The sequence below is a fragment of the Dendrobates tinctorius genome, unplaced genomic scaffold, assembly GCF_039654945.1.
Source record: "Dendrobates tinctorius isolate UK_male_01 unplaced genomic scaffold, ASM3965494v1 ptg000019l, whole genome shotgun sequence".
NCBI classification, from domain to species: Eukaryota; Metazoa; Chordata; class Amphibia; order Anura; family Dendrobatidae; genus Dendrobates; species Dendrobates tinctorius.
In genome coordinates, this window is record NW_027361687.1 from 31,275,950 (window position 1) to 31,335,180 (window position 59,231).

Consider the following 59,231-nt stretch of genomic DNA (forward strand, 5'->3'; position numbering starts at 1 on the left):
AAAAGGCATGCTGGAGCACATCGGAGGCAAATGGTGGAGGGTTTTTTTTTCTTGAGGGGCATAAAACTTTCGTGCTCCTCAAGTAGATGTGATAAGGCCACGAACTTTTATGGACCTTGTGGAGTGATAGGCCATGGACGTATATGGACCTGTGGTGAGGGAAAAAGGTGGGGGGGGGGGAAAAAAAGATAGGGGTGTTAAGCTCGGTGGGGGGTTTTCTTGCCAAGTTAATGGCTAAAGTTATTTTTGAGGCAGTATGGGCCGGAAGTATTTCTTTTGTTATTTGTATATAGGTATGGGTGGGAAGCGTGAAAGGGTATGCATGAGGATGAATGGATTATATCTGGGTTTTTATTTTTAAATTGTATAGTGTTGGTGGAGAATTCCTGCTGGGGGCCTTCCAAGCTGGAAAGTTTGAGGACAACAAAGGACATTGCAAGTTTTGCACAGGCGTTGTATGTTTCTGTATGGTTTTGTCTTGGTTTTTAGTTCTGGAATGTTGTTTTTGTCTGTCTAATGTATTATGTATTGTGTTTTGATATTTTTATAATAAAAAGAGCTACAGGATGTAACTCAGGATCAATAATGTAATGTATGTACACAGTGACTGCACCAGCAGAATTGTGAGTGCAGTTCTGGAGTATAATACAGGATGTAACTCAGGATGAGTAATGTATGGTACACAGTGACTGCACCAGCAAAATGAGTGCAGCTCTGGGGTATAATACAGGATGTAACTCAGGATCAGTAATGTATGTACACAGTGACTGCACCAGCAGAATAGTGAGTGCAGCTCTGGGGTATAATACAGGATGTAACTCAGGATGAGTAATGTATGTACACAGTGACTGCACCAGCAGCATACTGAGTGCAGCTCTGTACACACCCAGGAAGAGGAGGAGCGTCTGGGCTGAGCTTTGCAGGCTAGGCTTTTGCTAAGCTCCTGGGAAGGGAGGTTTTTTTTCCTGCAAGGACTTTCCATCTGCCCCCTTCCCAGGAAAGAGGACTCTCCCTGGGACTGAGCGCCGGGGCTGTGCCCCTGGCTCCCACCCCCCGGCAAGCCAGCTGGGGGTGGGGGACCTCATCCACCACCAGGAGGCCCAAGGCACAGCAAGCCAGTCCCAGGATGGGGAAAAAGCGGACCCCAGGGGGCCGCAAGGCTCCAGGGTCCGGGACCCCTGAAGTGAAGGCTGTGGTGGGCCCTTCCCCCGGAGGTGCAGCAGCCGGCAGAGGTGAGGCGGGGCCCCCCCTTAACATCAGGGGCTCCAAGGTTGCGGGAGAGCCGGCTACCACCTACGCGTCCCGCATCCATGCCCACCTCTCCGAGTACGAGGAGGCCGGCAAGCAGCTCAGGAGACTCCGGGGGGAGTTGGAGGGAGCCCGGGTTATCAGTAAAAACAAGCTCCCTGCCTCAAAGAGAGCAGAGGTCGCCGCCACAGTCAAGCAGCTGAAAGGGGAGATTCGGGCCCTGGAGGACCGGCGAAGTACCATCATGGCCGGCAGCGGCCCCTTCCAGGAGAAGCTGCAGAATGAGGACCGGTTCAGGGCCATGGCCGGTGGGTCTCCTGGGGGGGTCAGGAGTCCCCATCCAGGTGGAGGAAAGCGAGGAGGAGGAAGAGCAAGATGGCGCCCACACCACACCCGGGCCACCTCCACCTGAAGACCTGGCGGACACCAGCGTGAGTCAGGTAACATGCAGCGGGATAGCCCCCGAGCAGGTGGCCCTCCCGCTGGACTCCAGTAATGCGGAAGCGAGGGGGAGGATGGAGGGAGCGGGAGTAGTTCTGAGGGGGGCTGCCTTATCCTTAAACAAGTACAGCAGACGGAATCCCCAGCACGGTTTGGCACGCTGTTGTTTGGGTATGAAGTCTGCCCGGAGGATATGGCAACCGGGAAGAGGAGAAACAGGCGTAAGGCCTCTGGCGTGGAGGAACAACTGGTTTTTGCTCCTCTTCCCGGGGCCCCTCTGTCCCGCTGTGTGGAACCCGCTACCCACCCCGGCTCGGGCCCTGTGGTGGGTCCGCAGCGAGGGAGCGGGGAGAGAGATGACTGTTGTGACCTGACTGTCGCATCTGGTGACAGTTCAGACCAGGGCAGTGACATGGTGGTCGGTGCTGGTTGTGGTGTTGGTGGTGGTGTCCGGGCTCAGCCCTCGGTGGCAGGGGGGGCTGGCCTGGCACCAGGTAAAGTTGGTACAGCCAGGGCCGCACCTCCGGCGGCGAGTGCTGGGGCTTCTGGCCCCCCCCCACGTACGGATCCGCTAAGTCTGGATCGCTAGTGGGGGTCCAGAAGCCTAGGAAGGGCGAACAGAACATCAAGCAGCAGCTGAGGCGGTGCAAAGTGCTGGTCGCTCCCATGTCGGCGCCTGTGGTGAGAGCTGGGTCTTCGGCACGTTGACCCAAAAAGGGGTCCGTGCAGGGGGCTCCGCCGCCGCTGGGCGATGAGGGGGAGTGGCCGGCCTTGCCTGTCTCAAGTGGTGGGCATAGGGTGGCGGCGGTGGTCCGTGAGGGGGCGTGGCCTCCCCGAGTGTTGCCCGGCCTGCAAAGGCTGCGGCGTGCGGGGGGGCATGTCCTCCTCGGCCGTCTTCCCACCCGCTGCGTCTGCGTCACCCGGGGGGCGTGGCCTCGCAAGGGGTCGCTGCTCTGCCCGTGGTGGCTGTGACTGGCGGGGGGGCGTGGCCTCGGCGGTCACGGCTCCGCCCGCTGTTCTCGCGTCACCAAGGGGGGCCGTGGCCTCGCAAGGGGCCGCTGCTCTGCCTGGGGTGGCTGCGACCGGCGGGGGGCATGGCCACGGCGCGCCCACTGCCCTCTGTCCCACCCACCCTTCCAAGTAATGATGTGCTGCCCCCAAAAGCTGGCAGGGAGTTGTCGGGGTCCCCGGCCCACCTACCTTCATCTGAGGGTGCGGGGACTCTGGCGCTCCCTGGCAAGCCGGCGGCGGGGGTGAAGAAAAGTGCAGGGCAGGGAGCGGTGCTAGTGGCCGTCCCTGCCCAGAGCAAGGAAAACTCAATAAAAGAAAAAAAATGGAGCTGAAACCAGGAGCTGCTGTTGCTCCTAGGCCCAGCCAGGGCAGAGTGCATGATGTCATCAGCACTGAGGCTTTTAAAGGGGCAGCGGCGCTCCTGGACAGGAGCTGGAGTAGCTCCCAGCAAGAGAGCTCAGGGCCCCCAGCAGGCAAAGAGAGGAACTGCACTGGTTCAGGAAATGTAAATAATGTAAAAAATGTAAATAATGTTGCTATGAACACCAATTGTGCGAGTGAGAGTGAGTACAAAAGCGGAGTGGACATATTTGAGGAGATGTTTGCTGAAGTGAATGGTGATATGAGTGACATGGATGAGGGAGTGAGTGCTACTGTGAATGTGGGTGAGTGTGCTGGAGTGAATGCTGGGGTGAATGTAAATAATAAAAGAGTGAATGGGAGAGTGACTGGGAGGACGAATGAGGGTGCTGGCACAAGTGGTGGTAGTGGTGGGAGGGCTGGCCCGTCTGCCCCTCCGGCCGCGAGACCTCAAAGCAATTATGCGGGGGCTGCGGCTGGGGGTCAGGGTGGTCCTGGGGGGGTCTCCTCGCCTCCGGGCTCCAGGGACGGCGTTTCGCACCGCCGTTTCCTGGAGGCTCTCAAAAGGGGAGAAAGGTCGATAGTGGTAGAGGGGAGGACAGTGGACTTGTCTTTCTGGATAGAGAGACACGGCCTTGCCGCCTTCCAAAATCAAAGGGAGGGAGGGACTGTTTGGTCTCTCCCCACAGCCGGGCAGGGGCCGCCAAGAAGGAATGTGTCATGATCCAGTGTTGGATCTGGCGGTATTAAATGCATTAAGTGAACTATTTTTCCTTTGGTTCCAAAGTGTGTCGTGATAGCCCCCGGTGGCCATTAGAATTATCACACGTGGTGTCGTTCATTCTAAGTTGCCCGGTGGTGGGGAATGGTATCACACCTTAGGTTTAGGTTAATGTTCACTTAATTATGGATCAGGTGTGACACCCTATAAAGGTGTGCTCAGGGGATGCAATCATTGTTGGTGATAGTTGTTCATTTGCAACCAACCTTGGTGGTGGAAGGAGCTGAAGAGAGTGCTCAGCTCAATCTGAATCCTGGTGTGGAAGGAGTCACAGAAGGGAGTTCTTGGCAGCTATTCAGGAGGAAGGCTGCAGTCGGTCGCTGGACTCTGTGCTGGAGCTTTAGCACAGAGAGAGCTAAGTTTTCTGTTTCCCCTGTTTGTGACTTTCCTTATGTGTGTTCTAGTGCAGTGGTGGGATTAGTCTCCGCACCGACCTATTCCCTAGTGAGGGTTTAGGTTTAGGGTGAGCTAGGGTATTGAGGCACGCGTGCGGCGACAGGCGAGGAGCCTGTATAGGGAATGTTAGGAGTGTAGGGACTCTGGCTCAGGGGAGCTTAGGAGGTCTCCACGTCCCCCATTCCCTATCGCAGGGCCCACCACTGTAATTGTTCCCTGTGTTTACCCTTATTCTTTAAATTCGCCAGCTGGAGGCGGGGTATCCAGTTTTACGTGTATTTCTTAAATTCGCCAGCTGGAGGCGGTGTATCCGGCTGCACGTCCCATTATTGTTTAAATTCGCCCTGCTGGAGGCGCTGTATCCAGGATCACGTGTGTCATAAATTCGCCCTGCTGGAGGCGCTGTGTCCAGTCACACGTGATCATTACAGAATGTGGTCCGTCTTAGGTGGGGGGGCAGTGAAGCCTCTCACCTAGGAGCAAGGTGGTGGAGCTCCTCCATAGGATGGGCTTCGGGGCGAATGACATCTTTGCCCTGATACATCCTTCGGCATCCCGCTTCTTTGACGTCAGCTTCGTGCGGCCAGAGGGGCTTGAGCTCTTCTGGTCGAATTACGAGCTGGTGCGAGAAGAGCCCGGATGGCGAGACTTCGTGGCTCAAGCGGTGTCTCGCCAAAATTCCGTCAAGCCAGTGACCGTGGTTACATGTAACGAGTCACTCGCAGGCGTGGACATCATGACGTGGCTTTCCCGTTACGGGGAGGTCACCGAGGTCCCAAAAAAGAACAGGGACGAATTCGGCATCTGGTCGGGGGGCTGGACCTTTATGGTTAAATTGAAGGTTTCCGGCGGCACGGTCACCCACATCTCTTCCTCGGCGTTCCTGGGAAGGGACAGGATCCTGGTCTTCTACCAGGGGCAACCGAAGGTCTGCCACAAGTGCGGCGACCCCACCCACTTCAGCGCCAACTGCAAGGTGCAGAAGTGCGCGTTGTGTGGTGGGGTAGGTCACCTGGCCGCCTTGTGTAAGGATATTCGGTGCCACCTGTGTGGTGACCTAGGTCACCCTCTCAGCCGCTGCCCTCGCTCTTTCTCTAATGCCGCCGCAGGCCCGGTGGGGGGAGACCGTGGGGGGGCAACCCCCGGTGGCGCTTCTTCTGCTGTGACAGGTGGGGGCAGAGGAGGAAGGGCTGAGGGGCCAGTGAGGAAGGGCAATGCTGCAAGGGGCCCCGCGTACCAGCGGAGGCAGGAAAAGCGTCAGGGAAGTAGGGGACAGGTGGAGCCTCGGGCAACCGGGGTGATGCCTGCTCCTCCCTCCAGGCCCACGGCCAAAGCCTCTGAGGCCCTGGGAGAGAGAGCGGTGAGTGAGGAGATCAGGAGGATGGAGAGAGAGGAGAAAGCGGCTGACTCAAACGACACCTCTCGTTATGAAAGTGTCGACGAGGATGTCAGAGAGCAGCCTACAGCATCAGGTGGCAAAACCAGGCGTGCCAAGCGCAAAACGGGGGGGGGAAGAAGGCTGACAAGCCTTCAAAGTCTCCCCCGCCCCCGACCACCAGGGTGCACACGGAAGGGCCCGCTGACCCCCCCCTCTGATTAGACTCTCCAACCGGTTCAGCGCCCTCGGAGGTTCAGATGATGAGCCGCCAGACGAGGGTGCTGGGCCGGGGGCAACACCGGAGGGTCCTTCAGGGGATGGTGGAGTCCGTCCCTCAGGGGGCACTGTTCCTCCTGAGGGGGGGACAGACCTGGAACCCGGGGGCGAGGACACCGGGGGGGTGGGATGGACACGTCGGAAGCTTCCCTGAAAAGGAAGGTGTCTGACCCCTCCCCAGGTGGAGGTGATAGCGGGGCAGGGAAGAAACTGGCCATCCAACTCTATCACCCATGATGGCTGAACTCGCCCCGTTGACGCTGGCGTCCATTAATGTCGCCAGCATTAAGTCAGATGCGGCTCGCTTCACGGCCTTTGATTTTTTTTCTCCCGGATTGAGGCAGAAATTTTACTCTTGCAAGAGACCAGACTAACAGACATGGGGGCCATCTATAAAGCACGGAGGGAGTGGAGGTGCGGGCCCTCATACTGGTCTCTTGCGGCCGAGCCGTATAGCGGGGTGGCAGTCCTTTTTAAGACTGCAGCTGTTGAATGCCGACGGGTTACTGAGTTGGAAATGGGGAGGTGCCTGATCCTAGATGTCTTCATGAGGGGACATGAGCTCCGGCTCATCAACATCTACGGCCCACAATCCAAGTGGGACCGCAAATGTCTCTTCCTGAGGATCAAGTCCTTTCTTTTTACGAGCCAGCAGGTGGTCTTCGGTGGGGACTTTAACACCATTACGAGGTCCCGTGACCGGGGGGGTCCCGGAGATCGCCTGGCTTATGGTAGCGTCGCGTTGAATAGCCAGTGAAGCTCGCCTGGTGGATGTCCACATCCGGCACACCCCAGGTCACGGAGGTTTCACCTACCATAGGGGTAGCAGTAGGTCTAGAATAGACAGGTTTTTTTTGAAGGAGGACACCATCTTTTCTGCTGTGTCCGCCGTTGAGGTGGAGTTCTCCGATCACTGTCTAATTTTGTTTTCTCTGAATGTTGCAGAGACTCATCGGATGGGAAGAGGGCTGTGGAAGCTCAATTCGTCCCTGCTGGAAGAAGCGGAGGTGAGACAATCCTTCGAGGATTTTCTTCAGAGCCAGGTACCGCTGTTGGATCTCTGTAGTAGTAAGTCAGAGTGGTGGGAGATCTTCAAAAAGCGGGTGGCGGGGTTCTTCCGTCAGCTCTCGAGCCTCAGGAGTCTGAACAGGCACCGCTTGTACCAGGCCCTGGGGAGGAAACTCGAACAGCTTGTCTCGACTGGAGGTGACCGTGAGGAAATCTCCAGAGTGAAATCTTTGCTCAAGAGGTGTCAGTATGATAGACACACATCTTTAGTTTTTGAGAGGGACTTCGGGAAGTACCGCTCCCCCGACCCTTACAGAAACTGTAAGATGTCAGTGAATTGTAAGATGGTGACAGGACTGATCGACAGTACGGGGTCCCTGAACAGATCCAAATCAGGGATCCTGGAGGTGGTCAGATCCTTCTACGCACACCTCTTGGAAAAGAAGGATCTGGATCGGGACAGGATGTCGGCTTTCCTGGCTGAAACCATCCCTGAGCCAGGGGGTGATCCCTCTCTTGGTGTTTTGGCAGAAGAAATCAGGGAAGAGGAAGTGAGACTGGCCATTGATGGGCTTCGGCCCAAGAAATCGCCAGGTCCGGATGGCTTAACATCCGAGTTCTATAGGACTTTTAGGGACTCCTTGGTCCCCCTCTTGACAGGGGTATTTAATGAGTGTCTCTCCTCGGGCACTCTTCCCGACTCAATGAGGAAGTCAGCCCTCATTATTCTGTCAAAGGGTAAGGATCCGTCCCATATCGAGACTTGGCATCCCATAGCGCTTCTCGATACGGACCAAAAGGTTCTGGCCAAGGTGCTGTTTAATCGGCTGGTGAAGTTTGCACCCCGGCTCCTTTCAGGGGCGCAGCATTGCTCTGTTCCAGGCCGCAGTACTTTTAGTGCTGTGCTCGGTGTCCGAGAGGCAGTGGAGCAGGGTAGGGCAGGTCACTGGAAGGGGTACTTGCTGTCATTAGATCAAGCGAAGGCCTTTGACCGGGTCAACCACGAGTACCTCTGGTCCGTCCTTTTGAGGTATGGTCTTCCTGGGAGGTTTGTAAAATGGTTAGAGATCTTGTACCAAGGGGCTGAGACTTTTCCGCTGGTGAACGGTTGGTCAGGTCGCCCTTTTGAGGTGGGTTCTGGGGTCCGTCAGGGCTGTCCGCTGAGCCTGCTTTTATACGCGTTCGCGATCGATCCCTTCCTAAGGAGGGTAGATCATGGACCGTTGGCGGGAGTCGGGATGGACCAGGCGGGCTCTGGGTCCTCTCTGAGGGTGGAGGCGTACGCCGATGATGTTTCCCTTTTCGTGTCCTCGAGAGGGGAGGCGGATTGGGTCATGTCGGAGGTAGTGCGCTACTCGGAGGCATCCGGGTCCATGATCAACCGGGATAAGTGTGAAAGTCTCTGGCTGGGACGGGGAGATCCCAGGTTTGATCTCCCGGACACCCTTCCAGGGCCCCAGACCACCGCCAAAATTCTAGGCATCGAATTTGGCCCCGGGGATTACCCCCAGCAAAATTGGGAGGGCAGACTTAAGATCGCCGCCCAAAAGGTGGACCAATGGAAGGGTTGGTCTTTAACCTTGAGGGAAAGGGTTGCCCTGGCTAAAGGCTTTTTGCTACCTTTATTGATATACCTGGGCAGTGTGTGCATCTTGCCGGAACCTCTCTGGACACGGGTCTATAGCCTGTTCTTCCAATTGTTATGGGGGAATAGGCTTAACCTAATCAAGAGGGAGGTTACATACCGTATGAGGAGATTAGGCGGGTTGAGTATGGTCAACCCGGTGGTGTTTCTAGTAAACACCTTTCTTAAGACTAACATATCCAACCTCTGGCTAGAGAGGGCTCCTCCGTGGGTAGTCTCCTGCAAGGGTTGGCTTTGGCCTTTCTTCCAGGAATGGGAGACAGGAGGGCAGGTGAAGGACCTACGCACACCTCATGGGCATCTCCCGGCTTACGCTACCCCGGTTCTGAAGGTGATCCGCCGGTGGGGTCTGGGAATGTGGGAAATCAAGACCATGTCGAGGCAATGCCTTGACAGGAGGGTCCTGTTGACCCATTTCCAGAAGCCCCTGGCCCTTAAGGATTGCCCAGGCCGGGATCTGGAGGTCGGGCTGGGGCTTTTAAATTCTAAGCGGATCCCCATGAAGTTTTGGGACTTGACCTGGCGTTGCTTCCACGGGAGGCTGTATGTAAAGGATAACTTGAAGTGCAGGAAATCCGATGATCGGGGTTGTCCCCGTGAGGAATGTGGCGACGTGCTGGAAAGCATGGAGCACTTCCTGCTTCATTGTCCCTTTAATGCAGAGGTTTACAACAGGGTGGGTGCTTCCATACGTTGGCCGCGGCTGGCGTCCCTCTCCTACGCTGAGTGGGCCTATGGAGCGTTCAGATTCCTGGGTGGCCGGGACCCGTGCACTTTATTCCTAGTCAGTGTAGTGGTTAGGTTCTACACTTGGAATGCACGGTGCCTAGTTTCGACGCGGAAAAAAACCCTCCCAAGGGATGAGGTGGTAGGAAACATCTTGGGTGACCTGGTGAAGGTCCGTTCTTTGGAGTTCGAAAGGTTGGGTGTGAGGAAGGCCTCTTGGCTTTGGAGAGGCCTCTCCTTTTAAAAACGCACTCAAGGGAGAGCTAGCTCCGTGTGAATGAGGGTAGGGATAGCATAAGTTTCACTGGGTGTGTTAGGGACAGCAGTAGGGACAGGCACTGAGGGACAGATAGAGAGTTAGTTATGATAAGTTAGGTAGAGTAGGGGCAGGTATGGACAGATAGGGACAGTTTCTTTAGGGACAGAAGTAGGGACAGTCTTAGTTGTTGAGGGACAGGGTGAATGTGTTAGTGAGGGATGGGGCCTCCAGAACTACTTTCCTGGTGTTGGGCTGGTGCATGTCACTTTAGCTTTTTGTTTTGGAAGCATGAAATTTAATGGATATTGGGCTTGCAGGCACCAAACTTGGGCCTGTGGCAAGGTTTTTGGAAATGTGGTTAATACTGATTGTTTGGGTAATATTATCGCTGGTTATATAAGCAGGTCGTATCTTAGGTGCATTACAAGTGTAGTATGTTCTTTTTGTGTATGTGCATATGTAGTATTGTATGTATGTTGTTAGGATGGTGCTTTTAAAATGTATATATTATAGTTAGGAAAGGGGGAAGGGGTACAGTCAGGTTGGGTGGGGGTTTCTTGCGGGGGGGAGGGGGGAAGTTTGGACCCTGGAAAGGACCCTGAGAAATCAAGGGCCGAAGATGAGAAGGAAGATGGCCTGGGAACTACACCAAGGACCATGTGAAATATAGGAAACGTAGAGACGGGCCATAAACTTTCTTGGACCCTGAAGTGCTGTATTTTTTTCTGAGGCCATAAACTTTCATGGACCTAGGTGTGGAAAAGGCTACGAACTTGTGGACCTGTGGTGTGGGTGGTGGAAAGGGAGGAAAAAAAAATTAAATTAAAAAATAAATAATAAAAAAAAGATATAAAAAAAAAAAAAAAAAAAAAAAAAAGGGGGGGGTTTCTTGCTGTGTTGAGGGGAAGTAGTTGAGGGTCTGCCAAGATGGCTGTCTTTTTTTCTGTTTAAGGCAGTGGGCCAGGAAAAGTGTTTACTTTCCTGCTTTAAATCCTGTATATAGGAATGAACGGGTACAGGGTTGAATGTGAAGGAATGGATTTTTGTTTGTTTTTTGTTTTTTTTTTTAGGAGGTTCCTGCTGGGGGTCCCTCAGGCTGCAAAGCCTGGAGACGCTGCACTATGTTCTTCAGAGACGGACTGTCGTAAGCTAGCATATTTGCACAAGTTTTTGTATGTCGGTGTGGTTTATTTTAGTTCATGTATCGTGGTTTTTGATTTCTGGAATGTTGTTTTTGTCTGTCTTATGTATTATGTTTTGATATTTTTATAATAAAAGAGATACAGGATGTAACTCAGGATCAGTAATGTATGTACACAGTGACTGCACCAGCAGAATAGTGAGTGCAGCTCTGGGGTATAATACAGGATGTAACTCAGGATCAGTAATGTATGTACACAGTGACTGCACCAGCAGAATAGTGAGTGCAGCTCTGGGGTATAATACAGAATGTAACTTAGGATCAGTAATGTATGTACACAGTGACTGCACCAGCAGAATAGTGAGTGCAGCTCTGGGGTATAATACAGGATGTAACTCAGGATCAGTAATGTATGTGCACAGTGACTGCACCAGCAGAATAGTGAGTGCAGCTCTGGAAGTTTAATACAGGATGTAACTCAGGATCAGTAATGTACAGTTGTGGCCAAAAGTATTGACACCCCTGCAATTCTGTCAGATAATACTCAGTTTCTTCCTGAAAATGATTGCAAACACAAATTGTTTGTTATTATCTTCATTTAATTTGTCTTAAATGAAAAAGCACAAAAAGAATTGTCCTAAAGCCAAATTGGATATAATTCCACACCAAACATAAAAATGAGGGTGGACAAAAGTATTGGCACTGTTCGAAAAATCATGTGATGCTTCTCTAATTTGTGTAATTAACAGCACCTGTAACTTACCTGTGGCACCTAACAGGTGTTGGCAATAACTAAATCACACTTGCAGCCAGTTGACATGGATTAAAGTTGACTCAACCTCTGTCCTGTGTCCTTGTGTGTACCACATTGAGCATGGAGAAAAGAAAGAAGACCAAAGAACTGTCTGAGGACTTGAGAAACCAAATTGTGAGGAAGCATGAGCAATCTCAAGGCTACAAGTCCATCTCCAAAGACCTGAATGTTCCTGTGTCTACCGGGCGCAGTGTCATCAAGAAGTTTAAAGCCCATGGCACTGTGGCTAACCTCCCTAGATGTGGACGGAAAAGAAAAATTGACCAGAGATTTCAACGCAAGATTGTGCGGATGTTGGATAAAGAACCTCGACTAAGGGTACCGTTACACTTAGCGATGCACCAGCGATCCCGACAACGATATGGATCGCTGGTGCATCGCTAAGTGGTCGCTAGTGAGCTGCCACACAGGGAGATCTCACCAGCGACATAGCAGGGGTCGGGGGTCGTTACTTACCTGTCAGACGCGGCAATTCTGACGTCCTCCCGCCCGCGTCCACGCGTCGCTCCTCGGCGCCACAGGAAGCGCCCGACGAGAAATGATCCAGGACGTTCTCCCGCGACCAGCGATGAGCAGCGGGGTTGCCGGTCGGAGGTAAGTATCAGACATAGTGATATCGCTAGCAATATCGCTGCTACGTCACAAAATCGGTGACGTTACAGCGATATTGCTAGCGATATCGCTATGTGTAACGGGGGCTTAACATCCAAACAAATTCAAGCTGCCCTGCAGTCCGAGAGTACAACAGTGTCAACCCGTACTATCCATCGGCATCTGAATGAAAAGGGACTGTATGGTAGGAGAACCAGAAAGACCCCACTTCTTACCCAGAGACATAAAAAAGCCAGGCTGGAGTTTGCCAAAAGTTACCTGAAAAAGCCTAAAACGTTTTGGAAGAATGTTCTTTGGTCAGATGAGACAAAAGTAGAGCTTTTTGGGCAAAGGTTTCAACATAGAGTTTACAGGAGAAAAAAAGAGGCATTCAAAGAAAAGAACACGGTCCCTACAGTCAAACATGGCGGAGGTTCCCTGATGTTTTGGGGTTGCTTTGCTGCCTCTGGCACTGGACTGCTTGACCGTGTGCATGGCATTATGAAGTAAGAAGACTACCAACAAATTTTGCAGCATAATGTAGGGCCCAGTGTGTGAAAGCTGCGTCTCCCTCAGAGGTCTTGGGTCTTCCAGCAGGACAATGACCCAAAACACACTTCAAAAAGCACTAGAAAATGGTTTGAGAGAAAGCACTGGAGACTTTTAAGGTGGCCAGCAATGAGTCCAGACCTGAATCCCACAGAACACCTGTGGAGAGATCTAAGAATGGCAGTTTGGAGAAGGCACCCTTCAAATATCAGGGACCTGGAGCAGTTTACCAAAGAAGAATGGTCTAAAATTCCAGCAGAGCATTGTAAGAAACTCATTTATGGTTACCGGAAGCGGTTGGTCGCAGTTATTTTGGCTAAAGGTTGTGCAACCAAGTATTAGGCTGAGGGTGCCAATACTTTTGTCTGGCCCATTCTTGGAGTTTTGTGTGAAATGATCAATGTTTTGCTTTTTGCTTCATTCTCTTTTGTGTTTTTTTCATTTAAGACAAATTAAATGAAGATAATAATACCAAAGAATTTGTGTTTGTAATCATTTTCAGGAAGAAACTGAGTATTATCTGACAGAATTGCAGGGGTGTCAATACTTTTGGCGACAACTGTATGTACACAGTGACTCCACCAGCAGAATAGTGAGGAGTGCAGCTCTGGAGTATATAATACAGGATGTAACTCAGGATCAGTAATGTAATGTATGTACACAGTGACTGCACCAGCAGAATAGTGAGTGCAGCTCTGGAGTATAATACAGGATGTAACTCAGGATCAGTAATGTATGTACACATTGACTGCACCAGCAGAATAGTGAGTGCAGCTCTGGAGTATATAATACAGGATGTAACTCAGGATCAGTAATGTAATGTATGTACACAGTGACTGCACCAGCAGAGTAGTGAGTGCAACTCTGGAGTATATTATACAGGATGTAACTCAGGATCAGTAATGTAATGTATGTATACAGTGACTGCACCAGCAGAATAGTGAGTGCATCTCTGGGGTATAATACAGGATTGCAATGTAATGTCTGCAAAGTATGATGTTTACTGTTGGAACCTTCCAGAATCTCCCCTTTCCTTCTGAGTTACATTGTACATTGTAAGCTTGTAGCAGTCCCTTTTCAGCTCTGCCAGCATCTGAAACCTGAGATCGAGCATTTCCTCTTGAAGTCTCCCCCCCTCCTTGGCCATGCCAGGACAGGAAGTTCTTTGTCTCTAGACATGTGCTGGGATCAATATGACAAGTATTAAAACAAGTCATATTGCAAAAACCATACACAGCATGGATATAACAATCATATTTCTGTGATCTGCACGGACCCGGCTTCGCTACGGTGCCTCTTGCGTAGTTCTAGGACCTCCAGAGATATGGGCTGCTCCCAAATGGAATGTCGTAATTATGGCATGTTGGTGTTGATTCATTCGATTCGATGAGCTACAACCCATGATACCATATATGTGTTTGTGCGGGCTCCCCTCGCTAAGATATGATCCTCATAAGTTTTGTAGCCAAATCATAGCTTAGAGAGAGGGAGGTGGGACCTTCCCAGACCACCCATTCCGTGAGGTCACAGACCCAAAAGGATAAGGGATTCCCTCCCAAAACTCAGTCAGTTTGGAGCTGAGTTTTGGTGCTGAACAGACCTACTCTCATGTCTTGGGACGTCTGGCCCCTTCCCCCCCAGCCACATGGGATGCCTAAAGATTCATAAGCAACCGTGAGTGTACTTTCTGTTTTCATCCACTTTTGTTTTATACTTGTATCTGTACATATTTTATGTCTCAACTTTATAGCAACTTTTATCTGTATAATCACTGCCCACATTTTGGGAATAAATCATAAAATTATCAGTTTGTCTCCAAGCTTTAAGAAACGAACTATACGCCTTGTTTAGATAATCGCTACTAATTTGTGGGGTTTGCCACGGACCCTCGTAATTTAACTGTGAATTAAGAAAAGCGTGGATTGTGGCAGCGTGGTGTGTGCGATTGATTAGGCTAGTTGGCAGGACAGAAGGGTCTGATATTGCTAAAGGGGGGCTGCGGCCACAGCATTGATAATTCCCTTACTGCGGTAGCCTAATTGTCCGTGCACAGCAAGCAGCCCGTGCGGTGACTAATTATCCTAGGTGCAGTTCCCTGACTGACCTGAGGGTAAGGGGGGCGCCGGAGAGCTGCGAGTTCTAAAATGGAACTGAGAAAGTGGGATATACATAAATCCCCGCAGTTCTTGGAAGGTTGTTAGCAGTGGTGGGGCATCCAAAATACCCCCCTGCAATAAATTGTTAGAGCAAGGATAGCTTGCTGCATTTTTTGTCACATAGTGCCAGTAGTGGGATAACTAAGATAAGTCCCCACTGTGCCGGTGATAGCCGTGTGCCGGCAGTGTGTCGCATCCCTCCGTCCGCAGATACACCCGTGTCAGTGGTGGGATTGTGACAGCGGGACCCCCGTTCGTCACATATTGGTGGCAGCGGTGGGCTGTTCACCACATATTGGTGTCAGAGCAGTGGGATAATCCTAGAGCATTAGTGATTTGGTTTGAGCAATCATTCCTCTCACTAAAGACCTACACGGTTCCTGCGGGAATCCTGCATCATAGGTTTTGGAGAACAGACTCAGTGGTTACTAGTTCTGAGACATTTTTGTGTACTGCGATAAAACACTCTGGGATCGCCTTTGCTGGGGTCAAAGGTCACGTGCGTTCAGCATGAAACTCAGGCGCAGAGCTGGGATTCGGGTATAACTGACATTGGGTCAGGTTTATTCAAGGTGAAAGCAATGCAAAAAGGAAATAAAACAAATCCTTGCCTGTCCGGCACTAACTAAACAATTGCCAACCTAACTACCAACTGGCGGGCTTCTCCCGTCCAGCCAAACCACAGTTGCAGTGGGCACTGCTTTCACTCACGTGTGTCTCTCACACAGACAGGCTCTCTGTGTTCCCAGGCTGAGACACTCACACAACCACATGGCATCCTTTTATATCCACCTCCCATTATTCATTAGCAAGCAAGTGCGATACTGACCAGACTAGGCCACATAGGAAAGGAATCTGGGCGAGATATACCTGCCCTCATCCACTATTCCCACATGATTCTCACAGTACATACAAGTATCCCCCCCCCTTTCTCTCTGTTTTTCTTTTCTATTTTTTATTTGGCAACCATGGCTACAATGGGAGCAGAGTGGTATAAGCAGCATAACAAGGCATCTCTTATTGCCCTCTGCGGGGTGTGGCGGATCGACACCACAAACAAAAACAAAGCCCAACTGATCGTGACTCTGGTGCAACGGGAAAAAGACCAGAGCCCAGCGGGCGCAGCAGTTGGCCCAAGTGACTATGGGGCTACAGCAGAGGCTCCACTCATGAGCGCTGGCCCCACATTCAACCAGAGCACGCTGGACCCCTACCTGCAAGCGGCCTTGGACGAATTCCCTGCCGAAGACCGTGATGGGCGTCTGACGCTGATCCAGCAAGCTCGGGAGAGAGTGGAGCAGCGGGCCGAGCGGGAGAGAGCGGAGCAGCGAGCCGAACGTGAGCGCCAAGCTGAGGCTGAGAGAGCCGAATGTGAGGGCCAAGCAGAAGCTCAGAGGGACCATGAGCTGGAGATGCTCCAGCGGTGGTGAAATGCCCCCACAACCCGAAGCAGTGAGCCCAGCAGCGTCCAGACTCCTAAACCCCGGCCAGAGCATTTTCCCGTGATGGAAAAGGACGGGGACTTGGACACGTTTCTGCGAGCCTTTGAGAAAGCCTGCAGACAGTACCAGCTGCCTACTGACCAATGGGCCAGGTACTTGACCCCAGGGCTAAAAGGCAAAGCCGTGGAGGCGTTTGCTTCTCTTCCGCAAGCGCATGATGATGACTATGATGCCATCAAGCAGGCCCTGATCGCCAAATACCGGCTGACAAACTGAGGTATACCGAAAGAAGTTCCGGCACCTCCAACGTGGCCCACATGATAGCTACAGTGATGTGGTGCAAGGACTCAGGACCCACTTTGACCAGTGGATCCATGGACTGTCCGTTGATTCCTTTGAGCAGCTACGGGACCTGATGATCAAAGACCAGTTCCTGCACCTCTGTCCAGCTGAGGTCCGACAGTTCATCCTGGACCGTGAACCACCGAATGCGGACAAAGCGGCTCAGATCGCCGACAACTATGAGGCCAACCGGAAGCCAGAGACGCGGAGGCCAGTCACCACCAGCTGGAGAGGGGGTAAGCCTGCAACCAACCCCAGTGCCCCAGCTAGCCGTCCCTCTGGAGGCCCTGTCCCTGTTGCCAACACCAGGCCTACTACTGACAGTCGCCTGTGTTTCACCTGCAATCGGAGTGGTCACTTCCGTTCCTCCTGTCCGGAAAAGCCGTAGAATCCCCCAGCCAAGGCCTCTGGGCCCAACACCTCTGTTCTTTTGGTGGGAGGTGTGGTTGGGAGGATTGACGACAACGTTCAACCTGTTCAGGTGGGGGCCCGTCTTGCTACAGGCCTCAAGGACACCGGGGCTGAACGAACCCTCATCCGTCCTGGACTGGTGGCCCCTGAAGAGTTTGAGGGGGAAACCCTGACTGTCACCGGGATCGGGGGTACCCGCTGTCCCTTGCCAGTGGCCCGGGTATTCCTTGATTGGGGTGCTGGGAGTGGGTTGAGGGAAGTGGGAGTGTCTGAAAACCTGCCCACTGATGTTTTATTGGGGACTGACTTGGGGAGGATGGTTACATACTACGTCCCTGACACCCCTCTCCAACCTGATAATACGGGTAACGTTAACCCTGGTAATGATGATGATGTTGATGATGAGAAACTAAATGTGTTACCTGCTAATGCCTTGATCAGTAATGATGCAATTAACCACCATTCTTTCCCCAGGAATGATGCTGATGTTGATGTGAATGAACCAAAGCAATCTGATAACCATTCTTTTCCTAGGAATGATGATGATGTATCTGTGCCGACTGAACATGTTAACCATTTCTTTGAAACGGTAGATGTGTCCACAGGTACCGAAGTGCTCAGCCCCGTCACTCTGCAGAGTGAGATGGCTGAGGAACCCCTGGCAGGAGCAAGCAACGGTGCTCAGGGAAATGGGGAAGTGCATGGGGACCATGAGGAAGGTAATGCCATGCAGCTGCCAGTGCCACCAAGGAAGGTAACTGGCCCATAAGTAGCACTGCTCCTGAAGTGTTGGGGGTGGATGGGGAGGTAGAGCCCATGGCAGCGCCGATTGGTGGGTCTGTAGAAATCCCCAGGGAGACAGTATACGTAGCAGCTGTCACACGCAGTCAGAGTGCCCAGACCCTCTTCTGCTACAGGAGAGACTGAACCAGAGGTGAACCCAGAGCCGGTTCCAGAGGGTCCCAGTAAGGAAGGGTCCCTGACGTCACTTCTGGCAGCCTCCAGCAAGGAGTTCCAGGCTGCTCTGCACTCAGATGCAAGCCTGGAGAAATTGAGACACCTTGCCGAGACGCTCACCTCCGAGCCTGATAAGGAGAGGGTGTTCTGAGAACGAGGAAGGTTGTACTGGGAGACAGTACCCAGAGATTCCCAAAAGGAGTGGTTGAGGGAAAGACAGCTAGTCGTTCCCCTACAGTTCAGAACTGAGTTGTTGCGGATTGCCCATGAGATTCCACTCGCTGGACACTTGGGGATCAGCAAAACAAAGGCACGGCTGTCTCAAAACTTCTATTGGTCTAAGATGGGACAGATGTCACGACCTACTGCCGCTCCTGTAACACCTGTCAAAAAGTGGGTAAGGCGGGGCCTGCTCATAAGGCTCCGCTTATTCCTTTGCCGGTAATAGAGGAGCCTTTCCAGAGAATCGCGGTGGACATTGTAGGCCCGCTGGCCGTCCCCAGCAGCTCTGGACAGCGATACATTCTCACCGTGGTAGACTACGCTACCCGGTACCCAGAGGCAGTAGCTCTGTCTTCAACCAGGGCAGATAAGGTGGCTGACGCACTGGTGACCATCTTTTCGAGGGTAGGATTTCCCAGGGAGATGTTTACCGATCAAGGGACCCAATTCATGTCTCGCCTAGTGGAGGCTCTTGGTGAGAAAATTCAGGTGAAGCCCCTGGTATCGAGTGCGTATCACCCACAGACTAATGGTTTGTGTGAACGCTTCAACGGTACCCTCAAGCAGATGCTCCGCATGCTGGTTGAGACCCAAGGGCGCGACTGGGAGCGGTACCTCCCACACCTGCTGTTTCCTTACAGAGAAGTTCCGCAGGCCTCGACCGGGTTCTCCCCATTCGAGCTCCTGTATGGCAGGCGAGTCCGGGGACCCCTTGGGTTGATAAGAGAATCCTGGGAAGATGAGCCAAACTCCACAGAAGTGTCCATCGTGGATTATGTCATGCGCTCCCGTGACAAGATGCAGACCTTGACGCAGTTGGTGCATGACAACATGGCTCAGGCTGACCAGAAGCACTGGTACGACCAGAACGCCCGGGAGCGGACCTACCAGGTGGGTCAAAAGGCGTGGGTGCAGGTCCCCCGGAACCAACAGATAAGCTTCAGGCAGCCTGGGAAGGCCCATACGTCGTCCACCAACAGCTCAACCCGGTCACCTACGTGGTCACGCTTGACCATGCTCGGGGTAGGCGCAAGGCCTTTCACGTCAATATGCTGAAGGCGCACCATGAACGTGAAGCTTGCGTCCTACCGGTCTGCAACCTGCCCGAGGATGGGGAGGAAGATCCCCTCCTGGACATTCTGTCCCAAGCCAAGGCCAATGGGTCCCTTGAGGACATGGAGATAAGTGGTTTGATAACCGTATCTCAGAGGTCGCAGTTGGTGGAAACCCTGGAACCCTTCCGGGTCGTGTTCACCAACCAACCTGGGAGGACGGAGTTAGCGGTTCATGAGGTGGACACCGGGAATCACGCCCCATTACGGCGAACACCTTATCGGATCTCTGAGGAGGTGCAACAGGTCATGGCGCCAAGAGATTGATGAGATGATAAGGGGTGATTCAACGGTCCAAAAGCGCGTGGGACTCACCTGTAGTCCTCGTGCCTAAAAAGGATCGAACCACCCGGTTCTGCGTGGACTACAGGGGGCTCAACGCCATCACAACCTCTGATGCCTACCCGATGCCGCGCATCGAGGATCTGCTTGAGCGGTTGGCGAAAGCAAGGTACATATCCATCATGGATTTGAGTCGGGAATACTGGCAGATTCCCCTGAGCCCTGAGGTGCAGGAGAAATCCGCCTTTATCACCCCCTTTGGACTGTACAAGTCCACAGTCATGCCCTTCGGCATGAAAAATGCCCCTGCCACTTTCCAGAGGATGGTCAACCACCTGCTCCGGGGACTGGAGGAGTACGCGGTGGCGTACTTGGATGACATCGCCATCTTCAGTTCCACCTTGGAGGAACACCTTCAGCATCTTCAGGAGGTGCTCAAGTGTCTTCACTAGGCAGGCCTGACTATCAAGCCGGGAAAGTGCCAGATGGGCATGAGCGAGGTCCACTACCTGGGGCACCGGGTAGGCGGTGGTTCCATGAGTCCGGAGCCAGAAAAGGTGGACGCAATCGTGTCCTTGCCCACCCCCAGGACCAAGAAACAGGTGACGTCCTTCTTGGGCACTGCAGGGTACTATAGGCGGTTTGTTCAAGACTATAGCGCCCTTGCAAAACCCTTGACTGACCTCACCAAGCAGAGGCTACCCCAAACAGTCAACTGGACAGATGACTGTGAGGTGGCCTTCCAAGCTTTGAAAGCAGCCCTGTACAACTCTCCAGTGTTGAGAGCAGTCGACAGCAGTCGCCCGTTTCTGGTTCAGACCGACGCCAGCAAGTTTGGCCTCGGTGCTGTGCTCAGCCAGGTCGACTTGGGGAACCAGGAGCACCCTCTGCCGTACCTGAGCCGGAAACTTTTGCCGAGGGAAGTGGCATACTCAACCATCGAGAAGGAGTGTCTGGCCATGGTGTGGGCACTTGCAACGTTTGCAGCCCTACCTGTACGGGCGCAACTTCACGATGGTAACCGACCACAGCCCTCTGAGCTGGTTGCACACAGTGTCCGGAACCAATGGAAGGTTGCTCCGCTGGAGCCTTGCCCTTCAACAGTACAACTTTACTGTACAACACAAAAAGGGCAGCGAACATGGAAATGCTGATGGGTTGTCCCGCCGGGGCGAACCCGTTGAGGTGCGCATGGCCGATTTACCAACAAGTAATGCCTCCGTAGCACCCTCTAAAAGGGGGAGGTGTAATGTACTGTAGATATGTTTCTGGAACATTCTAGAAAATCCCTCTGTCATGTAGCTGCAACCCCCCCTCCCTCTTCCCCCACAACACACACACCAGCGTCTTCCTGCGTGCAGCTCTGTGAAACCTGAAGCCTCAGTGTAGAATTCTTCTCCTCCCCCCTCCCTGCACAGCTAAAGGAAGTCCTTTGTCATCTGGGACATGTGTCTGAAATAAAACTGTGAGAGATATTAAAATAGGCTAGCATGGGCTCCGATCGCGACAGAAAAACAAAACGAACATTTCTGTGATCTGCGCGGACCCGGCTTCCCTACGGTGGCTCTTGCAAAATCCTAATCTCTCCAGAAACTGAGATATGGATTGCTCCCAAATAGAGGGTCTTAATTATGGCATGCTTGGTGTTTTCGGATTCTAGTCGGTAAATCACAAGCAATGATGCCCTATGTGTGTTGGTACGGGCTTTTCTCATTTAGATATAGTTATTCTAAGTTTTGTAGCCAAATCTTAACTTGGAGAGCGGGAGGTTGGACCTCTCCAGACCGCCCATTTCGTGAGGTCAAAGACCCTAGGCTATAAGGTACTCCCTACCATATCCCAGTCAGTTAAGCTGGAGTCTTCCTGCCAGAAAGACGTGTCGATGAGTGGGGACATTTGGTTAAGCGCCCCTCCCCCAACCACATGGTGTGCCTAATACCAACTACGCACATGTGAGTGTTACTTTCTGTTCTTTCATCCACTTTGTTTTATATTTGTATTTGTACAGTCATATGTTAAAGTTTGGGCACCCCTATTAATGTTAACCTTTTTTCTTTATAACAATTTTGGTTTTTGCAACAGCTATTTCAGTTTCATATATCTAATAACTGATGGACTCAGTTATATTTGTGGATTCAAATAAAGTTTATTGTACTAACAGAAAATGTGCAATCTGCATTTTATACAAAATTTGACCGGTGCAAAAGTATGGGCACCCTTATCATTTTCTTGATTTGAACACTCCTAACTACTTTTTACTGACTTCCTGAAGCACTAAATTGGTTTTGTAACCTCATTGAGCTTTGAACTTCATAGCCAGGTGTATCAGATCACGAGAAAAGGTATTTAAGGTGGCCACTTGCAAGTAGTTCTCCTATTTGATTCTCCTATGAAGAGTGGCATTATGGGCTCCTCAAAACAACTCTCAAATGATCTGAAAACAAAGATTATTCAACATAGCTTTTCAGGGGAAGGATGCAAAAAGTTGTCTGAGATTTAACCTGTCAGTTTCCACTGTGAGGAACATAGTAAGGAAATGGAAGAACACAGGTACAGTTCTTGTTAAGCCCAGAAGTGGCAGGCCAAGAAAAATATCAGAAAGGCAGAGAAGAAGAATGGTGAGAACAGTCAAGGACAAACCACAGACCACCTCCAAAGACCTGCAGCATCATCTTGCTGCAGATGGTGTCACTGTGCATCGGTCAACAATACAGCTCACTGCACAAGGAGAAGCTGTATGGGAGAGTGATGCGAAAGAAGCAGTTTCTGCAAGCACTCCACAAAGAGAGTCGCCTGAGGTATGCAAAAGCACATTTGGACAAGTCAGTTACATTTTTGGAAGAAGGACCTGTGGACTGATGAAACAAAGATTGAGTTGTTTGGTCATACAAAAAGGCGTTATGCATGGAGGCTAAAAAACACAGCATTCCAAGAAAAACACTTGCTACCCACAGTAAAATTTGGTGGAGGTTCCATCATGCTTTGGGGCTGTGTGGCCAATGCCGGCACCGGGAATCTTGTTAAAGTTGAGGGTCGCATGGATTCAACTCAGTATCAGCAGATTCTTGACAATAATGTGCAAGAATCAGTGACGAAGTTGAAGTTACGCAGGGGATGGATATTTCAGCAAGACAATGATCCAAAACACCGCTCCAAATCTACTCAGGCATTCATGCAGAGGAACAATTACAATGTTCTGGAATGGCCATCCCATTCCCCAGACCTGAATATCATTGAACATTTGTGGGATGATTTGAAGCGGGCTGTCCATGCTCGGCGACCATCAAGCTTAACTGAACTGGAATTGTTTTGTAAGCAGGAATGGTCACAAATACCTTCATCCAGGAACTCATTAATAGCTACAGGAAGCGACTAGAGGCTGTTATTTTTGCAAAAGGAGTATATACGAAATATTAATGTCACTTTTATGTTGAGGTGCCCATACTTTTGCACCGGTCAAATTTTGTTTAAATGCAGATTGCACATTTTCTGTTAGTACAATAAACCTCATTTGAATCCAGAAATATAACTGAGTCCATCAGTTATTAGATATATGAAACTGAAATAGCTGTTGCAAAAACCAAAATTGTTATGAAGAAAAAAGGTTAACATTAATAGGGGTGCCCAAACTTTAACATATGACTGTACATATGTAATGTCTCAACTATAGCAACTTTTATCTATGTAATCACTGCCCGCATTCTTTTGGGAATAAATGATAAAATCTATTAGCTCTGTCTCCATGCTCTAAGAAACGAACTATGCGCCTTTTTTGGATAATCGCTACTAATTTCAGGGGTTTGCCGCAGACCCCCTTAATTAACTCTTTGATTAAGTAAAGCGTGGCAGGTGGCAACGTGGTGTGCGCGGCTGGCTAGGCTAGCTGGCAGTACAGACGGGTCTTACATGCTGCATGAGGGGCTGCAGCCACAGCATTGATAATTCCCTTACTGCAGTAGTCTAGTTGTCCGTGCACAAGCAGCCCGTCCGGCGACTAATTATCCTAGGTGCAGTTCCCTGACTGACCTAAGGGTAAGGGGGGCGCCGGAGAGCTGCGAGTTCCAAAGTGGAACTGAGAAAGAGGGATATACATAAATCCCCGCAGTTCTTGGAAGGTTGTTAGCAGTGGTGGGGCAACCAAAATACCCCCCTGCGATAAATTGTTAGAGCAAGATTAGCTTGCTGTGTTTTTGTCACATGGTGCCAGTGGTGGGATAACTAAGATAAGCCCCCACTGTGCCTGTGATAGCCATGTGACGGCAGTGCGTCGCGTCCCTCCGTCCACTGACAAACCCGTGTCGGTGGTGGGATCGTGACATATTGGTGGCACAGGGTCCGCTGTCCGTCGCAATTTGGCAACAGCAGTCCTGCCCGTTCACAGCAGCTCTGGGGTATAATACAGGAGGTAACTCAGGATCAGTAATGTAATGTATGTACACAGTGACTACACCAGCAGAATAGTGAGTGCAGCTCTGGAGTATAATACAGGATGTAACTCAGGATCAGTACAGGATCAGTAATGTAATGTATGTACACAGTGACTGCACCAGCAGAATAGTGAGTGCAGCTCTGGAGTATAATACAGGATGTAACTCAGGATCAGTACAGGATATGTAATGTATGTACACAGTGACTGCACCAGCAGAATAGTGAGTGCAGCTCTGGAGTATAATACAGGATGTAACTCAGGATCAGTACTGTAATGTATGTACACAGTGACTGCACCAGCAGAATAGTGAGTGCAGCTCTGGAGTATAATACAGGATGTAACTCGGGATCAGTAATGTAATGTATGTACACAGTTACTCTACCAGCAGAATAGTGAGTGCAGCTCTGGAGTATAATACAGGATGTAACTCAGGATCAGTAATGTAATGTATGTACACAGTTACTCTACCAGCAGAATAGTGAGTGCAGCTCTGGAGTATAATACAGGATGTAACTCAGGATCAGTAATGTAATGTATGTACACAGTGTGTTAGGGTCGGCGGAACACACCAGATATAAATAATAGGAGGTGCGTTCGCCGCCCGGGGTCCACCGTGCGGTAGATGGTAAGACCGCTGCTGGACGATGGCAGGTGCACCAGAAGGTGAAGTACTGCGCTCGGGTTAATGTCACCCGAACGCTAAGAGTGGCTCTGTTCAGACACAGAGTAGCTTGGCAGAAATAAATATAAAGCCGCTGGCCCTGTTAGCTTCACAGGAAGCTCAGCGGGTGGCGTTGCAGCCGCAACCGCCAATAGACGCTGCTACTGCAGCGCGGCAATAACTAAAGCCGCAGGTGTCTGTACCGGAGAACCGGCACCGACGGACGCTAGTGTAGGTTCGGAAAGCACAGTGGCGTGTACCTTGCCACAACCTGGAGCTGACTAATCCAACACACAGTCACCAATCGTATTATCCAAGGGAAGGGGTTTCATAATAGGTCACCAGTCCATGCATCCATCACCATACACACAGCATAATATGCTACACTAGCGTATGGCCGAGCCGCCATGCGGGCTTTTTATAGCCATGCGCTTCCGGGACCTTCCAGTACCCTGGGAAGGACCAATCAGATCCGACACAGGACCTGAACATGTGACCCCTGCTCTCCACTGAGAGGTCACCTTGTGGGCATGCCCAGTAGCACAACATGAGGACTTAGCCTCTGGAGCGGTTCCCTGCAGAGCAGGTTGCGCTACCATTGCTGCACCAGAGGTGGCAGCAACATCCAGGCTGTCAGAGCAAGTCTGAGTAGCACGCCTGGCTCGCCGTGATTGCTGAGCAGCACCCGGAGCGGTCGGAGGAGAATGGGAGACCGCTGGATGTCTTGCTCTGGATTCCTGCTGTGCAGTGTCAGGAATCTGACGCCTAACATTACCCCCCCTCCTAAGGCCCCCTTCACTGCACTCAAAAGCCGCGATCAGGAGCGGTGCGTGGATGTTTTCCACCGGTTCCCAGGTCCGGGCCTCGGGCCCATGACCCTTCCAATCCACTAAATAAAATTTTTTGCCACGGACAAACCAGCGCCCTATGATGGCATTAACCTCAAACTCTTCAGACGACAAGTCTGACAACCCGGCCGATGACTCAGAAAACCGGGCCATGTGAACTGGTTTGAGGAGGGACACATGAAATACGTAAAAAATGGCTAAATGTGGAGGAAGAGCCAGGCGGTAGACCACCGAGCTAATTCGCTCGAGAACCTTGAAAGGTCCTATGTATCGCGGCGCGAACTTGGGGGACTCGACCCGCAGTTTGATGTTTCGGGTAGAGAGCCACAGCCTGTCGCCAGGGGAGAAGCTTGGAGCGGGTCGCCGATGTGTGTCGGCGGACGCCCTCATCCTTTCTTTAGAAGCACGGATAGCATTCAGAGTGTGATCCCAAATGTCCCGAGCCTCCACTGCCCAGTCTGCCACCCTGGAGTCAGTGGAGGACACTGGCATCGGGACAGGGATGCATGGATGTTGGCCGTAGTTTAGGAGAAAGGGCATTGTTTAAGGCAAATTCATCCCATGGTAGCAAGGATGCCCAGTCATCCTGCCTGGCAGAGACAAAATGCCGCAGGTACGTGACCAAGGTCTGATTGGCTCTCTCAACCAAGCCGTTCGTCTCGGGATGGTAAGCGGAGAACAGATTTAGCTCGATGCTGAGTAGACTGCAGAGCTCCCTCCAAAACCGAGACGCAAACTGGGGCCCTCGGTCACTCACAATTTTGTCTGGCATGCCATGAAGTCGGAATACATGTTTAATGAACAGTGTGGCAAGACCACGAGCGGAAGGCAACCGTGCGAGTGGCACCAGATGCACCATTTTAGAAAAATGGTCGGTGACCACCCAGATGACCGTACTGCCACCAGACTTGGGCAGGCCAACCGCGAAGTCCATGACAACCATCTCCCAAGGTCTATCAGCTACTGGCAGAGGAAACAACAGCCCTGACGGCCTGTCTAGAGTGTCTGTTCCGAGCACACGAGACACATGCTTGCACGTATTCCTTAACATCTCGAGCCATATGCGGCCACCAATATGACCTTGCCAGGAGTTCGGTGGTCCGTTTATTGCCAAAATGACCACCCACCCTGGAGGCATGTGCCCACGCGAGGACCTCCGGCCGTAGCTGAGGAGGCACCAAGGTCTTGCCCAGTGGCACTGACTCGAGTGAGACTGGAGCCACGGTCGTAAAACTCTCCGGCGGGAGAATAAGCCGAGGCTCAGCCTCTCCCTCTTCCGCCGAAACCACCGAGCGTGAAAGAGCATCTGCACGGACGTTCTCTCCGGTAATGCAGGGTGAAGCGGAAGCGGGAAAAGAAGAGCGACCACCTAGCCTCACGGGAGTTCAGGCGCTGGGCCGTCTGCAAATAGACCAGATTTTTGTGGTCCGTGTATACCTGGAAGGGAAACCGAGCCCCCTCCAGGAGATGTCTCCACTCAGAAAAGGCCAACTTCATTGGCAGCAGCCCCCTGTCACCGATGGAGTAATTCTTCTCCGCCGGTGTAACAACCCTGCTGGCATCACTGCATGGTCTCCCATCCCCCGCACACCAACTTACTTTCTGCTTCAAGCCATGCTGTGAATTCTGTCTGTTGCCAGCTCTGTGCCTCTGCTCTCCATGTTTCCAGACTGTGTGTATAGGGGGGGCGGCGCCTGAACTCTCTGGTTCTTATGCAGTCTGGGTGCACCTGTGTAATCTGTCCCTGACCAATCACCTGGAGCCCTTGACTATTTAGTTTCGCCACTCCCACTGAAACATTGCCTGTGCAATGTCTAATCTCAGTTAGTATCTTGCTGCTGAGGTAGCCAGGCCCTGTTCTGTGTATCTCCTTCTCTGGAGGTTTTCTCCTAGTCTTGCTTTGTACCTTGTCTGCCTGCCAGGAGGCAGAATAGCCTGGTCCTTGTTTCTTTGTCCCTGTGTCTCTGAACTCTTGTCTGTCAGTCTCCTTGTCCGTGGTTCCTTCTCAGCCGTGTCTTTCCTTGTGTCCTCCCTATCTGTGCATCTGCACCCTCGCAGCTTTGTCTGTGCATCTGCACCCTCGCAGCTTTGTCTGTGCATCTGCACCCTCGCAGCTTTATCTGTGCATCTGCACCCTCGCAGCTTTATCTGTGCATCTGCACCCTCGCAGCTTTATCTGTGCATCTGCACTCCCGCGGCTCTGCCTGCTCCGCACTCCCTCGGCTCTGCCTGCTCCGCACTCCCGCAGCTCTGCCTACCTGCACCTCCTGTGTGAACAGGTCCAAACCTGTTCCTTCATATTCCACTCCTTCCTGCCTATATCCACACCTGCACCTCCTGTGTGAACAGGTCCAGATCCTGTTCCAGCATACACCACTCCCTCCTGCCTACACCTGCTGTGTGAACAGGTCCCTACCTGCTCCTTCTCATACCACGCCAATCTGTCCTGTGTCTCCAAGCCGTGCCCGCCTGTCCTGTGTCTCCAAGCCGTGCCCGCCTGTCCTGTGTCTCCAAGCCGTGCCCGCCTGTCCTGTGTCTCCAAGCCGTGCCCGCCTGTCCAGTGTCTCCAAGCCGTGTCTCCAAGCCGTGCCTGCCTGCCAGTGTACCAAGCTGTGCCTGCTTGCCCAGTGTCTCAGCCTGCCTGTTAGTCATATTTGTCCAAGTGACTTGTCCCGGAGTGGGATCAGCAGCCACAGCCAGACACCACCCTGGAGTGGCACCCGACAGCTACCTGCCGCACAAGCCTGACCTCACCATCAGAGGCTCCAGTGAAGACCGAGGTAGCTGTCGTAGTCACGCCCCTTCCAGGGTAGTCTGGTTTGTGGCACAGTGGGGCCACAAACCCCCCGGCTCACGCCAGTCAGCCAAGGCGTGAGCGTGACAGCCGGTGAGATGGTCTTTGAGAAGAAGAAGCATGGATGCTTCCGACCTTGAGCATCCTTCTGGAAGAGGACTGCTCCTGCACCGACGGAAGAGGCATCTACCTCCAGCAGGGCCGGCCCGAGAGATTACGGTGCCCTAGGTGAAACTATTTTGTTGCGCCCCTACTATTCTTGGCAGTAGATGAAAACTTGGGATATAAATTTAGGAGCAAAATAAACCACAACAACAATGATTAATTAACTCTCTCCTAACTCTTTAATCTTCTGAGAAGTTGTATAGGACAAATATATACAAAGTAATCAATAACACAAAACAAAAACGACCATAGGTAATTAAAATTTTTGTTTCCTTGCCTTTTTTTTTTTAAAAGGATGACACTAAATCACCGAGATTAATTTGTTTAGCAACTTCAGATTCTATCGAAATTGTTGCCAACCCAACCAACCTCTCTTGCGTCATATTTGCCCTTAAATATGTTTTAATTAAAACTTTTTGCCTTTTGAAAAGATTTTTTATAATTTTTTCTATTTTTTTCTCTGGTGCCCCCTTTGGGTCGGCACCCTAGACGGCCGCCTAGTTCGCCTATACGTTCGGGCCGGCCCTGACCTCCAGTATAAATGGCTTGTTCACATCGGGACGATGTAGGATGGGTGCGCCAGCAAAGTGGGATTTGATAGACAAGAAGGCCTTGGAGACCTGTTCAGACCAAGCATTAGGATTAGCTCCTTTCTTGGTGAGAGCCACCAATGTGGAGAAGTGCGGTAATAATTTACGAACCCTAAGAAGCGCTGCACCGCTTTGAGTGAATGGGGTTCCTGCCAGTCCATCACCGCTTGTAGTTTGGCCGGATCCATAGCCAATCCCTGGGCCGAGATGATATAGCCCAGGAACGGCAAGGACTCCAGCTCAAATTGACACTTCTCCAGCTTGGCGTATAGAGAGTTCGCCCATAAACAGTCGAAGACCCTGCATACGTCTCTCCGGTGAGTAGTCAAATCTGGCGAGAAGATGAGTATATCATCCAGATAGACCACCACCAAAGTAGACAGCATATCGCGGAAGATGACGTTGACGAAGTCTTGGAAGACAGCTGGCGCATTACACAGGCCAAAGGGCATGACCAGATATTCATAGTGGCCATCCCTGGTGTTAAAGGCTGTCTTCCATTCGTCTCCCTCGCGAATGCGGATCAGGTTGTATGCCCCCCGTAGATCTAGTTTTGTAAAGATCTGGGCTCCTCGCAACCTGTCAAACAGTTCAGGGATCAACGGAAGAGGGTACTTGTTCTTCACTGTTATGGCATTGAGACCTCTGTAATCAATGCAGGGACGTAACTCTCCGCTCTTTTTCTGGACGAAAAAGAACCCTGTACCAGCCGGCGACACCGACTTCCTGATAAAACCTCTAGCCAGGTTTTCCCGGATGTATTGTGACATAGCGTCTGTCTCAGGGAGTGATAGTGCATACACACAGCCTCTAGGAGGTTCTGTGCCTGGCATGAGATCAATCGGGCAATCATATGGGCGGTGTGGCGGGAGCGTCTCCGCAGATTTTTTGGAGAAGACGTCCGCATACTGATGGTAGGGTTTAGGAAGTGTGGAGAGATCCGCAGGCACTTCAGTGGAAGCCACCTGAAGACTGCCCTTCAGACACTTTCCCTCACAATTTTTGCTCCAGGCCAGTATTTTCCCTGATGCCCACTCAATATGAGAGTGGCAACGGAGCCAGGGAAGACCAAGTAGCACCTGGTCAATTCCGTCTGGCAAAATGAGCAGGGATAAGATCTCTCGATGGGACGGAGAGATAGAAAGCCCAAGTGGGACTGTCTGATGGGTCACCTGGGTAGGCAAATGCGTCCCATTAACCACCATGATGGTCAGTGGTTGAGGTAGCAACACCTGAGGGATAGCGTGTTTCTGGGCGAAGGTTGAGGACATAAAATTCCCTTCGGCCCCGGAATCCACGATAACCTCCGCCTCCCAGGTGAGGGGACCACTGTCTAAGGTACCCCGGAATACCGGTTTGGGTGAGAAGGGCTTCATGTTGGACTGACCACCTCCTACGACCACAGGACGTGGGCGTTTTTTCGCCCACAAAGGACACGTGCTGGCCGAGTGTCCAAGTTGTCGACACTGGTAGCAACGTACATAACTACGCACCGGTGGTGGTTTGGAGTCGGTGCGGGACACCGCCATAGGTTCGGAGGGTACATGCTCCTGTGCGGGGTGTCTCAGCGGCTCTGTGAAGGTGGAAGCCAAATTAACCCTTCGTCTGGATTGTGCACGTTACAACCCGCATTCCGTAAACCGGAGGTCAATGCGGGTGGAGACTGCAATCAATTCCTCCAGACTTGTGGGAACCTCCCAGGTAGGTAGAGCATCTTTAACGTGCTCAGCCAACCCTCTCCAAAACATCGGGACTAAAGCTTTGTCCGGCCACTCTAATTCGGAAGCCAATGTCCGGAACCGGACGACATAATGGCTGACCGAGAGTGACCCCTGTGTTAGGGAGAGTAATTGTAAAGAGGTGTCGTGCGTGATCCGTGGTCCCAAAAAGACCTGCTTCAGGGCCGCGAGGAACTGGGCAGCACCCTGAACCACCGGATCATCACGTTCCCACAAAGGTGTAGCCCACTGTAATGCCCGGCCAGACAAGAGTGACACAATAAAGCCCACCTTAGCCCGCTCTGTAGGGAACCGTGCAGCCAGTAGCTCGAGCTGAATTGAGCACTGGCTCACGAATCCCCTACAGGTGGCGCTGTCACCCGAAAACTTGTCGGGAGGCGGGAAAGTGTCGGCGTGGACAAAAGAGTAGGTACACGTGAGACAGCCTCAGCGACTGAGCAGCAGCCAGCGCGGTATTCGCAGCTGAGTTGGCGCTTTCAATAGCCGCCAACCTGCTCTCCAGCTGCCGAATATAGCGCTGCAACTGCTGCACGTCTGCCATTGCCAGCCAGACCCTGGCGCTAGTGTAATGTTAGGGTCGGCGGAACGCACCAGATATAAATAATAGGAGGTGCGTTCGCCGCCTGGGGTCCACCGTGCGGTAGATGGTAAGACCGCTGCTGGACAATGGCAGGTGCACCAGAAGGTGAAGTACTGCACTTGGGTGAACGTCACCTGAACGCTAAGAGCGGCTCTGTTCAGACACAGAGTCGCTTGGCAGAAATAAATATAAAGCCGCTGGCCCTGTTAGCTTCACAGGAAGCTCAGCGGGTGGCGTTGCAGCCGCAACCGCCAATAGACGCTGCTACCGCAGCGCGGCAATAACTAAAGCCGCAGGCGTCGGTACCGGAGCTGACAGGTGCTGGGCGCATATTTCACAGGTGCAGCGTCTGCGCATTTGACAGGTGCTGGGCGCATATTTCACAGGTGCAGCGTCTGCACATTTGACAGGTGCTGGGCGCATATTTCACAGGTGCAGCGTCTGCGCATTTGACAGGTGCTGGGCGTATATTTCACAGGTGCAGCGTCTGCACATTTGACAGGTGCTGGGCGAGCATTTCACATGTGCAGCGTCTGCGCATTTCACAAGTGCTGGGCGCGTTTTTGAAAAGACCTGCAGTTTATCTGCAGATTACCCCTGCGGTTTCACACCTCTACAATGTAGAAGGTGTTAAACCGCTGCTGATTCCGCACAAAGAATTGACATGCTGAGGATTGCAACCCGCAGCATGTGCACAGCGGTTTTTGTTTTGCATAGAATATAATGGTACTGTACAAAGCAGCAGAAACTGCTGCGGATCCGCAGGGCCTTATCCTCTGCGGATTCGCAGCGTGTGCACATACCCTAAAAGGGAATCTGTCATGTCGTTTTGGCCCTGTAAGCTGCAGCCACTGCCTTTCAGGGCTTATCTACATACATGCATTACATTACTGATCCTGAGTTACATCCTTTATTATACTCCAGAGCTGCACTCACTATTCTGCTGGTGCAGTCACTGTGTACATACATTACATTACTGATCCTGAGTTACATCCTGTATTATACCCCAGAGCTGCACTCACTATTCTGCTGGTACAGTCACTGTGTACATACATTACATTACTGATCCTGAGTTACATCCTGTATTATACCCCAGAGCTGCACTCACTATTCTGGTGGTGCAGTCACTGTGTACATACATTACTGATCCTGAGTTACATCCTGTATTATACCCCAGAGCTGCACTCACTATTCTGCTGGTGCAGTCACTGTGTACATACATTACATTACTGATCCTGAGTTACATCCTTTATTATACTCCAGAGCTGCACTCACTATTCTGCTGGTGCAGTCACTGTGTACATACATTACATTACATTACTGATCCTGAGATACATCTTGTATTATACTCCAGAGCTGCACTCACTATTCTGCTGGTACAGTCACTGTGTACATACAATACATTACTGATCCTGAGATACATCTTGTATTATACCCCAGAGCTGCACTCACTATTCTGCTGGTACAGTCACTGTGTACATACATTACTGATCCTGAGATACATCTTGTATTATACTCCAGAGCTGCACTCACTATTCTGCTGGTGCAGTCACTGTGTAGATACATTACATTACTGATCCTGAGTTACATCCTGTATTATACTCCAGAGCTGCACTCACTATTCTGCTGGTGCAGTCACTGTGTACATACATTACATTACTTATCCTGTACTGATCCTGAGTTACATCAAGTATTATCCGCCAGAGCTGCACTCACTATTCTGCTGATGCAGTCACTGTGTACTTACATTACATTACTGATCCTGAGTTACATCCTGTATTATACTCCAGAGCTGCACTCACTATTCTGCTGGTGCAGTCATTGTGTACATACATTACATTACTGATCTTATACTGATCCTGAGTTACAGTGGGGCAAAAAAGTATTTAGTCAGTCAGCAATAGTGCAAGTTCCACCACTTAAAAAGATGAGAGGCGTCTGTAATTTACATCATAGGTAGACCTCAACTATGGGAGACAAACTGAGAAAAAAAAATCCAGAAAATCACATTGTCTGTTTTTTTTTCCTTTTATTTGCATATTATGGTGGAAAATAAGTATTTGGTCAGAAACAAAATTTCATCTCAATACTTTGTGATATATCCTTTGTTGGCAATGACAGAGGTCAAACGTTTTCTGTAAGTCTTCACAAGGTTGCCACACACTGTTGTTGGTATGTTGGCCCATTCCTCCATGCAGATCTCCTCTAGAGCAGTGATGTTTTTGGCTTTTCGCTTGGCAACACGGACTTTCAACTCCCTCCAAAGGTTTTCTATAGGGCTGAGATCTGGAGACTGGCTAGGCCACTCCAGGACCTTGAAATGCTTCTTACGAAGCCACTCCTTCGTTGCCCTGGCGGTGTGCTTTGGATCATTGTCATGTTGAAAGACCCAGCCACGTTTCATCATCAATGCCCTTGCTGATGGAAGGAGGTTTGCACTCAAAATCTCACGATACATGGCCCCATTCATTCTTTCATGGACCCGGATCAGTCGTCCTGGCCCCTTTGCAGAGAAACAGCCCCAAAGCATGATGATTCCACCACCATGCTTTACAGTAGGTATGGTGTTTGATGGATGCAACTCAGTATTCTTTTTCCTCCAAACACGACAAGTTGTGTTTCTACCAAACAGTTCCAGTTTGGTTTCATCAGACCATAGGACATTCTCCCAAAACTCCTCTGGATCATCCAAATGCTCTCTAGCAAACTTCAGACGGGCCCGGACATGTACAGGCTTAAGCAGTGGGACACGTCTGGCACTGCAGGATCTGAGTCCATGGTGGCGTAGTGTGTTACTTATGGTAGGCCTTGTTACATTGGTCCCAGCTCTCTGCAGTTCATTCACTAGGTCCCCCCGCGTGGTTCTGGGATTTTTGCTCACCGTTCTTGTGATCATTCTGACCCCACGGGGTGGGATTTTGCGAGGAGCACCAGATCGAGGGAGATTATCAGTGGTCTTGTATGTCTTCCATTTTCTAATTATTGCTCCCACAGTTGATTTCTTCACTCCAAGCTGGTTGGCTATTGCAGATTCAGTCTTCCCAGCCTGGTGCAGGGCTACAATTTTGTTTCTGGTGTCCTTTGACAGCTCTTTGGTCTTCACCATAGTGGAGTTTGGAGTCAGACTGTTTGAGGGTGTGCACAGGTGTCTTTTTATACTGATAACAAGTTTAAACAGGTGCCATTACTACAGGTAATGAGTGGAGGAAAGAGGAGACTCTTAAAGAAGAAGTTACAGGTCTGTGAGAGCCAGAAATCTTGATTGCTTGTTTCTGACCAAATACTTATTTTCCACCATAATATGCAAATAAAAGGAAAAAAAAACAGACAATGTGATTTTCTAGATTTTTTTTTTCTCAGTTTATCTCACATAGTTGAGGTCTACCTATGATGTAAATTACGGACGCCTCTCATCTTTTTAAGTGGTGGAACTTGCACTATTGCTGACTGACTAAATACTTTTTTGCCCCACTGTATATCCTGTATTATATCCCAGAGCTGCACTCAGTATTTTGCTGGTGCAGTCACTGTGTACATACATTACATTACTGATCCTGAGTTACATCCTGTATTATACCCCAGAGCTGCACTCACTATTTTCCTGGTGCAGTCACTGTGTACATACATTACATTACTGATCCAGAGTTACATCCTGTATTATACCCCAGAGCTGCACTCACTATTCTGCTGGTGCAGTCACTGTGTACATACATTACATTACTGATCCAGAGTTACATCCAGTATTATACCCCAGAGCTGCACTCACTATTCTGCGGGTGCAGTCAATGTGTACATACATTACTGATCCTGAGTTACATCCTGTATTAAACTCCAGAGCTGTACTCACTATTCTGCTGGTGCAGTCACTGTGTACATACGTTACATTACTGATCCTGAGTTACATCCTGTAGCTCTTTTTTTATTATAAAAGTATCAAAACACAATACATAGCAGACAAACAATGCTCCCGACATAAATATTTGTGCAAACCTCACAATTTTATCTGATCCCCCAGGCTTTCCAGCCTAGACGGCCCCAGCAGGATCCCTCCACCCCTATACAACTTGAAATAAAGAAACCCCGATGTAACACATTCATCCCCTACGCACACCCTTCCACACTCCATTCGCACTTTGCACCCATACCTATATACAAGTAATAAAGAAAAAAACCATATTCTGGCCCTTCTGCCTTAAAAAAAAAAAACCATAGCCACTTATACTGGCAAAACCCCAGCACCAGCCTAACAACTCTACGAAAACTTTTTTTTTTTTTTTTTTTTAAATTTTAATAATTTTTTATTTATCATCCCCCCCACCACACCCAAGGTCCAAAAGTCCATGGCCCATTACACGAAACACACAAGGTCCATCATGTTCATGGCCTATCACATCTATCTCTTGGCAACAACAGTTTATGCTCCAAGAGGAAAACCCTCACCCGGCTCCACCCAAAACCTATGCTATTTACCACGTGGTCCATTCTTCTTTTCCTTTCCACGATTTGTCCATCCACTTTCCCTTCGGATAAAGGTCCTCTTTTCCCATTCTCACCCCCCATTCACCCCCCTCCCAACCTCACTACACCCTCCCATGCACTCCTAACTAAAACAAAAGAAAGTATGTATAATACACAAAAATAATACAAATATACAATATATATCTACATATACACCACATAACATTATTACCATATTTGTTTTGGCTTGCCACCACACACTTTCCTTTGCAGACCCAAGATCAGTGCCTGCAAGCCCAATATCCATTAATGCTCTATGTTTCCAAAACAAAAGACTAGAGTGGCATGCTTTAACCCACCACCAGGAAAAGGAGTTCTCGAGGCCCCGTCCCTCACTAACTCATTCACCCTGTCCCTCAACAACTAAGACTGTCCCTGCTTCTGTCCCTAAAGAAACTGTCCCTACTCTACCTAACTTATCATAACTAACTCTCTATCTGTCCCTCAGTGCCTGTCCCTCCCTGTCCCTATCTGCCCCTACTTCTGTCCCTAGCACACCCAGTGAAACTTATGCTATCCCTACCCTCATTCACACGGAGCTAGCTCTCCCTTGAGTGCGTTTTTAAAAGGAGAGGCCTCTCCAAAGCCAAGAGGCCTTCCTCACACCCAACCTTTCGAACTCCAAAGAACGGACCTTCACCAGGTCACCCAAGATGTTTCCTACCACCTCATCCCTTGGGAGGGTTTTTTTCTGCGTCGAAACTAGGCACCGTGCATTCCAAGTGTAGAACCTAACCACTACACTGACTAGGAATAAAGTGCACGGGTCCCGGCCACCCAGGGATCTGAACGCTCCATAAACCCACTCAGCGTAGGAGAGGGACGCCAGCCGCGGCCAACGTATGGAAGCACCCACCCTGTTGTACACCTCTGCATTAAAGGGACACTGAAGCAGGAAGTGCCCCATGCTTTCCAGCACGTCGCCACACTCCTCATGGGGACAACCCCGATCATCGGATTTCCTGCACTTCAGGTTATCCTTTACATACAGCCTCCCGTGGAAGCAATGCCAGGTCAAGTCCCAAAACTTCATGGGGATCCGCTTAGAATTTAAAAGCCCCAGCCCGACCTCCAGATCCCGGCCGGAAATGGGTCAACAGGACCCTCCTGTCAAGGCATTGCCTCGACATGGTCCTGATTTCCCACATTCCCAGACCCCACCGGTGGATCACCTTCAGAACCGGGGTAGCGTAAGCCGGGAGATGCCCATGAGGTGTGCGTAGGTCCTTCACCTGTCCTCCTGTCTCCCATTCCTGGAAGAAAGGCCAAAGCCAACCCTTGCAGGAGACTACCCACGGAGGAGCCCTCTCTAGCCAGAGGTTGGAGATGTTAGTCTTAAAAAAGGTGTTTACTAGAAACACCACCGGGTTGACCATACCCAACCCGCCTAGTCTCCTCGTACGGTATGTAACCTCCCTCTTGATTAGGTTAAGCCTATTCCCCCATAACAATTGGAAGAACAGGCTATAGACCCGTGTCCAGAGAGGTTCCGGCAAGATGCACACACTGCCCAGGTATATTAATAAAGGTAGCAGAAAGCCTTTAGCCAGGGCAACCCTTTCCCTCAAGGTTAAAGACCAACCCTTCCATTGGTCCACCTTTTGGGCGGCGATCTTAAGTCTGCCCTCCCAATTTTGCTGGGGGTAATCCCCGGGGCCAAATTCGATGCCTAGAATTTTGGCGGTGGCCTGGGGCCCTGGAAGGGTGTCCGGGAGATCAAACCTGGGATCTCCCCCTCCCAGCCAGAGACTTTCACACTTATCCCGGTTGATCATGGACCCGGATGCCTCCAAGTAGTGCACTACCTCCGACATGACCCAATCCGCCTCCCCTCTTGAGGACACGAAAAGGGAAACATCATCGGCGTACGCCACCACCCTCAGAGAGGACCCAGAGCCCGCCTGGTCCATCCTGACTCCCGCCAACGGTCCACGATCTACCCTCCTTAGGAAGGGATCGATCACGAACGCGTATAAAAGCGGGCTCAGCGGACAGCCCTGACGGACCCCAGAACTCACCTCTAACCATTTTACAAACCTCCCAGGCAGACCATACCTCAAAAGGACGGACCAGAGGTACTCGTGGTTGACCCGGTCAAAGTCTTTCGCTTGATCTAATGACAGCAAGTACCCCTTCCAGTGACCTGCCCTACCCTGCTCCACTGCCTTTCGGACACCGAGCACAGCACTAAAAGTACTGCGGCCTGGTACAGAGCAATGCTGGGCCCCTGAAAGGAGCTGGGGTGCAAACTTCACCAGCCGATTTAAACAGCACCTTGGCCAGAACCTTCCGGTCCGTATCGAGAAGGAGTCCCTAAAAGTCTTATAGAACTCGGATGTTAAGCCATCCGGACCTGGCGATTTCTTGGGCCGAAACCCATCAATGGCCAGTCTCACTTCCTCTTCCCTGATTTCTTCTGCCAAAACACCAAGAGAGGGATCACCCCCTGGCTCAGGGACGGTTTCAGCCAGGAAAGCCGACATCCTGTCCCGATCCAGATCCTTCTTTTCCAAGAGGTGTGAGTAGAAGGATCTGACCAGCTCCAGGATCCCTGATTTGGATCTGTTCAGGGACCCCGTACTGTCGATCAGTCCTGTTACTATCTTACAATTCACTGACATCTTACAGTTTCTGTAAGGGTCGGGCGAGCGGTACTTCCCGAAGTCCCTCTCAAAAACCAAAGATGTGTGTCTATCATACTGACACCTCTTGAGTAAAGATTTCACTCTGGAGATTTCCTCACGGTCACCTCCAGTCGAGACAAGCTGCTCGAGTTTCCTCCCCAGGGCCTGGTACAAGCGGTGCCTGTTCAGACTCCTGAGGCTCGAGAGCTGACGGAAGAACCCCGCCACCCGCTTTTTGAAGATCTCCCACCACTCTGACTTACTACTACAGAGATCCAACAGCGGTACCTGGCTCTGAAGAAAATCCTCGAAGGATTGTCTCACCTCCGCTTCTTCCAGCAGGGACGAATTGAACTTCCACAGCCCTCTTCCCATCCGAGGAGTCTCTGCAACATTCAGAGAAAAGAAAATTAGACAGTGATCGGAGAACTCCACCTCAACGGCGGACACAGCAGAAAAGATGGCGTCCTCCTTCAAAAAAAACCTGTCTATTCTAGACCTACTGCTACCCCTATGGTAGGTGAAACCCCCGTGACCTGGGGTGTGCCAGATGTGGACATCCCCCAGGCGAGCTTCACTGGCTATGCTATTCAACGCGACGCTATCATAAGCCAGGCGATCTCCGGGACCCCCCCGGTCACGGGACCTCGTAATGGTGTTAAAGTCCCCACCGAAGACCACCTGCCGGCTCGTAAAAAGAAAGGGCTTGATCCTCAGGAAGAGACATTTGCGGTCCCACTTGGACTGCGGGCCGTAGATGTTGATGAGCCGGAGCTCTTGTCCCCTCATGAAGACATCTAGGATCAGGCACCTCCCCATTTCCAACTCAGTAACCCGTCGGCATTCAACAGCTGCAGTCTTAAAAAGGACTGCCACCCCGCTATACGGCTCGGCCGCAAGAGACCAGTATGAGGGCACGCACCACCATTCCCTCCGTGCTTTATAGATGGCCCCCATGTCTGTTAGTCTGGTCTCTTGCAAGAATAAAATTTCTGCCTCAATTCGGGAGAAAAAATCAAAGGCCGTGAAGCGAGCCGCATCTGACTTTATGCTGGCAACATTAATAGATGCCAGCGTCAACGGGGCGAGTTTCGCCATCATGGGTGATCAAGTTGGATGGCCAACTTCTTACCACTGCTATCACCTCCACCTGGGGAGGGGTCGGACACCTTCCTTTTCAGGGAAGCTCCTGTTGTGTCCATCCCACCCCCCCGGTGTCCTCGCCCCCGGGTTCCAGGTCTGTCCCCCCCCAGGAGGAACACTGCCCCCTGAGGGACTGACCCCACCATCCCCCGAAGGACCCCCCGTTGGTACCCCCGGCCCAGCATCCTCGTCTTGCGGCCCATCATCCGAGCCTCCGAGGACGCTGAACCGGTTGGAGAGATCAATCAGAGGGGGGTCAGCGGGCCCTTCCGTGCGCACCCTGGTGGTCGGGGGCGGGGGAGATTTTGAAGGCTTTCCAGCCTTCTTCCCCCCCCGATTTGTTACGATTGGCACGTTTGCTTTTGCCACCCGCTGCTGTAGGCTGCTCCTGAACCTCCTCATCAACACTTTCATACTGTGAGGACCCGTCCGAGTCAGCCGCTTTATCCTCCCTCTCCATCCTCCTGATCTCCTCTCTCACCACACTCTCCCTCAGGACCTCAGAGGCTTTTGCCACGGGCCTGGAGGGAGGAGCAGGCATCGACCCGGTTGCCCGAGACTTCACCTGCCCCCCACCCCATGGCGTTTTTCTTGCCTCCGCACGTACGCGGGGCCCCTCACCTTGGCATTGCCCTTCCTCACCGGTCCCTCAGCCCCTTCCCCTCCGCCACCACCTGCTACAGCTGCAGGAGCGCCGCCAGAGGTTTCTCCCTCACGGACTACTCCCGCCGGGCCTGCAGCGGCATTAGAAAAGGAGCGAGGGCAGCGGCTGAGAGGGTGACCTAGGTCACCACACAGGTGACACCGAATGTCTTTACACGAGGCGGCCAGATGACCTACCCCACCACACAAGGCACATTTCTGTACCTTGCAGCTAGCGCTGAAGTGAGTGGGGTCGCCGCACTTGTGGCAGACCTTCAGTTGCCCCTGGTAGAAGACCAGGATCCTGTCCCTTCCCAGGAACGCCGAGGAAGGGATGTGGGTGACCGTGCCGCCGGAAACCTTCAGTTTAACCATGAAGGTCCAGCCCCCAGACCAGATGCCGAATTCGTCCCTGTTCTTTTTGGGGACCTCGGTGACTTCCCCTTAACGGGAAAGCCACGTCATAATGTCCACGCCGGCAAGTGACTCGTTACAAGTGACCACGGTCACTTGCTTGACGGAATTTTGGCGAGACACCGCTTGCGCAACGAAGTCTCGCCATCCGGGCTCTTCCCGAACCAGCTCATAGTTAGACCAGAAGAGCTCAAGCCCCTCTGGCCGCACAAAGCTGACGTCGAAGCGGGACGCCGAAGGATGTATCAGGGCAAAGATGTCATTCGCCTCGAAGCCCATCTTAAGGAGCTCCACCACCTTGCTCCTAGGTGGACAAGCTTCACTGCCCCCCCACCTAAGACGGACAACATTCCTCCTTTGCGGCCCCTGCCCGGCTGTGGGGAGAGGCCAAACAGTCCCTCCCTCCCTTTGGTTTTGGAAGGCAGCAAGGCCGTGTCTCTCTATCCAGAAAGACAAGTCCACTGTCCTCCCCTCTACCACTATCGACCTTTCTCCTTTTTTGAGGGCCTCCAGGAAACAGTGGTGCAAAGCGCCGTCCCTGGAGCCCGGAGGCGAGGAGACCCCCCCAGGACCACCCCGACCCCCAGCCGCGGCCCCCGCATAACTATGTTGGGTTCTTGCGGCCGGGGGGGCAGACGGGCCAGCCCTCCCACCACCAGTCGTACTTGCACCCTCATTTATCCACCCACTCACTCTCCCATTCACTCTTTTATTATTGGCATTTACTCCAGCACTTTCAGACCCATTCACACCCGCACTCACTCCCTCATCCATGTCACTCATATCTCCATTCACCTCTGCAAACATCTCTTCAAAAATATCCACGCCACTCTCATACTCACTATCACTCACACAAATGGTGTTTGCATTATTTACAGTACTATTTACAGAAATTACTTTAGCATTAGTATTTACAATATTGCCGCTTTTTTCCCCGCAGTTCTCCCTCCCACCTGCTGGGGGCCCTCTCTGGCTGCCCGGTGCTCCTGGTCTGGCCTGGACAGTGCTGCTGGCCAGGAGTGCTGCTGCTCCTTTAAGGGCCTCCATGTTAGCCTGCATGTTACTCTGGCTGGGCCTGGGAGCAGCAGCTCCTGGTTTCCCCAGCTCATCATTTTTTTTTTCTTTTGTCCCAAGCACCACAGTCGTCCTTTCCCGTCTGTACTCTCTGGGCAGGGACAGCCACTGGCACCGCTCCCTGCCCTGCATCTCCTCTCTCCGCCCCCGCCACTGGCATCCCAGGAAGAGCCGGAGCCCCCGCACCCCCAGATGACGGTAGGTGGGCCGGGGACCCCGACAACTCCCCACCAGTTTCTGGGGGCCGTGCTACATTGCTGGGAAGGGTGGGTGGGACAGAGGGCAGCGGGCCCGCCGTGGCCACGCCCCCCCGCCGGACGCAGTCACTCCAGGCCGGGCAGTGACCCCTTGCGAGGCCACGCCCCCCCGGGTGACGCGAGCACAGCGGGCGGAGCCACGACCACCGAGGCCATGCCCCCCGCCAGCCACAGCCACCACGGGCAGAGCAGCGGCCCCTTGCGAGGCCACCCCCCCTGGGTGACGCGGACGTAGCGGGTGGGACTATGGCCGAGGAGGACACGCCCTGCCGCATGCCGCAGCCTTTGCAGGCCAGGCAACACTCGGGGAGGCCTCGCCCCCCTCACGGACCACCGCCGCCACCCTGTGCCCACCGCTCGACACGGGCAAGGCCGGCCACTCCCCCTCGTCACCCAATGGCGGCGGAGCCCCCTGCACGGACCCCTTTTTGGGTCGACGTGCCGGAGACCCCACTCTCACCACAGGCGCCGATAGGGGAGCTACCAATACCTTGCACCGCTTGAGCTGCGATTTAATTGCTGGATCGCCCTTTCTTGGCTTCTGGAGCCCCACCAGCGATCCAGACCTAACGGATCCGTACGTGGGGGGCCCAGAAGCCCCAGCACTCGCCGCCGGAGGTGCGGCCCTGGCTGTACCAATTTTACCTGGTGCCAGGCCAGCCCCCCCTGCCACCGAGGGTTGAGCCTGGACACCACCACCAACACCAAAACCAGCACCGACCTCCATGTCGCTGCCCTGTTCTGAACTGTCACCAGATGCGACAGTCAGGTCACAACAGTCATCTCTCCCCGCTCCCTCACTACGGACCCACCTCAGGGCCCGAGCCGGGGTGCGTAGCGGGTTCCACACAGCGGGACAGAGGGGCCCCGGGAAGAGGAGCAAAAACCAGTTGTTCCTCCACGCCTTCAGAGGCCTTACGCCTGCGCCTCCTGTTTCTCCTCCTCCCGGTTGCCTCATCCTCCGGGCAGACCTCATACCCAAACAACAGCGTGCCAAACCGTGCTGGGGATTCAGTCTGCCGTACTTGTTTAAGGATGACGCGGCCCCCCTCAGAACTACTCCCGCTCCCTCCATCCTCCCCCTCGCTCCAGCTTTCCTCCGCGTTACTGGAGTCCAGCGGGAGGGCCATCTGCTCGGGGGCTATCCCACTGTATGTTACCTGGCTCACGCTGGTGTCCGCCAGGTCTTCAGGTGGAGGTGGCCCGGGTGTGGTGTGGGCGCCATCTTGCTCTTCCTCCTCCTCGCTTTCCTCCACCTGGATGGGGACTCCTGACCCCCCAGGAGACCCACCGGCCATGGCCCTGAACTGGTCCTTGTTTTGAAGCTTTTCCTGGAAGGGGCCGCTGCCGGCCATGATGGTACTTCGCCGGTCCTCCAGGGCCCAAATCTCCCCTTTCAGCCGCTTGACTGTGGCAGCGACCTCTGCTCTCTTTGAGGCAGGGAGCCTGTTTTTACTGATGACCCGGGCTCCCTCCAACTCCCCCCGGAGTCTCCTGAGCTGCTTGCCGGCCTCCTCGTACTCGGAGAGGTGGGCATGAATGCGGGAGGCGTAGGTGGTAGCTGGCTCTCCCGCAACCTTGGAGCCCCAGATGTTAAGGGGGGCCCCGCCTCACCTCTGCCGGCTGCTGCACCTCCGGGGGAAGGGCCCGCCACAGCCTTCACTTCGGGGTCCCGGACCCTGGAGCCTTGCGGCCCCCTGGGGTCCGCTTTTTCCCCATCCCTGGGACTGGCAGGCTGGCTGGCTGTGCCTTGGGGCTCCTGGTGGTGGATGAGGCCCCCCACCCCCAGCTGGCTTGCCGGAGGGTGGGAGCCAGGGGCACAGCCCCGGCGCTCAGTCCCAGGTAGAGTCCTCTTTCCTGGGAAGGGGGCAGATGGAAAGTCCTTGCAGGAAAAAAAAACCTCCCTTCCCAGGAGCTTAGCAAAACCCCAGCCTGCAGAGGCTCAGCTGCGACGCTCCTCCTCTTCTGGGGTGTGTCCACAGCTGCACTCAGTATGCTGCTGGTGCAGTCGCTGTGGACATATGTTACTGATCCTGAGTTACATCCTGTATTATACTCCAGAGCTGTAGTCACTATTCTATTCTGGTGGTGCAGTCACTGTGTACATACATTACATTACTGATCCTGAGTTACATCCTGTATTATACCCCAGAGCTGCACTCACTATTCTGCTGGTGCAGTCACTGTGTACATACGTTACATTACTGATCCTGAGTTACATCCTGTGTTATACCCCAGAGATGCACTCACTATTCTGCTGTTGCAGTCGCTGTGTACATACATTACCGATCCTGAGTTACATCCTGTATTATACTCCAGAGCTGCGCTCACTATTCTGCTGGTGCAGTCACTGTGTACATACATTACATTACTGATCCTGAGTTACATCCTGTATTATACTCCAGAGCTGCACTCACTATTCTGCTGGTGCAGTCACTGTAGTGTACATGAAAATCCCCTTAAAACACAATTTTATTAATGATCATAAAAACACACCTTCCCAGTGACGTTGAAAAAATGTCAAAAAATAAACCTAGTATAAGGTGCTGCATAGCCCTACATTAAGGCCTAACTGATACCTTCCTATCCATGGAGGTTGGCACCCTAATAGTACGATATTGGCGCCCCCACTCAACGAGGACTATCCCTCACTTCCCTAGTGATCCCTAGTATCACAGAGGGGAAAACAATTTCAAGATAGAACAGTAATGAAAAGATCAGAATGCCCTAGGACTTATGCAGACCAAACAGATAATACAGCAATAAAACATTACCCACATCATGATATCATGTGACCCACAAAAATAGCAGCTATTCTCACTTGGAGAGATAAACATCCTCAAATACAATCAGCAATAAATGAAAAGGTCACTTATCATGTCTCATGGGGGACCCTCAACGCGTTTCCCCGCCGTAGCGGTTCATCAGGAGGAATAGTCCTATCAAAAATATTGTTGCTGCTTCATGCCTGATACCTTCAATAATAGTGGCACCAGAAGTCTAGGAAACCGGATTTAAATAACCGGTATGATTGTTTTGCATACCACCCACTATCCGGCAGTCCAATCGGTGTGAAGATGCAAATAACTGAGAGCCAGGTGTGCAGCAAAAAATATCATATACCTGAGAGCCCGCCGCTGCATTCAAAATTCAAAGCGGAAGAAGGGGTCATTAGCGTGCGTTCCACCGTGGGGCGTATCCAATATGGCGCCCATACTTCCGGTCGCGCAACCCCCTCAGCGGGTTGTAGCCTCCGGAACCATCCTGTGCGGGCAGAGCGGAGGGGAATCAAAGATGGCGCCGGCACTTCCGGTCACATGTTTCCCCTTAGCTCCCGGACACGCCCATAGTAACCAGCAATGGGCGCATCACCAATGTGGGCCGGACCTACCGATCACATGTTTTCTCCCTGCTCAATGATGTAAACAAACAGAGCGCATCACATGAAATCGCCAGGAAATCAAGAGTCTGCCCGCAATACAATGTCCCACAGATTTATCGCAGTAAGGATGACCTCAATAAATCTAGTAGTACCAATGTCCTCATATTCGGCATAATGCTGCACATCAGAAATTCAAGAAATGTAGAAAAATAAAGAAGCATATTGCTATGCGATAAATCAAATCAACCATCCAATGTGGTCCATGCCATACAGGCATCATCCAATATGCCAGACATATAGAACCCCTTATCATAACCCCCTATAACAGAAAAAAGGGGGCAAGTTCAACCAACCAGAGACTCAAAAGATCATAAAAAACAGGCATATGAGATGCATTCATTCATCCCATTAGGGAAAACCGATTGCAGTCTGAACATCCATTCACACTCCCGTCTCAAAATTAAATTGTCCAGATTACCTCCCCTAGCCCTTGGTTTGATTAATTCTATCATATTAAAGGTGATGTCACCCATTCGACCCTGATGTATACCATTGATGTGTCTGGCGACAGGAGTATCACGTTTATTTCTGATATCCCCCAGGTGTTCACCCACCCTCACCCTTAATTCTCTAGTGGTTTTTCCCACATAATCCAATGGGCAGGTACACGTGGCCTTATAGACCAGACCTGTTGATTTAGTTTCCAAAATCCCTCAGATAAAAGGTCTTACCATTGTGTGAACTCATAAAGGTCTTACATTGAAGCATATATTTGCATTTAGTACAGTCCCCACACTTGAAGAAGCCCAAAGGTTTTCTATCTAACCATGTACCCGTTCCCTTGGGTCTTTGGTAGAGGCTGTGCACAAGCCAATCCCCTATAGATCTCCCTTTTCTATATGTAATAGAGGGTTTAGGTGGTATCAGCCCCCTCAAGTTCGGGTCAGCTAAGAGTATCCCCCAGTGCTTTTTAAGAACATGGTACACCCTGTCTGACTGACCATCATACGTGCCAATAAGTCTGACAACAGTGTCCCTGACAGTATCTTCTTTTTTTGACTGGAGGAGAGAGGGCCTATCCGCTATGAATGCTTCATGCCATGGCCCATTCAAGAAACGTGGGGGATAACCCCTGTTTCTAAATCTATTATATAGGTCATTGGCTTGTTTTCTATAGACACTCAACTCCGTGCAGTTCCTTCGAACCCTAAGGAACTGTCCTTTGGGTATCCCCCTCCTCAAAGGTTCCGGGTGATGGCTTGTCCATCTCAACAGACTATTTGTTGCAGTAGGCTTCCGATAGGTACACGTACTAATCCTTCCATCACCATTCTTTGAAATCGTCAAATCCAGGAAGTTAATACTTGTGGTGTGACACTCTGAGGTAAATCTAAGTCCCACTATATTCCCATTGATATATTCAATGAAACGAAGAAAATCTGACTCGGGGCCAGACCAAAATATCAGAATGTCATCGATATATCTGGCCCATAGATTGATAAACGGAGTCCACCACTCCTCTTCCCCCCAAAAAATATGGGTTTCCTCCCACCAGCCCAGGAAGATATTAGCATACGTGGGGGCACAGGGGCTCCCCATCGCAGTCCCCCTGAGCTGGTGGAAGTACTTACCATCGAAGAGGAAGTAATTCCTGGTAAGAACAAATCCCAACAATTTTTTAATGAAACAATTATGTGTTTGACACTCAACTGCTCTCATTTGTAAAAAATGGGTAACCGCCTTCAAGCCCCACTCATGTGGAATACAACTATACAGTGCCTCCACATCGATAGACGCCAGCAGGGTGTTTTCCTCCAGAACAACACCCTCCAACAGGTTCAACAAATGTGATGTGTCACGTATATAGGACGGTAATGTGGTCACAAATGGTCTTAGGACTTTATCCAAATATACACCACTATTCTGAGTGAGCGAGTCTATTCCAGAAACTATAGGGCGACCTTTAAGTGGTTCAAACCCCTTATGAACCTTTGGTAATGCATAAAAAGTTGCTATTGTGGGAGAATTCGGAAATAAAAATCGAAATTCATTATCCGAAATCACCCTATTCTCTTTAGCTTCACTTAGAATAGATAATAACTCATTTTTGTATCCAGATGTTGGATTATCCCGTAGGACCTCATATGTGTCCTCATGATTCAGGAGCGCATAGCACATTGCCCTATATTTATTATGATCCAGAAGCACCAGGTTGCCCCCCTTATCCGAGGCTTTAATAATTATTCTGGCATTTTTTCAAGGCCCTCAAGAGCCAACTCTTCAGAACGGGAAAGATTAGATGGATGACTCTGATTTATACTTGAAATTTTACGGAGATCCTCCTCCACCATCTTGGTAAAAATATCAATGCTCAAAACCTCATTATTAGGTGGCATCCTGGTGCTCCTATTTTTCAGAGTAGTGAAGGGGCCCAAACCCCGTGGTTGCTCGTTTTCCCTTAGGAGACTAGTCAGAGCTTCCAGGCCCTCTATGTCTTCATCAGCTAAACCCAATTGGAGACACTGTTCACGATCATGCTGCTTAAAGAAAAGTTTCCATTTCAGATTGCGACAAAATAAATTCAGATCTTTGACCCAATTAAAGCAGTTAAATGTATTAGTTGGTACAAAATTAAGACCCTTCTGCAACACACAATATTCATCTTTAGACAATTCATATGATGACAAATTGATAATTTGCCCCTGATCAATTACATTTTTCTCCTCAGGTCATATCCTACTGTTGGACCTCTGTCCAAAAAAGATTGTAATACAGAGGATGATGATCCAGAGGAGGAATGTTGTACCCCCCTCCCTCCCCCCATATCCCTTTGTCTGTGCTGATTTCTTGGTGGACGCCATCTCGGCCTATTGTGTCCACTTCTTCCCCGGAGACTGTTTGAGTTATCTACTCGTTCAGTGTCAGATGTATCAATATCTGAGGAAGATACCTCAGTTTGATTTACCACTTGATATCCGTAAGCCCTGTTCTCTTTAAAATCAGTCAGATCACGTGTAAATTGTAAGTGTTTACGATCCTTAAGATTGGTCTGAAACTTCTCAACTGATGTTTGAAGAATATCCTCCCTTCGTACAAAATCTGGATCAGTTTTAAATTTTTTTGCCTTTTCAATTAGATCATTTAACTTTTTGGTAGATTCCTCAAACAACCTTTTCTCCTCGGTTAGGAGAAGTAACATAAAGCGAGTAGAGGACTCAACAGACTCTTTAGTCCAATTAGCAAGAAACTCAGGATTGGCCGTTCGGGGAGAGGGCTGTATATTAATACGTAAGCCCTTGGGTACAATTTTATTTTTAATGTAACTTTCCAACCCCCTTATCTCCCACCAGGATTTTATATTTTCCTTGTAGGCATGATAGAGGTCTTTAAATAAAGTTTTAAGAGAGGGGCTATCAGAATTATCAAGTAATGGATTTGTAGAAAACACCTGGTTGGCATCCTGTGCCCACAGTTCAGTATTAATTGGGGTTGATAAGAAGCTGGCCATATCAGAACAAACTTAAACCAGAAAAAATTAATTAATGGAGATTGGAAAAGACTTAGTGTACATGAAAATCCCCTTAAAACACAATTTTATTAATGATCATAAAAACCCACCTTCCCAGTGACGTTGAAAAAATGTCAAAAAATAAACCTAGTATAAGGTGCTGCATAGCCCTACATTAAGGCCTAACTGATACCTTCCTATCCGTGGAGGTTGGCACCCTAATAGTACGATATTGGCGCCCCCACTCAACGAGGACTGTCCCTCACTTCCCTAGTGATCCCTAGTATCACAGAGGGGAAAACAATTTCAAGATAGAACAGTAATGAAAAGATCAGAATGCCCTAGGACTTATGCAGACCAAACAGATAATACAGCAATAAAACATTACCCACATCATGATATCATGTGACCCACAAAAATAGCAGCTATTCTCACTTGGAGAGATAAACATCCTCAAATACAATCAGCAATAAATGAAAAGGTCACTTATCATGTCTCATGGGGGACCCTCAACGCGTTTCCCCGCCGTAGCGGTTCATCAGGAGGAATAGTCCTATCAAAAATATTGTTGCTGCTTCATGCCTGATACCTTCAATAATAGTGGCACCAGAAGTCTAGGAAACCGGATTTAAATAACCGGTATGATTGTTTTGCATACCACCCACTATCCGGCAGTCCAATCGGTGTGAAGATGCAAATAACTGAGAGCCAGGTGTGCAGCAAAAAATATCATATACCTGAGAGCCCGCCGCTGCATTCAAAATTCAAAGCGGAAGAAGGGGTCATTAGCGTGCGTTCCACCGTGGGGCGTATCCAATATGGCGCCCATACTTCCGGTCGCGCAACCCCCTCAGCGGGTTGTAGCCTCCGGAACCATCCTGTGCGGGCAGAGCGGAGGGGAATCAAAGATGGCGCCGGCACTTCCGGTCACATGTTTCCCCTTAGCTCCCGGACACGCCCATAGTAACCAGGAATGGGCGCATCACCAATGGGGCCGGACCTACCGATCACATGTTTTCTCCCTGCTCAATGATGTAAACAAACAGAGCGCATCACATGAAATCGCCAGGAAATCAAGAGTCTGCCCGCAATACAATGTCCCACAGATTTATCGCAGTAAGGATGACCTCAATAAATCTAGTAGTACCAATGTCCTCATATTCGGCATAATGCTGCACATCAGAAATTCAAGAAATGTAGAAAAATAAAGAAGCATATTGCTATGCGATAAATCAAATCAACCATCCAATGTGGTCCATGCCATACAGGCATCATCCAATATGCCAGACATATAGAACCCCTTATCATAACCCCCTATAACAGAAAAAAGGGGGCAAGTTCAACCAACCAGAGACTCAAAAGATCATAAAAAACAGGCATATGAGATGCATTCATTCATCCCATTAGGGAAAACCGATTGCAGTCTGAACATCCATTCACACTCCCGTCTCAGAATTAAATTGTCCAGATTACCTCCCCTAGCCCTTGGTTTGATTAATTCTATCATATTAAAGGTGATGTCACCCATTCGACCCTGATGTATACCATTGATGTGTCTGGCGACAGGAGTATCACGTTTATTTCTGATATCCCCCAGGTGTTCACCCACCCTCACCCTTAATTCTCTAGTGGTTTTTCCCACATAATCCAATGGGCAGGTACACGTGGCCTTATAGACCAGACCTGTTGATTTACAGTTTCCAAAATCCCTCAGATAAAAGGTCTTACCATTGTGTGAACTCATAAAGGTCTTACATTGAAGCATATATTTGCATTTAGTACAGTCCCCACACTTGAAGAAGCCCAAAGGTACCACCTAAACCCTCTATTACATATAGAAAAGGGAGATCTATAGGGGATCGGCTTGTGCACAGCCTCTACCAAAGACCCAAGGGAACGGGTACATGGTTAGATAGAAAACCTTTGGGCTTCTTCAAGTGTGGGGACTGTACTAAATGCAAATATATGCTTCAATGTAAGACCTTTATGAGTTCACACAATGGTAAGACCTTTTATCTGAGGGATTTTGGAAACTGTAAATCAACAGGTCTGGTCTATAAGGCCACGTGTACCTGCCCATTGGATTATGTGGGAAAAACCACTAGAGAATTAAGGGTGAGGGTGGGTGAACACCTGGGGGATATCAGAAATAAACGTGATACTCCTGTCGCCAGACACATCAATGGTATACATCAGGGTCGAATGGGTGACATCACCTTTAATATGATAGAATTAATCAAACCAAGGGCTAGGGGAGGTAATCTGGACAATTTAATTCTGAGACGGGAGTGTGAATGGATGTTCAGACTGCAATCGGTTTTCCCTAATGGGATGAATGAATGCATCTCATATGCCTGTTTTTTATGATCTTTTGAGTCTCTGGTTGGTTGAACTTGCCCCCTTTTTTCTGTTATAGGGGGTTATGATAAGGGGTTCTATATGTCTGGCATATTGGATGATGCCTGTATGGCATGGACCACATTGGATGGTTGATTTGATTTATCGCATAGCAATATGCTTCTTTATTTTTCTACATTTCTTGAATTTCTGATGTGCAGCATTATGCCGAATATGAGGACATTGGTACTACTAGATTTATTGAGGTCATCCTTACTGCGATAAATCTGTGGGACATTGTATTGCGGGCAGACTCTTGATTTCCTGGCGATTTCATGTGATGCGCTCTGTTTGTTTACATCATTGAGCAGGGAGAAAACATGTGATCGGTAGGTCCGGCCCACATTGGTGATGCGCCCATTGCTGGTTACTATGGGCGTGTCCGGGAGCTAAGGGGAAACATGTGACCGGAAGTGCCGGCGCCATCTTTGATTCCCCTCCGCTCTGCCCGCACAGGATGGTTCCGGAGGCTACAACCCGCTGAGGGGGTTGCGCGACCGGAAGTATGGGCGCCATATTGGATACGCCCCACGGTGGAACGCACGCTAATGACCCCTTCTTCCGCTTTGAATTTTGAATGCAGCGGCGGGCTCTCAGGTATATGATATTTTTTGCTGCACACCTGGCTCTCAGTTATTTGCATCTTCACACCGATTGGACTGCCGGATAGTGGGTGGTATGCAAAACAATCATACCGGTTATTTAAATCCGGTTTCCTAGACTTCTGGTGCCACTATTATTGAAGGTATCAGGCATGAAGCAGCAACAATATTTTTGATAGGACTATTCCTCCTGATGAACCGCTACGGCGGGGAAACGCGTTGAGGGTCCCCCATGAGACATGATAAGTGACCTTTTCATTTATTGCTGATTGTATTTGAGGATGTTTATCTCTCCAAGTGAGAATAGCTGCTATTTTTGTGGGTCACATGATATCATGATGTGGGTAATGTTTTATTGCTGTATTATCTGTTTGGTCTGCATAAGTCCTAGGGCATTCTGATCTTTTCATTACTGTTCTATCTTGAAATTGTTTTCCTCTCTGTGATACTAGGGATCACTAGGGAAGTGAGGGATAGTCCTCGTTGAGTGGGGGCGCCAATATCGTACTATTAGGGTGCCAACCTCCACGGATAGGAAGGTATCAGTTAGGCCTTAATGTAGGGCTATGCAGCACCTTATACTAGGTTTATTTTTTGACATTTTTTCAACGTCACTGGGAAGGTGGGTTTTTATGATCATTAATAAAATTGTGTTTTAAGGGGATTTTCATGTACACTAAGTCTTTTCCAATCTCCATTAATTTTTTCTGGTGCAGTCACTGTGTACATACATTACATTACTGATCCTGAGTTACATCCTGTATTAGGCCGGGGTCACACTAACTGGCGCAAAATACGGTCCGTAGTTTACATGCGTAATACGGATGAATGACCCCTAAACAGTGCTCCGTATGTCATCCGTAAGCAAGGTGAGATCGCGTATTTTGCGCATGTCAGCATCCGTATGTAATCCGTATGGCATCCGTATGGCATCCGTCTGGCGAGATTTTCTCGCAGCCTTGCAAAATGGACATTTAACGGTTTTGAGGCCTGCTATTTAAATTATTAGCCTGCACCCTATTTATTGCCTCAGGAACAGGTGGCTGCCTCCATTCTGTCCATTTGTGACCTTGCCTTCACTAGGTGTGTTGCTGTTGTGTGTGCAACATGGCAAACACTCTGACTTTCAACACAACTGAGCAGGTTCTCTTCAACTGGCTTTTGTCACGCCACTTTGGCCAACCATACCCAGTGATAGTGGATCCGCGGAGGAGGAAATGCATGTGGGTCCCATCCACTTTTGAGGCAACGACTCACAAGAGGTCATTTTCACCGCCTCTATTCTTCTCTGCGGGAGCATCCGGCTAAATTCTACCAATACTGTCGCATGAGCCTTGTAACATTTGATCGACTCTTGGAGACAGTGTGCCCTGGGATAACCTTTCAGGACACAAGGATGCGCAAAGCTATATCTGCAGAGGAGCGACTTCTACTCACAATACGGTATTTACTACACAACCACATTCTCTATGTTCATGATGTGTTGCCCAAAGTTTGAATTTTTGCCTTCTTGGAGTAAGTTTTAGGCCCTCATCTTAGTCCACATATGTTTCAACTTACAGACCCGAATGTTATGTGGAATATGTACTGACTGAATATCACTTACTCATTGTGCAAAGCAAGATGTGTGTGTGTTATTTGCTCTGAAATCTTACCAAGTTTGGTATGTATGGACCTGTTTGTTTTGTAAATATGTGCATTCGACAATCATCCTTTTCTGTTGTTCTTCAGCTTCCTGTCCACTGGCCTGTCTCATGCCGCCCTCCACCATGAGTTTCTGATTGGAAGATCAACCATATCTGGAATAGTCAGGTCGACATGTAGTGAAATCTGGACAAGACTACATCAACTCCTCATGCCCGAGCCCAGGATGGAAGACTGGTTGAGGATATCAAGGGACTTTGAGGAGGAATGCCAGTTTCCAAATTGTATTGGGGCCCTTGATGGCAAACATATCCGGGTGCGTAAGCCGCCGAACTCCGACTCCCAATTCTTCAATTATAAACAATACTTTTCTGTTGTATTTTTGGCTCTGGCCGACCCTCAATACAAGTTTATAATTGTTGACATTGGGGCCTATGGAAGGACGGGAGACTCTAGAGTCTTCAATACTTCCATTATGGCTCAGCGGCTACGCACCAACCAGTTGGATCTACCACCACCACGCCAGCTACCAGGCTCCACTCAAGAATCTGTCCCTTATGTCCTTGTGGCAGATGAGGCCTTTCAGTTAACACGCAATGTCATGAGGCCATATCCCCGGCGCAACCTTCACCACAGGCGCAGGATATTTAACTTGCGCCTATCACGTGCTCGGCGACTGGTGGAGTGTTCCTTTGGCATTCTTTGTGCCAAATGGCGGGTACTCCAGTCTGCCATTTAGCTGAGTGAACAAAATGTTAATGAAGTAATGAAAGCCTGTGTGGTTCTTCATAACTTCACCAGGATACATGATTGTTCCTCCTCTGCTAGTGTTGTGTGTAGGCCGGACAATGTCCGTAGAGTGAGACGACCTGTCAACCATCAACGTAGACTGATCTCTGGCCTCAAAGTGCGTGATCTTTTCACTAATTACTTTATGGCACCTCAGGGGGAACCTTCTTGGCAAGAGCATGCTGGATCTATGTTGGCAATGTTGGTTTGATGTGTGTCAAAATATATATATTTCTACCCCTTCTGAATCTATGACTGTTGAATTGATTTGGTAAGCGTATTTTGATATGGGTTTGGACAATTAAGACAGAGACGTAAAGTGTAGTTGCCAAATTTTTACTTTTGCCTTTTTTTTGGTATTTTTTTTTTAGTTTGTAAGGCAAACATATTCTTGCCCTATGAAAAATTTGGGCAATGGCCCAAATTGGCCTTTTGGCATATTTCAACATTGTTGTTAAAACAAAATTACAAACATATCCTACAACATACATAGTGCAATAACAACATTGCAACTTTACACATTTGTAATCCAAAGTAAAAAAGAGGCGTTATCATCATCAAAATGAGCTACACAAGAGAATACTAACATTTATTCTGAAGGTTTTTAAATCATATTAATAAGCCACCATGACAGGCAAGGCTACCTTACGCGTTTCTGACACATATTACATGTCTGTAATAAACACAATATTTCACCGCACTATACTGGGAAAGTTAAAGGATCAAATTAGAAGACTGACTTGATAATACATAGAGAGAGCGTGATGGTCTTGAGGCTGTTTGCCTTGATTTTGGAATATAGTTAGCTGGCCTAAATTGGACTAAGAGAATATGGACAGCACGCCTTTTCTATGCATTATCAAGTGAGTACTCTATTTTGATCCTTTGACTTTGCCAGTATAGCGCCGTGAAATATTGTATTTTTTACAGACATGTAATATGTCTCAGAAACGCATAAGGTAGCCTTGCCTGTCATGGTGTCTTAATCCTATGATTTGAAAACCCTCATAAGAAATGTTAGTATTATCTGTTTTAGCTCATTTTGCTGATGGAGAAAACCTATTTTTTACTTTGCCTTGGGATTTTGAGCACCAGTTCAAACACACTGGACATCTCCTCCCATCAGACCGATTAAGAACACTCATGTACAGTATGGGTTTACTAATTCCATGTTTTTAGCCACTTATAAATTGGGGAATGTTGGGGAAGGAGAAGGCGGAGGAGCAGCCTGTGGTTGCTGCTGACTACTTTGAGCAACATCGCCCTGTGTGGGTGCATACTGTTGCCCATGCTGTTGGAAGTGACCTTCCTCCTGTGCTTGTTGGGGGTAGTGGCCATAGTAATACTGCTGAGGGGCATCTTGTTGTGGTGGGTAGGCCCGTGTCTCATACCCACCAATATAGCCATGTCATCCCCAACCAGGTTGGGACCAGTCTCCAACACTGGGTGGGAAAAAGTGGCCATATTGGTGGGTTTGGTTAGAGCCAGAAATCTGTTGCTGCTGTTGGGTAGGGGGAGGAAGGGGGTGAGGTGTTGGCCCACGTATTAGAGGATGTTCAGACCCTGCTTGAGCAAGCATCTGTGTGGGTGGTCTCATGTGCATTAGATTTCTGGGGGAAAGCTGCCACCTCTCCAGATATTCGAAAAGCTCATATGGGGGGGTGCTTGCATCAAGCAGGACCTGAAAACATCCCCTAATACGGAGCCTGACCTCACGGGAAATGGCACGGAGATAAAGGGTCAGGCTACGTGAGTAGGCCTCCTCCCCATCATCTGTAGTGACTCGAGATAAATAATTTAGGACCCCTGTGTCCACATTGGTCCTGCTCTCTTGAACAGCGACCTGGCGCCTTCTTCGGCCTCGCCGGGATGTAACAGCAGCCTGTGGGGATCCCCGGATCTGGGCAGTTGGGCTGCTGCTCAAGTTGCCCTGCTCTTCCAGGATGGGTGATGAGGCAGCAGCAGACGGTCCTGGTGGTGTGCTTTGTTGGGCAGCCAATGGGTTCTCCTGTGATGACTCATCTTCACCCATGCTTCTTGTAGGGGGAGAAGATGGGCCAGCCACCTTATCCCCTACAGGATCAATTATGGGCTCTGTCTCTGAGCCCGTTCCTCGATCCGTAAGGTTGGAGTGAGTTCTGTTATGAAATAGAACAGAGGCAAAAATACATCAATATTTTTGGCCCTGTAAAGTATCGGTGTAATGTGGTGTGAGGTATGTACTTACGGTCTCAGATCCAGAATTGGGGCGAGGAAGGAGAGGCGGTCATAATACACATATTTGCGTTTCACGTAGCCCGCATCCCCACTCCTGGACAGCTGCTGACGTTCCCGGCAGTACTGATCCCGGATGCTTCGCCAGCGTCTCATCACATCTTCCACTGCAATGTGACAGGAAATATTATCAATTTCACATATTTGATCGGTCACATTTGCTACCAGTAGTCTAGGCATGGGGCCTTCTGGGGTGTGCTTTCTACCCAGGGTGGCATATCTAATTGGCCCATCCAGGCCAGATACACAGGGTCTGAATAGTTCATGTATCAAGTAACTACACTTAATAACTTGGTTGGCTAAGAGGATGAGGAGCTTGTGGCCTGGGTAAAATTATGGCAGTGTGAAACTATGTGTCACATCAAAATCTACCCGCCTCATGAGGCAAAAAGGACAGGAAGGGGAGGGGGGCAGAATCTGTAATCATGTTTGTTTGTGAGGTATTTTAAATAATTTTTGGGCCTTGTACTTACTCAGTTTCTGCTGCTCCTCACGTGGCCGATCACCAAAGTCATGGAACATCTGGCAACATATACGCCTCCATGACGCCTCCTTTCTTGCCCGGTTGGCATAATTGGCATCCATTTGGACCCAAAGTTCTGGCCGCTCCTGCACTAATACCTTAAGCATCTCCACATTAAGGAAATATGGCGCCATGACGCTACTTTACTTCGTGGAGGCGTACTTCCTGGATGTCTGGAGCGCTTTTTGAGCTCATTTGCATGTCTAGGCTTCCTGATGATGGACTGGCCCATTTCCTGTCAGCAGCAAAAAGACATGCGTATTTCTCGCAAGTCACATGTGGTCCGTGTGTAATCCGCATTTTTTGCGCACCCATAGACTTGCATGGGAGTAGTACGCTGACAATCGCAGCATGCTGCGATTGGCACGGACCGTAGAATACGGACGAGAAATATACGGCTGTTGGGAGCTGCCCCATAGAGAATCATTGGTCCGTGTGTAATGCGTGCTTTTAACGCCTCTCACTCGTCCGTATTCCTCGCTAGTGTGACCCCGGCCTTATACTACAGAGCTGCACTCACTATTCTGCTGGCGCAGTCACTGTGTACATACATTCCATTACTGATCCTGAGTTACATCCTGTATTATATCCCAGAGCTGCACTCACTATTCTGCTGGTGCAGTCACTGTGTACATACATTCCATTACTGATCCTGATTTACATCCTGTATTATACCCCAGAGCTGCACTCACTATTCTGCTGGTGCAGTCACTGTGTACATACATTACATTACTGATCCTGAGTTACATCCTGTATCTTTTATTATAAAAATATCAAAAACACAATACATAAGACAGACAAAAACAACATTCCAGAAATCAAAAACCACGATACATGAACTAAAATAAACCACACCGACATACAAAAAAAACTTTTGCAAATATGCTAGCTTACGACAGTCCATCTCTGAAGGACATAGTGCAGTGTCTCCAGGCTTTGCAGCCTGAGGGACCCCCAGCAGGAACCTCCAAACAAAGAAAACAAACAAAAATCCATTCCTTCACATTCAACCCCATTCACACCTTCACTCATGCTCCCATTCATTCCTATATACTGGATTTAAAACAGGAAAGTAAAACACTTTTTCTGGCCCACTGCCTTAAACAGAAAAAACAGCCATCTTGGCAGACCCTCAACTACTTCCCCTCAACACAGCAAGAAACCACCCCCCCTTTTTCCCTTTTTTTTTTTTTTTTATATATATATATATTTTTTTATTTTTTTTTAATTTTTATTTTTTTTTTATTTTTTATTTTTTTTTTCCCACCACCCACACCACAGGTCCACAAGTTCGTAGCCTTTTCCACACCTAGGTCCATGAAAGTTTATGGCCTCAGAAAAAAAAACAGCAACTCAGGGTCCAGGAAAGTTTATGGCCCGTATCTACATTTCCTTATATATTTCCCATGGTCCTTGGTGTAGTTCCCAGGCCATCTCCTTCTGATCTTCGGCCCTTGATTTCTCAGGGTCCATTCCAGGGTCCAAACTTCCCCCCTCCCTCCCGCAAGAAACCCCCACCCAACCTGACTGTACCCCTTCCCCCTTTCCTAACTATAATATATACATTTTTTTTTTTTTAAAAGCACCATCCTAGCGACATACATACAATACTGCATACATGTACAGATACACAAAAAGCACATACTACACTTGTTATACACCTAAGATACGACCTGCTATAACCATTGATAATATTACCCAAACAATAAGTATTAACCACATTTCCAAAAACCTTGCCACAGGCCCAAGTTTGGTGCCTGCAAGCCCAATATCCATTAAATTTCATGCTTCCAAAACAAAAAGCTAAAGTGACATGCACCAGCCCAACACCAGGAAAGGAGTTCTGGAGGCCCCATCCCTCACTAACACATTCACCCTGTCCCTCAACAACTAAGACTGTCCCTACTTCTGTCCCTAAAAAACTGTCCCTATCTGTCCCTACCTGCCCCTACTCTACCTAACTTATCATAACTAACTCTCTATCTGTCCCTCAGTGCCTGTCCCTCCCTGTCCCTATCTGCCCCTAATTCTGTCCCTAACACCCAGTGAAACTTATGCTATCCCTACCCTCATTCACATGGAGCTA

At 50.1% G+C, this 59,231-nt stretch overlaps 1 long non-coding RNA gene across 2 annotated transcripts; it reads left to right on the forward strand.

The window, feature by feature from the left end:
- The first annotated feature begins 1,312 nt into the window (after positions 1 to 1,312).
- On the forward strand, positions 1,313 to 54,596 carry LOC141082832 (uncharacterized). Of its 2 annotated transcripts, none has more exons than XR_012230595.1 (2): positions 1,313 to 1,688; positions 53,647 to 54,596. It is a non-coding gene; the product is annotated as an uncharacterized lncRNA (long non-coding RNA). The 2 variants fall into 2 exon arrangements; XR_012230596.1 differs by lacking the exon at positions 1,313 to 1,688 and adding an exon at positions 6,822 to 6,898.
- Positions 54,597 to 59,231: the final 4,635 nt, after the last annotated feature.